The following is a 72,089-nucleotide window of genomic DNA, read 5'->3' as shown; positions in this document are numbered from 1 at the left end:
ATCAGTCGACCTGAAATGGAGTACCCATATAAGTTGCAGATCCTTTCAGCATAAAATTAAGCAACGGGAGAGAGGAGTTAATCAAAATGGAATACGGCTGATTTGAAACCGTCTACTGTTTAGCTTGCGCAACACTATCTCTCAATTTATTCCAATCGACAATTGTTCGTGATTATAACTTAAAGTTTTACACTGCACAATTTACAATTTTAAAGCATTTAGAGTTATTTATAATCTGGTTTTCAATAATGTTTTCTGTGGCACAATTCTCAAAAGTGTTAGCTTTCAATATGCGTTTTTTACTCGGACGGACGTCAAGTAGTTTTGGCAAGGCAGGGCTGGCACCAGCCCCAACCACCTTATGGTGGTGTAGTGGCCTGTGATAAACTAGTTGAGCGTTTCTGTGGACTTTCTCAAGCTTGCCAATGTCTCTCTGGAGGTATAGATCCCTGACGATCGAACTGTATTCCAGGGTAGAGCGTACTAGAGACAGGAATGATGTACTGCGACAAGATTCAGGGCAGTGTTTCAGGTTCCTTCTTAGAAATCCTATAGTAGAGTTTGCCTTCTTGGTAATCTTGCGTATCATCCAGATCCAGATCCAGAAACATCCATGACATAAATGATGTCATCACATTATCATTAATAATAATAATAATAATAATAATAATAATAATAATAATAATAATAATAATAATAATAATGATGATAATGATAATGCTAACTAAGGTTGTTTGCAACTTCCCATTGCATTTTTCGAGGGTTGTAAATTACATCGGTAACATTTTGGGTAAATATCATCAAAAGAAATGAGCGATAAAATTATTTTAGAAGTAATTTGTCTTCGTCATGCCAGACATTTGGTCATATTATCACTGACTAAATGCTGCCGGAGAGTCGGACATTCTTTCAGGCCGTCATTTATGCCCTAGTTTATGAGAAACTGTCCCGTTGTATTGAAATTCGGCACGTGCTGAAAATTTTACAATTCAAATATTTCATTTTATTGTGCTATATGATCTTTAAGCATACTACGTACAGAGTGTGAACTACCGCGGTTATTTTGTGCGTGTCAATTTGTCATCAGATTTGCAACAAATCGTTATCTATGTCATATATACATTATTTACTTTCGGTACATGAAATCCAATTAACTTTATTAATTGACTCGCTATATACTTTATATCTAATTTAATCACACTCATGAATGTTGATTTCTATACATGTGCACGATGATAAATAAATAAATAAATAAGTTATTATTCTGCATGTATACAAACGTATATCGTATCCTTGACAACAGGAACGACTTGCAAATATTCAGACAGTAATTAATTTATAACAGCTTTGATAGTTTACCTAAACAAAATAACGATTACATGTTTTAAATACAAGCAATAACATCTTGATCAATGCAGAATCGATGCTAATTTTTGTGTACATAGCTAGCATATTGAATGTTCCACTATAAATTGGCACATTGCATATCAATGTATCGCAATAGTTAGAAGTAAAGTTTGAAGTACATTGTATCTATGTATACAACGACGCATAATGCATTTGAGCCGCGTCACCACAAAACCAACATAATGGGTTTGCGACCAGCATGGATCCAGACCAGCCTGCGCATCCGCGCAGTCTGATCAGGATCCATGCTGTTAGCTTACCAACTCTATTAAAAGTAGAGAAACTGATAGCGAACAGCATGGATCCTGATCAGACTGCGCGGATGCGCAGGCTGGTCTGGATCCATGCTGGTCGCAAACCCATTATGTTGGTTTTGTCTTGACACGGCTCATTTTTTGCTTTATCTTAGTTTGAAAGTATTATCGTCTTATGGCTTAATGTATTTATTTCTGTCGCATCGTGATTTTGGGAAGCAATAATTGATACCCACAGATACATTATTATAGACTCTAGCACACTCTAGCAAACTCTGTAAAGAACAAAAACATTATTTTTTGAAGCCAAGAAATGCTTCAATATCATTTGACTGTTTTACAGAACAAACAACTTTTCCAGGGGCACACGCTAATATTGCAAATATTTTTCGTCCTCTATCCAACTGTAAGAGACAACTCACATGATAAAAATTAGTTGAAATTAAACTGATCTACGTGGTTTCTATATATAACAAGAGCCATGTTAACATGGCCATCCCCCGCCGAATGTGTATGCTCATTGGAAGAATATATATGTAGTAGAGCAGAATAATTCAATTTTAAGAGGTCTTTTGGTAATAAAATCTGATGGCACAAGATTTGAAACATATGTGAATACTGATGGCTGAAAATAACAAAGGGCAATAACTGAAAAAAAATATGCATGGTAGCGTTATCATTCTTGTGTGCTGCACTCCTCCTCAATGAGATCTATATATGAAGTTTCAAGTTGATACCTCTAGCACTTTTTGAGATAAGCTATGGACAAAAAGTATGAAAAATAACAAATGGCAATGAATAAAAAATTATAAAGAGAAGAGTTATCATTCTTGCTCACAGCATTCCTCCTCAATAAGATAAATCCAAGTTTCCATGTTCCAGGTGAAAAATTAAGTATGAAAAATAACAAAGGGCAATAACTAAAAAATATGAAGGGTAAAGTTATCATTCTTTTGCACTGCACTCCTCCTGAGTAAGATCTATCAACCTATGAAGTTTTATGTTGATATCTCAAAGGCTTTTTGAGTTATGCTCTAGGCAAACATTAAGTTTGAAAAATAACAAAGGGCAATAACTTAAAAAAAATATGCAGGGTAGAGTTATCATTCTTGTGCACTGCACTCCTCCTCAATATGATCTCCTCCTCAATATGATATTTGTACATGTATATGCTTACTGTATATATTTATGTTGTAAAATAGAAATAAAATATTGTTTAAACTAAATACTTTTTGAGACATACTCCGGACAAAAATCTCGGACGGAAGGACGGACGGACGGATCGAAGGACGGACGGAAGGACAGACGGACGTAGACTATTTCTATATCCCCCGTCGCCTTTCGGCGGGGGATAATAAGCCATATTGAAAGAAGGGAAAAATGGTCATTCAAATTAACAGTTTTATATAATTGTTTATATCAATACTCAGTTACAAAAACGCATAATTATTATCTTTTTAACGCCCTTTTATCTCGTTACGTGACCATTAACAGTAAATGTTGCGTTCATCTTATTTCTTTTCTTCTACGACTGAAATGCATTGCTAAAACAACTAGGCCACAGTATTGTCTACAACTTTTAAGTAAATTTACTGAAAGGTAATTCACCACAACAATGACGTAAAACAAGCAAACAACGTATTTTTTTATAGCCACCATCGTGAGTGCCAGGATATAACATAATACATAATGCATTATCTCTTAGAACTACATTTACTTACAGTCAATTGTAGTAAATTCTCATAAGATAATTGATATGAAATGTAAATACAATGTATGTTATTTCACTGTGACAATTATGCATATTGGATATTGTAAATTGTATATATTGGTATATGTGATGATGTACTTATTGTACTAGTCATGAATAAAATTGTTGTTCTGTTCTATAACAGATTATGGTATTTTATTTTATTTTATTTTAATGTATTGTTATTGTTGTTATAAGTATGCACAAGAAATTCAAATATATTTTTAAGCAAGTGTAGAGTACAGCTAGCAAGAAATATAATTCGCTGAGTTGTTAGTTTCTATATAACTGCAGAGGCTTTTGTTACATGGATTGACTTTGCTTTGAATTTAGTATAAACGATGTTTTCACATTTCATGTTAAAATCCCTGAGCTCTGATAATACAAAATGTAGCCTGTAATCTTTGATACATATTCTCGTCGGAAAGTAACGGCCCTGTATCCAGGATTGTTCTAATAGAAACTAAAACGTACGAGTAACAGTGTACGGATAAATAAATGAGCCGCGTCACGACAAAACCAACAAAGTGGGTTTGCGACCAGCATGGATCCAGACCAGCCTGCGCATCCGCACAGTCTGATCAGGATCCATGCTGTTCGCTATCAGTTTCTCTACTTGTAATAGAGTATGTAAGCGAACAGCATGGATCCTGATCAGACTGCGCGGATGCGCAGGCTGGTCTGGATCCATGCTGGTCGCAAACCCACTTTGTTGGTTTTGTCGTGAGCGGCTCAAATCGAATTTGTAACCTTTAATCTGGCACTACATCTTGTAATCAAAATGACATCTTTTAATTTAAATGTAATTACATATTCATGATTGTTTTTAAAAGATAAGAAGGTTTGACATAGATGCGGTCTCCTTTTTGAAGCCCATTGATCTGTCCAAAACATACACATCAGTTAGTCTGGCAAAAATGTATTTTGATTTAGTGTACGATGAACTTGGCGAATTCGGATTATTCTCAAAATACATTGTGTATGTTGGTTCTATAACTAGTATTTACGCTGGTTTTCTATTTGTTAATACTTTCTTCATTCTTGGAATTCCTGATCACAGGTAGGTCTATGAATATCTATAAAGTTGTTTGATTATACGTTACGTTTCCGATTGTTTCCAGTATTTACTTAGGCTACCAATATATTGCGCAGAATATTTAACAATATTGTTAACATTGTAATTTGTCTGTCCAGTTGTTTTTTAAGAATGTTTTAAAGACTTTAGTCCGACCAATAGAGTAAACTAGATTTAAGTAACACATTTCAAAAAAGGGATACGTTTGTGGAATAACCTTTATCGTGTTTTGAATGCATATTACATTTCCAATTAGAATCTTAAAATTTTAGTTTTTTTACAAGAAAATTAAAAAATAGCTGTTCCTAAAATGATAATTTTTCGGCGATACAATGTTAGTTTAACCCAAGTTTGTACAATAAGGAATCCCCCATTGACTTAAATACCGCTTACTCTATGTATTAGCGCGTCTGCTTAGCCGAGTATTCTCAAATTTGGATTTATTCTTCCGTTCTATTATTTGAAAATATGTCTGATTTTATAGAACAATATGAAACTCGAAAAATGCCTGACTTAGTTTCAGAATACACTGTTTCTTATATTTCAGGTGTCATATACATGTAGATATGTATATAAATCATTAATACACGCCTCCCCCAACAAAAACAACAACAAACTTTATCCATTTGTCAAATTGCCAACTTAACTGAAAAAATAGGTCTTTCTTAGAACATGACTATACTAAATAAATGCATTTCATTTAAAAAAGTAAATTTGTGGAATTCGTCTTTTATAACTTATTTGTTTTTCAATCATGTACACTTTACAAAATACTAGTATTTACAGGCAGTATAAATTATACAAATTGAACATCTTTTACCTGCATTTGTTTAATTGTTCTACCGAAGTAATGGACTACGATTAACTTGTTTTAATTTCATGTATTCATTCACTTATTTTCATACAATTTACACAAAGCCTGATAATGTATTGCTTAAAAACTGTGTGCTTATGAGTCAACAAACCTTGCACGTATTCTATAGGTAGTACTTTTACTATTTTTATAATAAAATAAGAATTAGATAAAAACTATTGGCAAAAACAAATGGTTGCGTAAATAATAATTAATGTATGAAAGTTTTCTTTTAAATAGTTGCATGTAAATTTTTTATACAAGACACGTTATAATATATTATAAGTTAATTGTTTAACTGATGCGTTGTCATGTGTGACCCTCTAGTGTTAATCTGTGTTAACGAACTTATTGTCTTTTCTTTAATTGTTTCATCCAATCATCGCACTATCCAATTAAGTTGTCACATGTAAATATAAGCTTTATCTTGTCTCCAAGTCATCAACTTCTCATGTACTTCATTTAATGTGAGGACAACTCAAGTAATTATTAGGTAATATGCAAATTGCTTTACATTGATTTACATGACTAAAATCCAACATTTGAAGAACCTCAAACTCCTTATACAAATAGATATGGTCATAGACATAAATAAACAATACCTAGATATATGTTTATCCTTTATAAAGTTGTAATGTAAAACGTTTTTTTAAACTACGTCATTGGTTACATACCAGCAACATTGTTCTTAAAGCTTATTCCAAAAATGTAACCAGACATTACATCTAAAAATAATAAAAAAATAAACAAATTTGTAATCGACTACAAAGGCAATATCAGTTATTTTTCTACCAAAATTAGAATTGCACATTATGATTCAAAAATTAATAAATGTTTTGTTTTTACGAAAGAGCAAAAATGAGTTTTATATTTGTTTAAATAATGGTTTAAAGAACTTGCTAGATGTTTGTTACCTATATAGAGATAAAAGTGAAATTATTTGCCATTAAAATAGCAAACATAAGCAAAGTAGTATCATGACTTCCATACAAAATACTAAATCACTGAAGCAGTACTAACAGTCAACGAGCAAAAGAATAAAAATGGTTCCACCAATGAGTGACCTTTTGGAAATTATGAAAGTACACCAACAATGAAAAGCTTTTGAGAAGTGAAAAAAAAATTCAGGGGCATAATGAGCCTTTAAAGGAATGGATTTTTAAAATATGCACATATTCCTACTCTCCGGAACACTGCACGTTTTAGCAGCATTTTAAACGGTGTCTAGGTGTCACCCTGGTGCAAGCAGTGAAATTATGAAACCAACTTGCAAAAAGTACGTTTCACATAATACATTATTTCTTTTGGCCTTTTATTATTGTAATCAGATTTAAAATAAAACGCTATATAAATGTTAAATCTTAAAATGTGAGCCAAGTTTTTGTGTATCTATATGCAAAGATATGCTTTAAAGACCATTTAACACTAAAACGCGTTTAAGAAAAGTTTTCCGTGAAAATATGCAGTTTGATTTAGTATACAAAGAATTAGGAGAATTCGGTTTATTCTCAAAGTACATTGTGTATATAGGCTCACTATGCAGCACGTATGCTGGGTTTTTGTTTGTTATTTCTTTCTTTGTTCTTGGAATTCCTGATCACAGGTAGGCTGATGTATAACTAATTTTTTACAAATAAAATAATAATAATAATAATAATAATAATAATAATAATAATAATAAAATAATAATTATAATTATAATAATAATAGAATAATTATTTTTTTTTGAATTTAATTAGATTTATCATCGTTTGTAAACATGTTGTAATTTACACCAACGACACATAAAATTTCATAATTTATGAAAAAAGTATGATACTATTAATGAAAAGGAAATGGAGGATTTATGAGAGTATAAAGCTACATTTTATCTGAAAGAAAGTCATAATGTATTAAATAGAATAAAGGAAATAAGAACCCCTAATAAAGTCCAAAACGACAAAATTGAAAATGTTGCATGCCCGGTTTGATTGAGTCTGTTCAAGGATTGTATTGTCAAGTGCAAACATCCGTCCACGCCCTCTAGGACCGGCTGGCTTAAGCAGAATTCAACATTTAAACATGAAAGTGGTGAAATTTTGAATTCATATATGTTCATGCAGCGATTTCCCATAAACAACGATGAATTATAAAATTTGCAATGAAAATCAACCCCTTTCTCTAAAGTTAAATGGTGCCAAAATGACCAAAAAATGAGAAGCGTTGCAAAGCTTTTCATTTAAATTGGGCTATGAAACGCACAAAAAGTTGATATTCAGTAAAATTTGGTGGATATTTCTTTATTACTCCTTGCAGATTTTTCGATTTTAAGTGCTTCACTTTATCTATGTAAACATTTCAAAGTTTATGATTTTAGGCTTTGACCTGTGTGAAACTCCTTTAAAATTATCAAACACAGGTTTGCTTTTCTTCGGAGGAAATATAATTTCAGGACTTAATGTGACTTAAAATTGGAGTGAATTGAAAAAAGTATGTACTTGAGCTTGTTAGCTAAACATTGCAATTCTAGCAAACGACTTTCAAATTAAAATTTTTATTATTGGAAATTTAAAACTAGAAAACAACATTATGTCAGCTGCGGGCAAGGACATACGCAATGACTGCATCTTTCTACTTTATGCTAATTAGCATAGTAGATTTGCTATCAGTTTTTTTTATTTATTTACCTTTAGTGTTTACATAAATTAGCATAAAATACTAAGAAGATTTATTTGTTTACCTTCAAATTGAAAATTTATCAACACATGTACAAATAATGTTTATTGTTTATTTTGAACACTTTTATTCCAATCAATCAGATGTGCACTTCCGGGATGGGACAACGACACGTATGAAATCCAGAATGACCTTCACCTTGCCGCAATAAACAGAACTATACCTCTAGCACCGCCCACAGAGTCATTCAAGTATGACCAATGCAGTTACAGGACAGTGTCGGAAAATGGTCTTATTTCCGAGAAAAAGTGTGACAGTTGGGTCTATGACAAGTCTATATTTAGTTCATCTTTAGCAGCAGACGTAAGCATACATATTTTTATTTCCTGTGTGCCAGGTTTGCATAACAATTGATTGACCATTTTACTTAGTTTAATCTTTAAGCAAATTGTTTGACGTTCGTTTCAGTAGCAACTGTTAATCTAAACACATATTGAAATAAAAAACAAAAATACAAATATGTGATGCAAATGTGATACAAAACATATAAGCACATAGCCTTATTGGGCGTCCGTGAACAAGTGGTTAAGGCCGTTGGTCCAATCATCGCTGTGGAATCCCTTTAGGGAATAAGGATTCTGTCATTTGAGAAGCTATCCAGCTAGCTTATGGAACGTCGGTGGTTCTACTCAGGTGCCCGTTCGTGCCTGAAATAATGCACGGAAGGGCTCCTTAGGTCTTCATCCAACAGTAAAGCTAGAACGTCGCCGTATGACATACTGTGTTGTTGTGAGGTAAAACCCAAACATTCACTTTCCAGACTTATATTTTTATGAATGTAATAAATGAGTGACAGGCACAATATTTTACCGAAACAAACCATGTTAATCGTCTTTTTCGTATATATGCATACGATTTTAATGCCCAAAATTATCAGTCACTCAGCTGAGATTCACAGGTGCTTGAAACAAGCTTTTTAAAGTTTTATATGGGCTATATACTGTAATAAGATATATATCTTAATATACATATATAGACCGGTTATGTAAAATACTTGATTATGTGACTAGCGCCTGTGCTGAGATTAGTAGGATTTTAACAAGAATATTTATAATTTAGTGTATTTGCTAATTTAAAATTTGGTATTGCCAAAGTAGATTTTAAAAGTATATAGAACTTTCAAAGGGTTTTGACCAATACAGAAAAACATTTTTTGACTTTCACTGAATATATCTGCCAAACATCTTCATTTAATAAGTCAGTTCAACTCGTTCACTTTTATAGTACATGTAAATGTATTATAATTTGTAACATTGTCTTATTTATTCAATCAGAATTGAATGGAACAATTTTGTTTTTATGCATTTGCAATTTGCACTTACGTATATTCATGAACTATCTCTTTATTGTTCGATAAAATAAATTGCATAATGTTTAATGTCGTAAAGAGAAAAAAAAATCTTTAATTTAAAACCCATATCACGTTCATGATGATGAACACGAAATTAAAATTCATTTTGAGAGACTGAAAATGTAGGTAGTTTTGTTATTATCGTATGCAAATTAACAACATCTCAACTTAATTAATTACATTAACAAAATGACATTAGCGTATGTCATTCTGGTCGCGACGTTAGAAGTTTTGACGCTGTCTGACACTTAAAAAACCCAAAATTATCAGAAAAAACCCCAAACCACAAGCCCACAGACAAACAACAAAAAATCCTTTTGATTAATGTCCCCTTTTTTTATATCTTTCCCGCTACAAATTGTGTTCTTAGTGAACAAAATAGGTGTACATTATATGTGTTTTTGTCTAGAGTGTTAAATAAAAAAATTGTCGTAATTTTTTAACATAATTTTTTCATTTATCTATATTCGTTTATTTAATACTATTTTATCAGCTGTCATTTTTTCTGTTTGTTAATCTTTAATTGATATAATATGTGTTTCACTTAATATGATATATAACATATAATGTATCATCACAAGATAAAGTAGAAACAGTGTAAGAAAAATGATGCATTTCAACATAAAATGAAACTTTTGCGTTCCATTTCATTACTTTAAAGACACAGAGTATATTGAATGAGTGTAGGTCTAAAACCAAATTTATTGAACGAGTAAAATAAAATCATTTTTTGCGAGCATTTTTGCGGGGCATATTTATAATTTTCAAAAATTTTAGTATTGAATTTTACAGGGAATTAGAAATTCTAAAAAAAAAACCATGGAAATTTTTGGGGCGCAGTGGAAAAAACCATTTTTGACGTGAGGGTTCTTTGCGTTTTAATAAAATAGCGTTAAACCACGAAAATTTGTTAGCTTTTCCCATTTACACGAAAGGCGCGCCAATGAAAAATGACTCTATTACTGTAAACCGTTCTTATTTTGAATATTTGAATAACAGAATATTAAATTTGTGTAAATTCAATACTAAACGAATAAAACAATATTATGCTCGCCAGAGTCTCGTATAATATGGATTTGTTCAATAAATGTAGAATTAAACCCACACTCATTCAATATCCTCTTATATACATGTATTTCATATTTTAATAGGCTAATTCAAATTACATGATTGAAAAAGCACAAGCTCGTTCATGTGCGTCTATATAAAGCTGTTTTAATAAATTTAATATATTTTCGAATTGCTTTTTTTATTCTCATATAATATGTACTATATCATCGTAAGATAAAGCAGAAACAAAGTTAGTAGATTTATGTCAACATTTATCACTGAAACACACATGAAGAGAAATAACCTGGTAAGTCAATTAACATTTCAAGCCAAATATAATTACATGACAGAAAATGTAGGAAAAATCATAACTTCAATTGAGCACTTAATATTTACACACATTTACAAAATATATACTATATTACGTGACAAAGTTTGGTCTGCTATTAGAGCTGTGTAACACCGCACTTTGGGATCAAACGCACTTTGGGGTCCGACCCCAAAGTGCGTTAAACTTCGCACCGCACTTTGGGGTCAAACGCACTTTGGGGTTGAAATCGAGAAATTGACCCAAAGTGCGTTAATATGCTACATATCAACGCACTTTGGGTTCAAGAGGTCTAAAAGTGTCATATGAGTTCTGCTTAAATACTGAGTACTGACTTATTTTCTATCTGCGACATTGGAATATTTGAGGTGGAATTCAAGATGGCGGTCAATACTTTATGATGCTTAAGTGATAAAAGTTTCATTAATCTTACCACTTGAAATATCTAAAAATTGTGTTCATATATTAAAATTACGGTGGCATAAAAGTGACATTTGCATTTTTTTTGTTTTTAGTTTTGTATACATATTTTATTTTAGTTTTGCATACATATTTTTTTAGTTTTGCATTCATATTTTATTTTTGATTTTCGTACATATTTTTGCCAATAAAAACAGCTTTCAAATCTCATAATAGCCCATAGGTGAGTATAAAACTAGCACAGTGGTTTGGTCCCATTTCGGCCCACTTTTGGAATCGGCCCAGTCGTTTTCGGCCGGGCAAGTCTGGTTTCGGCCGACCCTTTTCGGCCCATTTTTTATATTATATGCATTTTATATAATTATTGTTTTTTATTATTATAAACTTTTATATTAGTGTCTATTTGGAAAGGGCTGTTGATTGGTGATCAGTTATTATTCCATGAAGAGATGCTGCGAAAAATATCCCGTTCTGTCGGTCATTTACATGATAACTTTTGGTGCCATATTGAGCCCCATTTTAAATATGTTAGGAATGAAATAAAATGCAGTTAATTTTTTTTCCAAAGAACTATAAAAAATACTCTATTGCAATGTTCTGGGGAAACATCAAGTTTTTCGATCGGACTATAAAAAGTGATTTTTACAAAAACATTAAGCTTATCAACAAACTTAAGAGTTTTTGTAAGCTCCGTAACAACCGTTCGCCAGAAGCTTTTTTATGGTAAATCTTACATACTTCTCTAGAAAGGGCAAACATGAATTTTATAATGTTAAAATAATGGTATCTGAGAAATGTAAGATGCTTGTTACCTGAATAAGGTGGCGATAAATGTAAAATTATTATTCATAAAAGAAGTCAAAACACTGTAGTATTTGACTTCCCTATAAAAATACTAATTCACTATAACTGTTCTCATCATTGCCAAAAAGCAACAAATGAAAAAGATGGTTCAGGTAATTGGCCAATGTGTATTTTTTGAATAATATAGAAGAACACCAAAATGAAAAAGCTTTTAAGAAAAACAAATAAAAGCATGATGGGCCTTTAAAACGTTATTTTTAACCCTCGGGGGGATCGATACCCCACAATCCCCTTTATACCCCCAGTGAGAATTTTACATTATTCTGAAGCTCCGCTCTTAATGTGCGACTACTTAAATAGTTGATATCTTTAGTACTGCCTGTACTGACTACTACTTAAGCCGCGTCTACACCTAGTCAAGTTTCTTAGATGTCACATTTAGCTAAATATATGGCTCTTTCAACATATTATCAGGCACATTTTTTGCTGAAATGTCTTACTAAGATTTTCCAGAATTTATATTTCTATAAAATGTGTAAATAAAAAACGGGAAAATAATGCATTTAGCTAAAAACAATGGAATTAATGAAAGGTGTAAATTCTTTTAAAAGAAATGGAAAATTTGAAAAAAAAATATTTTAAACTTAATAATTGATACAAATTCTTTATTTGGTGATATATTTGGTGAAAGTTCTTCACTTACTAATCAAGATCATTTAAATCCCTATTGATTCTACTATAATTCAGGGCACATGTTTGTGTCTATTTAATACCTTGATTTTTTGTTTACCACTGACTTTGACTACAATATATTATTTAAAACATAATGAACATTAATTTTCTATGACCCCAAAGTGCGGTCGTTTGCATGATGTTAAAAAATGCATATATACCTGTTTAACGCACTTTGGGGTTAAAATTGGACCCCAAAGTGCGTAACGCACTTTGGGGTTGGACCCCAAAGTACGTAACGCACTTTTGGGCCGGACCCAAAAGTGCGTTTGACCCCAAAGTGCGGTGTTACAGAGCTGACTCAGTACATTTTTGGTCATAATTCTGCGGTCATCGACCATGTCGGCTTTTCGGGATAACTAATCATGCAGCAATTACCAACTTTTCCGCAAGTGACCGAATACTAAACCCATTCAGCGATAAGAAGCAAATGACCTTTAGACTCAGTGTTCGAACCTAATTGTCAAAGTGAAATTTCGCCTCTCCCGGGGATCGAGCCAGGGGGACCCCTGGATCACAGATCCGATGTTCTCCCTATTGAGCTAACCGGGCACGACAAAGAGCGTTATGACATTAACATCACTTTACTTATCATTTAATTCTAAGTAACCGTCAATTTCTACAACTTAATCTTGTTTCATTATTGATATTCATATTTTTTGGTTAATAGTTAAACATGGTGTGTGACCGGGCCATCCTCAAATCGAACGCTCAGATGGTGTTCTTTGGTGGACTCTTGGCTGGCTCCTTCTTAACCGGATTATTTTCAGACAGGTAATATACATGCATTACTTCAAAATAACCTGACCCTTCCATTTTATTAATGAGAAACTTTTGAAAAGCTAATCGCATGTGTTCTCAAGCAATTTCATAATTCATTGATGTAGATGGTAACAGTTGAAAAGTCATTTCAATAGAACTCTGTACTAAAGCTGTAAAAAGAAAAAGAAAACATGTTTGCACGTTTCTACACCTCCATTAAGTGGTTATCTGCCTTAAGCAGACAATTTGGCCATTCCATTGACTGGCTGCTTAAGATAGTTTGGACTGTATTTCCAAACAATATCGTAAGCACGTATCGGTCCTCATAAAAAATTCAACAATTTCTATAAACACGCCTAAGAACTTGTATGACCAGCTGTCAGTCGTTTGTTTTGTCGGCAATGCGTAACAGTTCCAATATATTTATTATACGCTTCATCAATATTTCGAAAAATATGAATGTAACTGATGTTGATATTTTAACTTTAACTCACAGGTTTGGCCGGAAGCCGACAATGTGTCTATCCTCAATCTTCTATTTCCTGGCTGCCATGGGTATTGCGTGGACACCAAGCTATGTTGTCTATGTCTTCTTGACATTTTGTGTAGGATTCTTCGCTGTCGGCAACTTTATGCCGTCCTTTGTAATGGGTGATTATCTTAACGCCTTCCTTTGTAATGGGTATTAATCATTATGCCTTTCTTTGTAATGTTTTTTTTTTAATTTATGCCTTCCTTTGTAATAGGTCTTTAACTTTATGCCTTTCTTTGTAATGGGTATTTATCTTGAAAATGCTGCATTTTTGTTACAATTTCGAATTTTAATCTATTTAAGTTGATCATTTCTTCATTTTTTCGTCTAAGTATATATCGTTCTGTGTTTATTACAAAGCCAAAACTAAAAAGCGTTCAGCAAAGTACAGCATTAGTTGATATATCACCTAGGTTAATCTCATTCAACGTGTTTCATGTAAACATTTGGGTTTACTTTGTTTATCAGGCATGGAATTCGTCGGTCCATCAAAGAGAAGATTTGCCGGGCTTGTAGGTGGTTATTATTGGATGGTGGGAAATCTGATCCTTGCTGGTTTAGGTTACGGTATCCGGGATTGGAGTACTCTACAGATAGTATGTGCAGCTCCGGGTATTTTCTTTCAGCTCTTCTGGATGTGAGTATACACTACTAAATACGGTAGATAACCTATGAAGTGTTAACTAAAATAGAAAGCATAACCAGCAAATAAATTATGTAATTTCGATACTGATAACACAAATTAGCTTTGATTCGGTTGTAAAGCACATTGCTGTCCATGAATAGATCATATACCGAGTCGTCTGCTCGGATATTTTTGCCGTAATGAGGGCCTGTGCGTTTTCTCTGAGAACAAAAAGTGCGAAACAAGACAGTACGATGGTGACACTACGAGAGTATGGTGACGAAGCGCGACAGTGACAATACGATAGTCGCACTGAATCAGCGACAGTCAATGTGACATCCATCGTATATCGTCTTGCCATCGTACTGTCCGCTCATTCGTACTCACCGATATTGTCTGCTTTGGCCTACGGAACATCGTTGTAATGGGTTATATCTTTGCATTCCTATATTACTTTTTATACATGCTATTTCAGTATATATATAAAAAGTAAGTAGACAAATATTCACTAACACTATTCGGTTCTGAATTTCAGTATATTTCCGGAATCACCGCGCTGGTTATACACCCAGGGTAGACTAGAAGAGTGCAAGGCAATTATCCGTAAAGCTGCCAAGTGGGACAAAGTTTCGTTGCCGGATAAATTCTTTAACAAAGTATTTCAAGAGGTTCCAGAGCCAAACCAGGGAAAATTATGGCATTTGTTCACCAATAGAACCCTTTGTATACGGACATTGATTATCTTCTTTAACTGGTATTTTTTCTTTCATTCTGTTTTGGTAATACAAAAGTTTTTCAGAAATTATTTGCAAGTTATGCAACAAATTACTGTCAACATTTACTTAAAACCTGATTCTCGTTAATTTAATAATTGTATAGAATGCGATCTATTTTTTTCAAGATGAGCTGTTAAATTGAAAATCTGAAGATTCGTGGGATGTTTTATATGGCTGCATATACAATTTATCTGGAATGACAATGATTTCAATTTTATTCAGCAAAACTAATGTCAATCTTTGGATGAAGGCATTAACATGTGTTGCCATTAGAAACCATAGATAAAGTTGTGTTTGTAGAGACTACACCGATGTATTATTAATTTATAGGTTCGTTGTATGCTTGGCGTATTACGGGCTTGCCTTGAATAGCGGAGATTTAGGTGGAAACATGTACCTTAATTTCTTCCTGCAAGCGTTCATGGACTTCCCGGCAACCACCATTACATTGGTCCTCCTGGACAGAACTGGCAGAAAACCCTTGCTGGTAGGAAGTATGATAATAGGAGGGCTTGGTTGCCTAGGAACCGTGTTTACCATCATGTATGGTGGAGAAGGTATCCATCATAATCTTATTGGAATATTTTAACCCTTACCCTACTGAATTACTTAAATGGACTTATCAAGCTTCCATTTTTGGAACTGTACATTATCAATTTTGGGGATATCAAGGTGAAAATGATAAGTTAGTAAGCCAGCAGCGTAGAGTATGTTCAGACTACATTGACGTATATGCTGGTCTTACTCTATACTGGTGGCACCGACTTAGCTATTTGGTAACGGCAGGTCAAGGGTTAAACTCATATTGTAACATCTATTATGAAGCTTTTTGCAAAACTTTAATGAAAACCGCGTATGTCAATAAATGGTATCATCTTTACTTACTATAAATAGCACAATAGACTCTCACTTTTTATTAAGATACAATTTAAGTTATGTTAATTCCATTGTTGAATTTTACTTCATACATGTATATACAATGTACCATCATGTTGGAAAGCCCTACAAATGTGATGTAAATCATGTGTTGAGAAAAGCAATTGAACAGCACTTTTCAACAGAAGCCTCATAAAAGACTTGATCTTGTCTATATAATTAATACTGAGAATGCGCTTATAAATGGTAGATGTCCTCCTAACTTAGGTACACTTTATTTTTAGAGTAAACGTACATGAGTGACGTTTTCATCTTTTAGGAAAATGTTAGTCCATAAGAAGTTGTGGGTTGTTTAAATTGATTCCAATTTACAAGATTTAGTCAACATATAACACAATATGATAAAAAGTTAACATATTTCTTATCTACCAGAGTACAGCATCGCAACAAAAGTTCTAGCTATGCTTGGGAAGATTGGGGCTTCTGCAGCTTTCTCCATGGTGTACGTATACTCAGCCGAATTATTTCCCACTGTTGTACGGAACGCTGGGATGGGTTCGAGCTCGTGTATGGCACGTGTTGGTGGCATGATTGCTCCCTATATAGCCGATTTGGTTTGTATTTTACTTTCCGACAGCAATTTCAATTATAAATAAAATATTGCGTTTTTCTAATTTTTCTATAGATTTCGTTTTTTTATTGAGAAAAACTCATAGTTTTTATATTGTGTCTATATGGTGTGTATTCTTAAAAGCATCTTAAGGAATGTTTAAACAAAAAATTATTCAAACATTAACCCATCTTTCAAATTCCGAAGTAAACACGAAATATTGCGTTTTTTTACAAGGAAAAACAAATAAGATTTCTGTCGGTAAGTTATCTTCAAATGTGCTTCACATCTAAAAAAAACTTGACTTTCAGGATCGTCTGGTCGGAGGGAGTTTTGGAAAAGCTCTGCCTCAAGTTGTGTTTGGAACGTTATCAATAATTGCTGGCTTATTAGCCCTTTATCTTCCGGAGACACTAAAACGTAGTTTACCGGAAACTATCGAACAAGGGATTAAATTTGGAAGGTAAGTTCCGCGACAGGTAGCAAATATTGCATTTTATGCATACAAAATATAAGGACAGAATACAAGTATCTCAATCAAATTATACTGTTGTTACCTCTAACGCTTTGTGCTTGCGACATGATAAGGAATGATATTATAATGAAACATTTTCTTTATTTAGCAGCATGTTGTACAAGAACGGTTTGATAAGCCCCTTAAACTTGACTGGTGATTGATATATCAAACATTGGAAAAGATTATATTAAAGTTAATTAATGCTACTCATAGAATAACATAAAACATACGAAAGAAAATTGAAAACGAAAAAGTCATGCTGGGCATAATATGTATTGAACTTTTCCTGGTGTTGTTTTTGAGGCATATCTTGTTTATACATTGTTCTGTATTTCCATTTTTCAGTGATGAGGAAGAGAAAGTTAAAGAATCCGACAAGGAAATTCACATAAACAAAGCATTTGATGACTCTTTGTCATCAACACATCTTTAAAACAACGAACTTTTACGTTACTAGAGACAATGTTGCTAGTGATTTTCTGATCTAAAATTTGTTAATGATTTTTTATATACATGATTTGCGTATATTCAGTGAAGCTTTTTTTATTTTTATCAAGGATATTTATTTCAATGAGATATCGAAATATATTTCACCGGTACAAGAATACACATTCATTTTTTATAAGGAAAACATGTAGCCAGGAGTGAAAGACACATTTGACCCAACACCGAAACTAATTAATATAATCTTTATAATTTATTCTGATATTTCAGAAATCAGCTGAAACATGAAACAAAATTTGTATATTCGTGTTAATTCTTTATGAAGAATCATTATTTTTTTATATATTTATATCTTTAGCCAGACAAAAGAATTGCTAAAAATGCAATAGCCAACACTCGCTAGTATTTTTAGCCAAAAAATTAGTAAGGAACAGTGTAATGACCATGTAAATTGAACATTAAACTTTAAATCACAAAATGGTAACGTTCATAGGTAAAACGTGGACATAAGTTTGACATACAAAGAGTATTAGATGTATATTTGCCAAGCAAGAAAACAGAAACAAGAACACAACAATGTGTAATAAATGAAATGGAAGAGGAGCATTATGAAATACAAATCATTAAAATGAATGAATGTGTCATTATATTTTTGTAAATGCTAAGCAAATGAAATTTGTTCATTTCACTCTACTCTTCGCTTAGAAAACATACAATGCATTCATTACATAATGTATACGACACTCATGCCAAACAGACGAACTCGTGTTGTCTCCATTTGTTATCCTTTATATAGTATATACATGAGTTCAATATTCTATTTATCACATAGATTTAAAATAAAAAGAAAAACAAAAATGTCTGTTTGATTTCGCTATTATAAACAAGAGCGACACGTGCGTAATCATAGCGTTTTTCAAGAAAGCTCCATGATAGTAAAAATCATCAATAATAAATATTTGAACATATCTAACAATATTTAATTTCTTTACATAATTTACACACATTTTTAAAAACTAAATAAACCTTGCATAATTGAAAATACAACAGACTAGGACTATATTTCACGTGAAATGTCTTGCTTCAATGTTATATAGTCGTGCCATACTGCTCTTACGGAGTCAGAGAAATGGCAAAGGTATGTGATAAAGCAAACTACATGTACTGAATTAGCACTTTATATTATATGATTCTTTGTAAATCATTGTAAATAAAAAAATATAAATCGTTCTTAATACCGCAATATTACAAATATAATCAAGTGGAAACTAAAACATAAAAATAACTCTAATAATAACGCGGTGATATATGTTAATCACTAGCATATTAACTTCATGCACTTTTATTCCTATCAGTGTTTGACATTTTTCACATTCGCTTCTAAGAAAGACAATATTTTTTCCCATGAATCTTCTTGCGCATGCGCGTGTGTTTCAGGCCATCCTCCTGACATCATATCTTCGTCTGAAAGTAAGAAACATAAATCATACCATCTTCTGCTTCAACATTATTATAAAGCTTAATATTGTGCTCATAAATATATCAACCAAAATATCATAAAAGGTAGCAATAATTCAATCGAAATATTTCATAATGTTTTCACTTTAATGATGATAGAGACAGGGCAGGCTGCAGACCAGTCTTATCAGAATCTATGGCTACTCAATCTTAGTTGTTTATTATTAACATCGTTTCAACTCACTATTTTTAACTTTAAACTTCAAGTCAATGCATGTCTATTAAAATACAAGTCTATTGCACTTCACGTCTATTACAAGACAAGTTTTTACATAAATGTCTATTACAATAAACGTCTGTTACAAGGCACGTCTATTACAAGAATGTATATTACACGACACGGTTATTACAATACACGTTTAATACAATACACGTCTATTACAAGACACGTTTAATACACGACACGTCTTTTACAAGACACGTCTTTTGCAAGAATATCTATTACAAGACTCGGATATTACAAGACACGTCTATTTCAAGACACGTCTATTACACTATTACAAGATTGTCTGTTACAGGCCACGTCTATTACAAGGCGCGTCAATAAAAATACACGTCTATTACAAGAATGTCTATTACAAGATATGTCTAAACCAAGGCGTAATCATTCCTCATGCTAGCACCTGCTCAATTGACAAGTAACATTATTGGTAAGGAACTTATGAAATACTTTTGAAATATTTACCTTGTAGAAAGTAAGTGACTATCTATCCATACAAACATATGTTTAAAGCCGAATACAAACTGTACTTACATTTCATAACTTTGGTTATAAAGATACAACTAAAACGGCTTAAAGAAAAAATATGACTTGAAGTTTGTTTCATAATGCTGGTACTAGGAAGTAAATTTGTGATAAAGATGTCTCTCTTACCATGAAACTTGTCTGGAATAAAATTTACTGTACTCATTCGTTTTCGACCTGCATTTATGACTCTTGCATGAGGTGTATACGGAGGTTCTATTAGATGACCAGCCCCTGGATATCTTTAAATTGCTCGGGACAACTGTTGTAGAAAAACGTATGCCATTTAGGATTAACTTGTTTATCATCTTCTCCAGCTATCACTAAAATCTTTGCCCCATGCTGCCATGCCTTAAAAGAAAAAAATATTTTTTACTCATTTAAAAAAATGTTTGTAAAGCAAACCTGGTTATGTCACATTGTACACTAACCGGATATCCCTTAAATACAGGCAAGATAAATAATTTCCATAAAACCGGTATTTTTGGTAACATCAACTTAAATCAATAAACAATGTTTCCAACCTATTTTTACGGTTATGTCACACTGTTTCATATACTAGAGAATGTAGCAAAGGGTGATCCCCGTGAGAAGTCGGTTTTTGCGACGGACGCGCCCTCAGGCGCGTTCAGAGCTAAGTCATCTACACATGGGAATTCGTTGGCTACAATCGCGCAATGTGTCCAAAACCGATTAACAGCCCAAGAAATAGTACATGAATTTGATCCTTCAAAACTCCCATACTTTGTCTGGATATCTTAAAATCTTCCATATTTAGCCTTTTCAATTTCAAATTAAGTTATCCAAGTTAAAATATGAACGTATATTATTGATAGAAACGTTGTAGTCCCGTAGTATTATTGCGCAATATGCAAATTACTGCCGAAACGATTTACCGCTGTCGAAAAAGTAGGACAGCAAAATATACTACAATAAAGGTGTAACGTCTGAGTTCCAAGACATTATTAGTAGGAAATAAATATTTCTACATTATACAAAACATTATTATTAACAAATCAAAAGTTTTTCGTGACTCTAGGATAACTCGCGCATTAATAAAAGAAGAACTATTTTCGTGACTCATACTGCGGGTTTAGCTGAATATTCAGCAGTTATTAATATATTATATACAGTACAATGGTTAGTATAAATATCTATTTTTGAAAATGCATGTAAGAAGAGAGTTTTTCAACACTTTACCGCCATGTAGTCTTTCATGGTAAGGAAGTTATAATATCAGTTCTACTTCCGATTCCTGTGGTTTGTTTACATATTTTTCTAGGTCATGATATGAGTTAACCTTCGCTATTCTAAAAATAGATTCTGCTTCACCTGTTCTGATTTTTGGACAGGCGATTCTAAAGGGAGTACACATTATACATGTAATAAACCAGTGGATTACATGCAATACTTTTGGAAATTCTATACAATAATGTAAGAAGCAAACAAGTTGTAAATGAAATTTAGTGTGAAATTGAAATGGACAACTAAACACTGTAGTGCTTAAGTGACATTTAAATTAAAATAAAAACGATGTGCTCTGGCCTCTACATCTTTACCTTGTGAAAAAAAAAACATCTAAAAAATACACTATTCATTGCTGATGATTTTAACCAATTTTTTTTTAATGAGACATATCCAAGAGAAATAAAAATAAAAATGACTAATATTTTATTGTCTATATGCCCACTATGATATAACACGAAGCAATTCTAAATAGAATTCTCAAATGTATAATGTATTATGTTTTAATTTTATTTGCATGGTTTTATTTTAGAAATATTTCGTTGACAGTTTTTTTTTATTTACATATAATTCCTTGGAATAAATCGATAAGGACACTGATTTACAAGTTTGACCAGAGTTTTTAGGCATAAATTTCATTCTGTATTGCTTGAAAGTAGAAAATCTGAATTATATCAGTTTGGGACACACAATATATTGCTCTACAAATCTCGAACTTGTATGGAACAAATTTTCTCTGTTATATATTTTGTGTTTTGTTTTGTTTTTTTTTCTAAAAGAAGCCTTAATGTCTCTCCGGTTGCATGTTCGTCGCATTCAGTGCTGCAGCACTTTGATTTCATCTACGAAGTCATAATCTACAAACTCTAGGGCAAGTATAATGATAGGATTTATATGAACAGAAATTTTTTAAAATGTGTTACTAAACAAGTCAATGAAACAAATATGACTCCGGGCGGGGACAATTTTGGTCCCCGTGGCACAATGTTTGCACGTAGCTTTAGGCCTATGCTGCATATCAAATATCTAAGATCAGGGTCATATAGTAACAGAGAAGATTTAATTACTTTTCGTATATAAGCCTTTGTTAATTTAATGAACCCAAGGGCAGGGCAAACTATAATCCTAGGCAAATTGTGATCCTATGGAAATGTTTTAGTTTACTTTTGTAGAGAACTTTAAAATAATGCTACTGGTCAATGAAATTAAATTTCTGATGGTTCTGTTCTGTTCTGTTTTATATCTACATGTAGCTTGATTTTCTTATGCACCCGATTAAAACTATTGATACAACTCTTGTAGAAGGCCACCTAAGGATCATTGCTGTGTCAAAATCGTCTGTGAGCATTAGGAGGAATTGTTGTTTAAAGAAAGTTAACGACGCACAAATGACGACTGACATTATTCTCAGGTAAGCTAAATCTACTTACAGGTATTGGCCAAGGGTTGCTACATTCAAAAACATCTAGAATTACAATTCCTTCGTCTGTGCTATATATCTTATCTTGTCCAAACCTACAATGTTAATACAAATTAAAGTAAATAAATGCAGAACAGTCTTTTAACATAGCAAACTATGGTTGTTACAATATAATACTTTATGTTCTGGATTAGTAAAGAGTGGCTGATCCTTAAAATGTATTCATTAGTAAACTAATTATCTATCTTCACTAGGGAGAGACTGAGAAAAGGGAAAAGATAGAACGTTCTGAAAAAGTAGAAAATTACTTTAAACTTCTGTGACAATGGTTTTAAACGGAACGATTAAACGTTTATAATATAGAAGTGTTAAGATATTACCAACATAATGGGTTTGCGACCAGCATGGATCCAGACCAGCCTGAGTATCCGCGGAGTCTGATCAGGATCCATGCTGTTCGCTATCAGTTTCTCTAGTTGTAAAAGAGTTGGTCACAGACACTTGGGGTTTGGAGCTCAAAACGCTTTTAAAATCCAAATAAAATGCATATTTGTCAATCCCAGCACATGTACTGATCATATATATATAAAAAAAACTTAATATAAGCCGTTTTGAAAAAATTTCATATTTCAACATCTATAATAATTATTATAGATGTTGAAATATGAATTTTTTTCAAAACGGCTTATATTAAGTTTTTTTGATATATATGATCAGTACATGTGCTGGGATTGACAAATATGCATTTTATTTTGATTTTAAAGGCGTTTTGAGCTCCAAACCCCAAGTGTCTGTGGAGTTGGTAAGCGAACAGCATGGATCCTGATCAGACTGCGCGGATGCGCAGGCTGGTCTGGATCCATGCTGGTCGCAAACCCATTATGTTGATTTTGTCATGACACGGCTCATATAGAAGTGTTAAGATATTACCAGTTATTTGACTGACTGATAATCTGTCCAGGTTCCGGTGATATAGAAACACCATTTATGTTCACAATAGCTCTTATCTGTAACATAAACGACAATAACACACATTTCATTCTCTGGTCGATAAAGTCTCTTATATAATTTTGGTAATGTATACTTATAATGGGTGTTTATATGTAACATACTGGAAAATAACACACCTTTCATTTTATGGTCTATAAAGTATATGATTTAGATAATTTTGGTAATGTATACATGTAATGGGTGTTTCCTTCATATTGAAATCTGAGAATCAGACAGTTTACAAAGAAAATTATTAGACAAATTATTCGTTATCTAAGAGAAATAAAGAAAATAGGATGACGATCCATCATGGAAGAGTCAGTTAGATTGTATAAAATAATTTATTTTGACAAAAATGAAAATTTATTGTTTATTCTCTTGAACCAAAACATCATTAAAATAAAATTTAAATATTCGGCATTAAGACAATCGTTAGTGTCCAAAAAACGGAAATCAAACCTGTGGAAGAACAGATGTTAATCCTAATGACAGAAATCCACTATAACATAATCCAACAGCTCCAAATCTTTCTTTATCTACATAATCTTGTTCCATAAACCATTCACAAGCTTCCTGTATATTTTAAAATATCCGAATATTAACAACTAGCCTACCTATAGCGTCACAACATCTTGGTACCACATCAGATGTCGGCAACCTCAGCGTTTGTCACGTACCAAGCTGTTTTGAGGGTCTTTTAGCAGACGACAATTTTCCAAGCATTATAGCATGAAAACATATCACATGAAGTACAGGAATACCTAGATGCACTTATTAATGTCACAGATAATGTGTCAACTAGATCTTCTAAATATCCTGAAACCATGCAATGAAGGTAAATCATTGTTAAGGTCGATAAAACCGAATACCTTCGTTGCCTTCAGCTCTACTGGTTCCAGTTCCGTTTATTTTAGATAATTTGCATGCATTTTCTCAGTGTCACCACGGGTCAGGATTACCTTGGCAAATATGCTTATCTTTTGTTCTAATCTTAAAAAAATCAACTCCCAATCAAAATGAAATTCCCAATATCACCAATATCAAAACCGACAAATTTGTTGAGTTCATCCCAGTATCGGGCGAGGTAGGCTACTCTTTCCCAAAATGGCTAGGAACAGGCCTGATTTACAAATGACCGCCGCCACGAGAAAAGGACACTCGGGCATAATTATGTGATCGACCATATCATTTATATTGAAATACTGTACCATCAATATGGTGTCTCCATTTTAAGTTTAAATATATTGGGTGTCTTTTCTGTTGATTAATGCCAAATTTTAACACATGTTGCTTGGTAAACGGCAGCTAACCGGCTTTCCTGAATAACTACCAAATCGCACGAGACCGACTTATAATCCCACATGATTTCAGAAAAGCGGTAAGAGACCATTTAAACTATGATCGTATGTTTAGTTAGGAAGACAATTCATCATTTTATTGGCATAATATATTACCTTAATATATTCAAAATTGACGTCATATAACATTTCTGGTAAACCCTCACTGTATAAATACGATAACGTCAGTGTGACGTAACCATGGGACGCTAACAACGCTGCACGTGTTTCAACGAGACTTACTAGACCTCCATACATGTCAAATAGCGCGGGAAACGGTCCATCTAGCTCCTAAGTGAAAGTTAAATTTAATTGTAAAATTAAGTAAGATTGAGGCGGAGATAACGAGCTAAATAAAATACTTCGTACAGTAAATAATAGTTTTTACTGCGTATATAAGTCACATGTCCTTCCACTGTATGATGTAACATTCAAACTATGCACTTAAATATATGTTAACATTTGTGAAAAAATACAATTAAGAGTTTTGAAAATTGTATAAATTCATCTATGCACAATTTGTGTGAAATATGAATAAATGAGTTACTCATGTCATAAAATTGGGGCTTTTTAATTCTACGGATATAATAAAGTATACAGATCAGAAATGGTTATTTTTTTATAACAAATGCACACTACCTTCTGGAATAAATAACGTTCCTTTAACTTTCCCGGAAAGTGGAATTCTTCTAACCCCTGGCTTTTTGTACAATCTTTCCACATTAGTCTCTGGCGCATCAGGAAAGACCTTGATATGAAAATTCATCAGTGTACTAACATCCTTTTTGACAAATCTAGCAGACCGATTTTGTATGGATAAACATTTCAGGCTCCAAAATAGTCCCATTGGAACAGAATAATTTCAAGCAATGTAAAAACATTTGTTGAAAAAGTCAAAGCAAAGAAATTTCATTATATATAATTATTTTGACAAAATGTACTTAAGAAATGAACCATTTAGCTTGGTTACTGCTGTGTACACCGTTTACTTTAGAAGAATGCCACACATGGTTTATAATTATTAAGAAAACATATAATACTTACCTTTGAAATAACCACCAATGGATTCTGTAGAAAAATTATGTATTTCTCCATTATTGTCAGCCTGGTAAATACACCGAGATTCGAACTTCATTCCATTTTCTATCACATCAGCAACTACAGTTACCGCCTGTCTAGCGGCCAATCCACGTATATGTATGTTAACTTTTTCGTCGACCATACCAATAGAAGGTTTAACAGTTATACTTGGAGCAACATTGTTTGCCGCACTTGAATAGCAAACTTTTGTGCCTACCGCAAAATGCTTATTTAGGACTTCAAGACGTCTTATTGACTTCCAAATGGGGTAACTAACAGAACTTGTCATCTCTGTGTTAGCTTAAAACATAAATGATTATAACCCGTTTATATAAACATAACGATTAACCTATGACAAACGACCTTACAAACGTGCCGCATTGTAAAAAACATAATATCTAATAACTAGAAATGTGTCCATAGGACACGGTTGCCCCCACACTCCACTGTTTTGTCAGTCTTATGACTCAAGGTCAAATAAATTTTTTGGGCTACATGTGCCATAAGTTAAAAATTAAAAATCTTTTACTAAGTAAAAGGCAAGAACTTTACAAATACTGAATAAATCCACAAGCGAACCCCAAGGTGCATAGGTACACATGCTGACCAACATTCTTGTAAACTTTCAGGCCTACAGGTCAAATACTTTTTAAGCTATGCATGAAAAAATTGAAAATAAATCAAGGGCAAGAACTCTAACAAAACTGAAAAAAATCCATATGCAAAATACCAGGTGCATAGCTTCACAGTGATGTTGATCATTATTCCTGTAAAGTTGGTTGATTTTAACTCAAGCACTCAAGGAACAAATAACACAACGTAATGAATTTATTTTATTTTTAATAAGTCAAGGGCAGTAACAAATAATGGATAAATCTACAAGCGAAACTTAAGGTGCACAACTACACATGCTGACCAACATTCCTGTTAAGTTTCATGACTAGGTTAAATACATTTTGAGCTACGCACGACACAAATGAATTTTTTTTCTAAGTCAAGTGCAATAACTCTGACAAAACATTTAAATTCACAAACAAAACCCATGGTGCACAACTTCACATGCTGAATCAACATTCCTGTAAAGTTTTATGACCGACCGTATGTCAAATACTTTTTGAGCTACGTGCTACACAAGTTGAAAATCGCAAATTTTTACTCATTTTGACAAAACAGAATAAATCCACAAGCAAAACCCCAGATGCACAACTTCACATGCTGAATCAACATTCCTGTAAAGTTTTATGACCGACCGTATGTCAAATACTTTTTGAGCTACGTGCTACACAAGTTGAAAATCGCAAATTTTTACTAACTCTGACAAAACAGAATAAATCCACAAGCAAAACCCCAGATGCACAAATTCACATGCTGATCAACATTCCGGTAAAGTTTCATGAATCTAGGTTAAATGCTTTTTGAGTTACGTTGAAAATTGTAAATTTTTTACTAAGTCAAGGGCAATAACTCTAAAAATACTAAATATATCCACACGAAAATGCCCAGGTGCACAACTACACGTGCTGATCAACATTCCTTTGAGCTACTTGCGGCATAAGTTAAAAAATTGTAAAATTTTACAACAGATGCAACAGATGAAAAGATAAGGAAATTAGAAATCATGACAAGACTGATAGACATTGGTGGGTCCCCCTGCTCATCAGGCTTGGCAGGCTCAAAAGGTTGGAGAGGTCGGCGGGCCTGGATGGCCCTTCTCGCATTCCTTCTGTGCGTGGGAACTTCTTCTTTGGATATATTCTAGTATGATGCAGCAAGTATTCTGGGTAGATCTAGCAATTGAGGGTGGCAGCAGGTAGTTATGGTTTTCGTTGTACAGTTCATGCTGATGTAGAGGCTGCCATGTATGATTCGTACTTGAACCGTATTGGTCGTATGGCGATCGTATGAAACCGTGTGTGCACTCGAGTGAATCGTACCGTGATCGTGTGACATTCGGATGTTAATCGGGTGTTGGGTGTAGTATTTGGGTCTCGAACGATTCCATACGATTTATATACGATCTAAGCAAGGTTGGGCTCACTCGTGGAGTGGACTTCAAATACGGTTGTATATACGGTCTCAAACGGTTTCACAAGGTTTCTTACTGTCTTGTACGGTCGTTTATACGATCATACACGGACATTACATCCGTACCAGTTTTTTTTAAAAATCATACACGGCTTGCACGGATACACTCGAATGGCCCGAGTGTAACTCGGTTGAACTCACGGTTAGTTCGATTGTATGTACGGTTTGTACGAGTGGCCAACCATATAAACCGTGTGTTCTATGTGAGATGGGCTTAAAACCGAAACATGTCAGTAAATAAATCACGTCCTACCCCTGTTTACGGACATATGCCTACTTATTCGTTGTTTACGTTAGATATTCATAAATATAACGAGTTTGAAATATACATGTAGTAGTATTCATATAACTTAAATAGGTCATTCAAGTATTCAGGCACTAAAACAGACTTTAAAAAGGATTTTGCCATTCATGAAATGTGCATAAAACTTTGCAACAAAATGTTTTTGGTCTTCAGAAATGTAGCACATTCAAGGTAAATATTCTTATTGTTATCATTTTTATTTTTGTTTATAATTGTCCTTAAAATATAAACCTGGAAGTGTACTTTCAAATGGTTCATCATTTTACAATAAGAGCTTTGTTGTTATATGAATTTTGGCCTACTTTCACTTTAGACAGACTTTAGTGAAAACAAACATGGCTGACAAAGCGGAATCACCTTAAAACTGACTACATTCAACTACGCTTGAATCTTATGTTCTGTTTAAACGTTCGTTTATTTAGTGAACAACGTTACAGGGTGGGTGATCACGTGACATTTTTAGCTAACATTGGGTAATTGCTAATGTTCGTTATATGTATTTCAATATTTGAAAAAATTATATTCATCATGTTCCGACGGAACAGATTTTTCCAATAAAGCTCAATGTACTCTCCCGCATTAAGGATTGAATATACGGACATGCTATGTCATCACCTCCTTGAATTTATAAATCTTAAATCCGCCACCTCATCCTCAGAAGAACCCGGTACAAATGAGAGAAAATTGAAAATAGCTAAGAAAATATCAATTGAATAAAGCAATAAATTTATGCTGTTTATGGTAGCAAATCGATATCTTCAATCAATCACTTATTTTTTTCTTATTTAACTTAAACATGATTCGGGTTGTTTAAGTCAGGTCGCAGAATATACATAAATATGGATAGCATACGTGTGAATAGGACTTGGTAAACGCATTAATCAAGTTACAAATACAATAGCAGATCGCGAAAATACGTGACATAACAAAGTTTAGTTTTGAAAATTCAGAACAGGGATTTCAACTTCAATTTTTATGTATAACCCGAGTATCTGTGTAACAGGTGTCCGTTTAATGGGTGTGTGCACATTTTGTTAGACTTAGTTCATAAACATACTTAGTTTATAAACCAAGACCATGATAAAACACCAATATTATTCATGATATGGGTTAATGAACATTACATGATTCTGGTACATGAACTAAGTAATAGAAAGAGCACCGAAACACGAGGCTATCTGATTTGTACGAGGGGGCGTAGCCCCCGAGTATTAATCAGATTGCCGAGTGTTTTGGTGTTCTTTCTCTTTTGTATCATAGTCAAACATAAAAACACGTTCCCTGTTGTCACAATATGAAACCCCGGCAAAAATGAACCAATGAACGAACATCTGAATATGACATGTCTGTCGCTTTCCCTTTCTCTGCCGTCACAATATGTAAACCCCAGCAAAAATGAACCAATCAATGGGCATGATCTGGAGTGCGGGTAACTGATACCCGCACTCCAGTTACCGCACTGTGCATGTATATGTATACAATTTAACTCTGACACATTTTCAACAGAAAGGTCCCCAAACTATGATACAATCTATCCAAATTGTTGTTCATGAACTAATTATGACCGGTACATATACTGAATTCATAAACAGTTCATGAATTATTCATTTAAATAATCAACAGGGTTGGAAATTAAATTAACAATAAATATATGATATAATAATAGTTTATTTCAAATCATTATAAAGCTTATTTTCCCATCAATGTCAATACAGATTAAAATACAATAAAAGGAAAGCAGGGCAAGTGAATATAAAGTAAGCACCGCCACATTTACTAAAATGTTAAGTCACAACTTTGTTTTTTTTTTTTCTTCATAAAATAATTTTCTTGGGTCTGTAGTACATTTTAATATCAATGGTATCGATGTGAACATGGCTCACTTATGAATGTCACACTTGTTTCTGAGAATATTTTCAAAAGCAAGGACATGGCCATGCCGTTTCATTTTTCAGATTTTCTTTTGTTATAGTATATTCAATAACAGTATTACTGCTAATACTCTAAATTGCTCTTCTGTTCTTAATTGCACATTTTCAAATCCAAATAATTTTCAAGCTAATAGTTTCACCTTGTTCAATCAGCTATATTTATAGTCATCTCTTATCAACGCATTCACTTCATTATGATTTTGTCATCAGCTAGTCTAGGAAAAAGTCCGAATTGTGATTGCTTCTTTTATGATTATGTTATATATATATCAGCACTATAGTTTTGCAAATATTTCGAAAAAAAAAAGAGCAAAAACAAGATATTTTCACCGGATATTGCTTCTTCACGTTTTGCTCTACTCAGTGTCTGACATTTTTCACGTTCTCTTCTAAGAAAGATAACATTTTCTCCCAAGAATCCTCTTGCGCATGCGCGTGCTGCTCCGGCCATCCTCCTGACATCATATCTTCATCTGAAAGAAATAGACATGAAGTATATGAGCTTCCTCTAGTGGAAGGTGGTCGGTACAGACAGGTGGAAGTTTAAACTACTGTCTATTAATTTAACTCGAAAACAATTAAAAAAGAATTTTGTCAAATAAAATCCTTTTTTTTTAAATTGCCCCTGTCATATATTTGCTACTGACAGCTAAATACAGAACATCTTGTTAGTTTTAAGGAACTCCACTGAGTTTTTTTTGCATGACAGGAGCAGTTCATCCCTTAGCATTCTATCTGTGTTTTCTTTAACAGTCAAATATTACTTGGTTCGGTTGTACAATGTATGTTCTCTTTAACATTGTTTTGTAAAATCGACATTTCTGTATGAATCAACGCAAACAATGTCAAGGTCAAGGTCATCACTGCAATGTCAAGGCCAAGTCAAATTAAACAAATAAACATTACATGTAAGTTCTTACTATACATACCATGAAACTTTTCTGGAACAAAGTTTATTGATTGCATACGTTTTCGACCAGGAGTAACGGCTCTTGGATGAGGTGCAAATGGCGGCTCAATCATATGTCCGGCACCTGGATATCTGTACATCGTGATATTTTCCTTAAATTTTGGGGGACATTTCTCGTAGAAAAAACTGTGCCATTTCGGATGTACCTGTTTGTCATCCTCGCCAATTATAGCTAGAATTTTTGCGCCATGCTGCCATGCCTGAAAATATACGATGCTTCATTTAATAATAGCTACTGCATGGTTCAACATAGCAAGTTTCCCGTTCGGACTTTGGCATCTTATTGTTCTTCCTTTTTTCAACTAAACTACTTACATAAATCATATGTTTATTGAAAATTAATTATCAACAAATTAATAAGTAGATCATCAATCATAATGAAAAACCCCATACTTTCAAAATGGTGGTGCATTTGTATAACGTGTAGAAACAAAATAAATTTACCACTTGTACTAGCCAACTGTTTGTTATTCGCGTTTCCTTTACAGAATTGAAGACATATATAGACTAGTAGTCACCTAGATTGCGATTTGAGACAAGAATTAGCACAAAACTTATTTCTTGGCAGGTTATTTTTTGCAATTTTTCAAAGAATCATTTGAAACAATTCAACAAGACATTATGACTTTTCGAGTGTTGTCATCAACAGAATATTTATAGTAAAAGGCGTGCCTCGCCAAGGATTCAGCTACAGTGGTACTACTGAGCCCTCTGGCTGGCAATATACAAATTCTAAACATTGACTCACTGGTATAGGCCAAGGGTTTTCACATTGGTATATGTCATTGATAACGACCCCCTCCTCTGTGGTGTAAACTTTAGTTCTATCCAGCCTAAAAATAAAGGCCAAAATCTTAATTGTTATATATAAATCATATCTTTAAAACATAATAATAATAATAAAAATAATAATATTTATTATAATTATAATAATAATTCAATAATAATAATAATAATAAAATAATAATAATAATGAAAATTATAATAATAATAATTCAATAATAATAATAATAATAATAATTCAATAATAATAATAATAATAATACTAATAATAATAATAATAATAATGAAAATAATAATGATTATAACTAATAATAATAATGAAAATAATCATAATAATTAATAATAATAATAATGAAAATAATAATAATCAATAATAATAATGGATATAATAATAATAATAATAAAAATAATATTAATAATAATAATGATAATGATAATAATAATAATAACAATAATAATAATGATGATGATGATGATGATGATGATAGTTATAATTGCATACTGTACTATCATTTATTTTTTTAAAAGAGTAAAATCATGACGTTTGGAAATCTCTATTTTAACTTAAATAGAAGAGATAATTCTTGATTTCGTTACAGTTATAGTCCATTTTACATTCACATCATATTATAATAATTTTATGTAAAGACTGTCACACAAATAAAAGTTTAAACCATATAAATCCATGAGTTATTAAGATCGTTGACTCCAAACCGCTCGCCCCTTACCCCTGTCGGTTCGAATCCGGCTAGGGACTGAGGATTCTTTCATGTGAGGAAACCCTATCGCCTAAGTCTGTTGTTACAGACGGTTAAAGTAATAAAATGATTTATTTGACGAGAACATGGCATATGTTGTATAAATACCAAGCATTTTATAATATTATATATTGTAAGTATGATAACAGTATTATACCACTCATCCGAATGACCAACGATGTTACCATGTTCAGGTGATATAGTAATTCCATTGATGTTTACAACAGCACGTATCTGTAACATAAAATATTCGTAACTTCACATATTTATTATACATTAAACATGAATAAAGCGTGATTTACTGTTCATAATGCATTTGATAAGTCGGTCAAACAAATTTTTCAATTTGTATCTAGTGAATATTTCAAATGGCAAGTCATTGCAGATTAGTATGACTATCATTCTAACAATAAAATGAAGGAAAAAAAAAACAATTTGAAATGTTTCTGTTATGAAATAAGGAATGACAACTATTATTTGCATTGCATTTGTACTCATTCTACAATGATTATATATTACAAGAATTCTAGAATCTTACTTGTGGATAAATGGATGTTAAAGCCAGGGACAAAAATCCACCGAAGCAAAGTCCAACGGCTCCAAGTCTGTTCTTATCAACAAAATCTTGTTCAATCAACCATTCGTATGCATCCTATTTAAATATATGAGCCAGTCACGACAAAACCAACAAAGTGCGTTTGCGACCAGCATGGATCCAGACCAGCCTGCGCATCCGCACAGTCTGATCAGGATCCATGCTGTTCGCTATCAGTTTCTCTACTTGTTGTAGAGTTGGTAAGCGAACAGCATGGATCCTGATCAGACTGTGCGGATGCGCAACAAATTAGATTTAACATATTGTCAATAATAAATCAGGAACCCTTAATTTCTAAATTACATGTCTGATAATTTTCTTTGAAAGATTTAAAGTTGATCTAAATTTCAAAAACTATTCAGGAAACTCTCTTATTTTAGAAAAAAGAGTGGAAGAGATAAAAATCTACTTTGTTTTTCTTTAGGTAGAAATAAGCATTAACTTTCTTTTGCGCACACACATGTATTTTGGAGTAGAGTTCATGTATTGTTTTTGCCTACATACCGTAACATAGGAAAAATTCACTTCATATATCTGGTTGGGAAGTCCTTCACTGTATAAATATGATAAAGCCAATGTGACGTAACCATGTGACGCTAACAACGCTGCACGTGTTTCTATAAGACTCACAAGTCCCCCGTACATATCAGTCAGCGCGGGGAAAGGGCCGTCTCCTGAAACAAATTTACGACAAAAAGTGTTACACTGTATGGAGGTCACAAAATGTAAAATATTTAACTTCTTAAGAATATAAAGAAACAGAAAGAGCATCGAAACACAGACTATCTGATTTGTGAAAATTAGATTGCCCAGAGGTTTGATGTATCGAATGCAAAAAAAAAACAGCTCCCTGTTGTCACAATATCAAAACCCAGAAAAAAGTTACCAATGAACGAGAATCCGAATATAATACTTCTATTGCTATCCTTTTCTCTAAGCCAATCAATGGGCATGCTCTGGAGTGCGGGTAACTACTTATATACTAATAAATAGTACCATTTTAGACTTGAAAACAGCACAGGGTCTTGTCAATTTGATTTCAAGAGATTGAAACAAACACATGAGATGTTTTGATCTTCAAACAAATCACAATATTTTAACCACTGTGCTATATTTCCAATGAAGTCAGAAATTCGGGTTTCATATTTTTTGAAAACTTTGATCATTCTCATCAAAACGTAGATCTAAATTTATGTAAAGCTAAAAAAAATAAAAATAAAACCTTCTGGAATAAATAATGCTCCCTTGATCTTCCCTGTTAACGGTATTCTTCTCACCCCGGGCTTTTTATATAACCTTTCAACTTGTGTCCCAGTTATAGGATCATTAGACTGTATAGGTACTTCATGGGCGTCACTATAAACTTTTATGTTGAATTTCATTGGTGTACTGACGTCTTTTTTGATAAGTCGAGCAGACTGATTAGGCGCGGCTAAACACTTCAGACTCCAAAACAGACCCATTGGTTCAACTCCTGTAAAAATATTTGACGTTTTAATTATTTTGAAGGGGACTGACAGCGCTTTTATAATTGTTATGTAAAATTGTAAGGACTTAAATCCACCTAACATTATACAAATCTGTTGTTTATTAATGAATAATAGAGACAACAAATATGCAATGCTTGTAAATCATGATGTTAAATAATTTTAAAGTGTAATTAGTGAAAAGGAGGCTTTCATAAACTATTCAAGGCCATTTTACATTGCACACTTTCTGTAAATCCAGCAACGTTTTAAGTATCTTTATTGTAGATATGTTTAAAAAAATAAAGATAATTGCAGCAGTAGTACTCTTAATATTTCTTTACAATCTTGTGCCTCTTTCCAATCTACGTAACACTGTTCGAATACTTGTGAAATGATATACATGTAAAAAAGTTCGATTAAATGGTAGACGGGCGAGTAAAACTAATTACCGAATTAACAAGGTTTTTTATTGTTAAAATTCATAAGTAGACCATCCAGTAAGTAATAGCTATATTTCACGAGTTTGTAAGGTTTGCATAACTCTGACAGTTGGAATTAAGGCATGGACGGAAAACAGATTAAAACCACCGGCCGATGTTCCGTACATTAGCAACATAGCTTCTTCATATGAAAGAATCAAAAGTCGCTGACGGGATTCGAACGACAAGTGGTCTGAAGTCAACGACTGTAACCACTCGGCCTCGGACGCCCCCAAGATATGATATACGTACTTAATATAATTAAAAAAACAAACTCAGAACATTTAGGGTCGGAAAATTAGGAAAATAATTTGACTGAAAAAAGACAAAAAAGAACAAGCAACACTTACCTTTAAAATAACCACCAATGGATTCTGTAGAAAAATTATGTATTTCTCCATTATTGTCAGCCTTGTAAATACACCGAGATTCGAACTTCATTCCATTTTCTATCACATCAGCAACAACAGTCACCACCTGTCTAGCGGCCAGTCCACGTATATGTATGTTAACTTTTTCGTCGACCATACCAATAGAAGGTTTAACAGTTATATATGGAGCAACATTGTTTGCCGCACTTGAATAGCAAACTTTTGTGCCTACCGCAAAATGCCTATTTAGGACTTCAAGACGTCTTATTGACTTCCAAATGGTGTAATTAACAGAACTAGTCATCTCTGTGTAAGCTTAAAATATTAAAATTACGACATTAATGATCATTAACCGTTTATATAAACATAACGATTAACCTATGAAAAACGACGTTACAAACGTGCAGTATGGTAAAAAAATCATAAAACTAAAGATTAATATCTAATAACTAGAAATGTGGCCATAGGACATGGGTGCCCCCACACTCCACTGTTTTATCAGTCTTATGACTCTATGTCAAATATTTTTTGGGCTACATGTGCCTAAAGTTAAAAATTAAAAATCTTTTACTAAGTAAAGGGCAAGAACTTTACAAATACTGAATAAATCCACAAGCGAACCCCAATTAAGGTGCATAGGTACACATGCTGACAAACATTCTTGTAAACTTTCAGGCCTACAGGTCAAATACTTTTTAAGATATGCATGACAAAATTGAAACTTGCAAATTTATACTAAATCAAGGGCAATAACTCTAACAAAAGTGAAAGAAATCCACATGCAAAATACCAGGTGCATAGCTTCACAGTGATGTTGATAATTATTCCTGTAAAGTTGGTTGATTTTAACTCAAGCACTCAAGGAACAAATAATACAACGTAATGAAATTGTTTTTACTAAGTCAAGGGCAATAACTCTACAAATAATGGATAAATCTACAAGCGAAACCCAAGGTGCAGAACTACACATGCTGACCTTCCTTTTAAGTTTCATGACTAGGTTAAATACATTTTGAGCTACGCACGACACAAATTGAAAAAGTTTTTTTAAGTCAAGTGCAATAACTCTGACAAAACATTTAAATTCACAAACAAAACCCATGGTGCACAACTTCACATGCTGAATCAACATTCCTGTAAAGTTTCATGACCGACCGTATGTCAAATACTTTTTGAGCTACGTGCTACACAAGTTGAAAATTGCAAATTTTTACTAAATCAAAGGCAATAACTCTGACAAAACAGAATAAATCCACAAGCAAAAACCCCAGACGCACAACTTCACATGCTGATCAACATTCCGGTAAAGTTTCATGAATCTAGGTCAAATGCTTTTTGAGTTACGTTGAAAATTGTAATTTTTTTACTAAGTCAAGGGCAATAACTCTAAAAATACTAAATATATCCACACAAAAATACCCAGGTGCACAACTATACATGCTGATCAACATTCCTTTGAGTTACATGCGACATAAGTTGAAAATTGTAAAATTTTACAAGAGATGCAACAGATGACAGGATAAGGAAATTAGAAATCATGACAAGACTGATAGACATTGGTTGGTCCAATGCTCATCAGGCTCGGCATGGTCAAAAGGTTGGACAGGTCAGCGGGCCTGGATGGCCCTTCTTGCATTCCTTCTGTGCATGTGTGGGAACCTTCTTCTTTGGATACATTCTAGTATGATGCAGCAAGTACTCTGGGTAGATCTAGCAATTGAGGGTGGCAGCAGGTAGTTATGGTTTTCATTGTACAGTTCATGCTGATGTAGAGGCTGCCATGTATGATTTGTACCTGAACCGTATTGGTCGTATGGCGATCGTATGAAACCGTGTGTGCACTCGAGTGAATCGTACCGTGATCGTGTGACATTCGGATGTTAATCGGGTGTTGGATGTAGTACTTGGGGACAGTATCGAACGATTCAATACGATTTATATACGATCTTGGCACGGTTGGGCTCACTCGTGGAGTGGATTTCAAATACGGTTGTATATACGGTCTCATACGGACTCACAAGGTTTCTTACGGTCTTGTACGGTCGTTTATACGATCATATACGATCATACACGGACAGTTTTTTTTTAAAGTTTTAAAAATCTTAACGGCTTGCACGGATACACACGAATGGCCCGAGTGTAACTCGGTTAAACTCACGGTTAGTTCGGTTGTATGTACGGTTTTCACGGGTGGCCAACCGTATAAACCGTGTGTTCTGTAAAACCGAAACATGTCAGTAAATAAATCACGTCCTACCCCTGTTTACGGACATATGCCTACTTACTCGTTATCTATTCTTTACGTTAGATATTCACAAATCTAACGAGTTTGAAATATACATGTAGTAGTATTCATATTAACTTGAATTCATAATTAAAATAGGTTATTCAAGTATACATGTCCTTAAAGATCCTGTATGTTTTGTAATTGAGATTGCATACCACTCTTCATTGAATTATATATGTATGTAATTATGCAAATTTGTCAATTTTCAAACATGGAGGAATATGTAAAATATTTATTGCAAATATTTGTACATATTTAAGGTAATCATTAAATTATATGCATTCATTTCTTATTGGAAAAATTGACTTAGAATTTATAGAAAACTAAATTCTAATTACCTCCCTTTATTTACATGAAATATTAAATTCGGTAATATCTTTATAAATAATGTTTTTTGAAACTTACAATATCGATAAATCTTAATTTGAGCATCATAATTTGTATATAAAACCATAAAAATAATGTGTTACAGGATCTTTAAACAATGGTAATAATTAAATATGAATCTATTTGTAAATATGTAAGATAATAAAATGGATTTTAAAGCATATTTATCAAAATTAATTGATTTTACATACTAGAGTACTCCAAAATCTGTACACGCACATTTAAAACATCATCTTTAAAACTGACTACATTCAATTATGCGGTTAGATCTATGTTGAATTTTATGTCCTGTTTAACCTTCGTTCATTTACATGTATTCAAGAGTGAACAACGTTAAAGGGTGGGTGATCACGTGACATTTTTAGCTAACATTGGGTAATCGCTAATGTTCGTTATATGCATTTCAATATTTGAAAAATAAACATTCATCCAGATTTTTTCAACGAAGCTCCTGTACTCTCCCGCTTTGCCGGCAGACATTAAGGATTGAATATACGGACATGCTATGTCTTCACCATTTTTGGAATTTATATGTCTTAAATCCGCCACCTCATTCTCAGAATTGAAAATAGCTAAGAAAATATCAATTGAATAAAGCAATAAGTTTATGCTGTTTATGGTATCAGATCGATCTCTTCAATGAATCACTTATTTTTGTTCTTATTTAACTTAAAGATGATTCAGGTTGTTTAAAAGTCAGCTCGCAGAAATATACATAAATATGGATTGCATACGTGTGAATAGGACTGGTAAACGCGTTAATCAAGTAACAAATACAATAGCAGCTCGCGAAAATACGTGACATAACAAAGTTTAGGTTTGAAATTTCAGAACAGGGATCAACTTCAATTTTTATGTATAACCCGAGAAACTGTGTAGAAACTGTGTAACAGCTTTCCGTTTAATGGGTGTGTGTGCACAATTGTAAGATTTAGTTCATAAATATACTTAGTTTATAAACCCAGACCATGATAAAACACTAATATTATTCATGATATGGATTTATGAATGGTATATGAATTAATTTATCCAAATTGTTGTTCATGTATCAATTATATGACCGGTTAATATACTGAATTCATAAACAGTTCATAAAATTATTTATTTAAATAATCATCAGGGTTGGAAATTAAATTAACAATAAATATATGATATAATAATAGTTTATTTCAAATCATTATGTATATGGGTTCATGAACAGTACATGACTCTGGTTCATGAACTACTTTATCCAAATTGTTGTTCATGTACCAATTATGACCAATTCATATACTGAATTCATAAACAGTTCATAAAATTATTCATTTAAATAATCGACAGGGATGGAAAAAATAAACAATAGAAATATAATATAACAATTTATTTCAAGTCATTATAAAGCTTATTTTCCCTACAATGTCAATACAGATCTAAATACAATAAAAGGAAAGCAGGGCAAGTAAATACTAGAACTATCACTAAATGTGATTAATACCCCCACAAGACTGCTTCGGAAATGAGGATGTTACTAGTAACAGAATACCTTGTAAAAGAATTGAAATATAGAGTTATGGTTGTGGGCAATTAAAGATAGTTGTGGTTCTTATATGTTGCATTTCCTTTCAATGTGGTTGGCCATTGATGAAGTTTAATTGAATTACTCTGTAATAAGTCCAGAAAGACAAAGAAAAGGAACAAAGGGCAATGATTCTATAAATACTGAAGATAGAGTTATAGTTCTTGTGCACTGCACTTCCTCTTATTGTGCTTGACCATTGTATGAAGTTGTTTTGAATTCCAACCAGTACGTTTTAAGTTATGCTCCTGACAAGGAAAAGTATCAAAGGGCAGTAACTCTGTATTTTGTCAAAATGGAGTTATGGCTCTTGTGCACTGCACTTCCTTTTAATGTTCTTGACAACTGTATGAAGTTGTATTGAATTCCAAACAGTAGTTTTCAAGTTATGCTCTGGACAAGGAAAAGTAACAAAGGGCAATAACTCTGTAATTAGTCAAGATGGAGTTATGGTTCTTGTGCACTGCACTTTCTCTCAATGTGCTTGACCATTGTATGAAGTTATATTGAATTCCAACTATTAGTCTTCAAGTTATGGTCCAGACAAAAAAGGCAATGGAAAAGTAACAAAGGGCAGTAACTCTGTAATTACTTTAGATAGAGTTATGGTTCTTGTGCACTGCACTTCCCCTTATTGTGTTTGACAATTGTATGAATTTGTTTTGAATTCCAACCAGTATTTTTCAAGTTATGCCCCGGACAAGGAAAAGTAACAAAGGGCAATAACTCTGTAATTAGTCAAGATAGAGTTATGGTTCTTATGCACTGCACTTCCTCTCAATGTGCTTGACCATTGTATGTAGTTATATTGAATTCCAACCATTAGTCTTGAAGTTATGGTCCGGACAAAAAAATCAATGGAAAAGTAACAAAGGGCAATAACTCTGTAATTACTTTAGATAGAGTTATGGTTCTTGTGCACTGCACTTCCCTTTATTGTGTTTGACAATTTTATGAAGTTGCTTTGAATTCCAACCAGTTGTTTTCTAATTATGCCCCGGACAAGGAAAAGTAACAAAGGGCAATTGCTCTGTAATAAGTCAAGATAAAGTTATGGTTCTTATGCACTGCACTTCCTCTCAATGTGCTTGACCATTGTATGAAGTTATATTGAATTCCAACCATTAGTCTTCAAGTTATGGTCCGGACAAAAAAAAGCAATGGAAAAGCATTAAAGGGCTATAACTCTGTAATTACTTTAGATAGAGTTATGGTTCTTGTGCACTGCACTTCCTCTCAATGTGCTTGACCATTGTATGTAGTTATATTGAATTCCAACCATTAGTTTTCAAGTTATGCTCCGGACAAGGAAAATGCAACGGACGTCTTGACCGACCGACCGACCGACCGTCCGACCGACCGACCGACCGACCACCGGGTGACTCCTATATACCGCCCCAAACTTCGTTTTTGGGGGTATAATAAAGTTAGCACCGCCAACAATTACTAACAAGAGGGCCATGATGGCCCTGACGTCGCTCACCTATATATAGGCCCCCGGAGCAGGGCCAGTTTAAACCCCAAGGCTTTTATTTGAACAAACTTGGTAGACACCCATTAGAAGATGTTTCATGCTAAACATCTAAGGTCTAGCTCGTTGGGTTTTTTTAAAAGAAGATTTTTTTTTTACACATATAGTTAAAAACATTAACACACCTGGGGCAGGGCCAGTTTTGACCCCAGGGCTTTTATTTGAACAATCATTGTAGACACTTCATGCTTAATATCTAAACTCTAGCTATTCGGGTTTTTTCAAAGAAGATTTTTTAAGTTTTTGTTATAAACATATAAGGAAAATGAATGACCCCGGGGTGGGCCAATTTTGACCCCAGGGCTTTTATTTGAACAAACTTGGTAGACACTCACTAGAAGATGTTTCATGCTTAGTATCTAAACCTTAGCTATTTGGTTTTTTTAAAAAAAAGATTTTTTAAGTTTTTGCTTTTCGTAAATAAGGAAAATCAATGACCCCCGGGGCGGGGCCAATTTTGACCCCAGGGCTTTTATTTGAACAAACTTGGTAGACATCCATTAGAACATGTTTCATGCTAAATATCTTGGCTCTAGCTCTTTCGGTTCTTTAAAAGAAGTTTTTTATAAGTTTTTACTATATGCATATAGGGGGAATCAATGACCCCCTGGGGCGGGGTCAATTTTGACCCCAGGGCTTTTATTTGAACAAACTTGGTAGACACTCACTAGAAGATGTTTCATGCCAAATACCTAAGCTCTAGCTCTTTGGGTTTTTTAGAAGAAGATATTTAAAGTTTTTTCTTTTGGTTGCCATGGCAACCAGAGTTCTGCATGGAATTAAATTCTTTGAACAATTTTCAAAGGTTACCACCAAAGGAACATTCCTGTGAAGTTTGGACGAAATTGGCTCAGTGGTTTATGAGGAGATGTCATTTAAAGAAAAAATATACGGACGTCGGACGACGGACGGACGACGGACGGACGAAAAGCGATCACAAAAGCTCACCCTGTCACTTTGTGACAGGTGAGCTAAAAAGTTCAGTAACGCTTTTGTTTTGTTTTTTCATAAAGTAATTTTCTTCGCATGAGTCTGTAGTACATTTTAATATCATTGGTATCGATGTGAACATGGCTCAACTATGAATGTCAGACTTGTTTCTGAGAATATTTTTAAAAGCAACGACATGGCATTGTCGTTTCATTTTTCAGATATTATTTATAGCATCTTCAATTACAGTATAACTGCTAATACTCTAAATGGCTGTTCTGTTCTTAATTGCACATTTTCACATCCAAAATATTATTCAAGCTAATCGATTCACCTTGTTCAATCAGCTATAATTTTAGTCACCTCTTATGAAGGCATTTTGTTTATTATGATTATGTAATAAACTAGTCTAGAAAAAAGTCCGAATTGTGATTGCTTCCTTTAGAATTATGTGATACATAAGCACTATAGTTTTGCACATATTTCGAAAAATAAAAACAAAAACAAGATATTTTCACCGGATATTGTTTCTTCACGTTTTGTTCTACTCAGTGGCTGATATTTTTCACGTTCTCATCTAAGAAAGATAACATTTTCTCCCAAGAATCCTCTTGCGCATGCGCGTGCTGTTCCGGCCATCCGCCTGACATCATATCTTCATCTGAAAGAAATAGACATGAAGTATATAAGTTTCCTCTTGTGGAAGGTGGTCGGTACAGACAGGTGGAAGTTTATACTGCTGTCTGTTAATTTAACTCGAAAACAATAAAAAAGAATTTTGTCAAATAAAATTCTTTTTTTTAAATTACCCCTGTCATATATTTGCTACTGACAGCTAAATGCAGAACACCTTGTTAGTTTTAAAGAACTCCACTGAGTTTGTTTTTTTTGCATGACAGGACGACAACATTTTCCCGAGATTCGCAAACCAATAACTTGTCTGCAAATTTTCAGATCATCTCATTCAAGACTGAATTTGGAGTTAAATTTTAAAGCAAGAATGTTCCCAAAATCGCTCTGTAATGAAGCAAAATAGTTTAATGTGTTAAACATGATTTGCTTGTTTGCTACACATTTAAAAGTTAATATGGTGCACAGAAGATATTTTTGTACATGTTTAATTATAAGTAAACGGCACGGTGAATAATTTCAGCCTACTTCAGTTTTTCTAAAACACGCTGAGCAGTTCAACTTTAGAAAACGATCTGCGTTTCCTTTAAAACAATAACATATTAGTTTGTTCATACTTTGTTCTCTTTCACATTGTTTTGTAAAATCGACATTTCCGTCCGTATCACTGCAAACAATGTCAAGGTCAACAAAGCAAAACAATGTCAAGGTCATCACTGCAAAACAATGTCAAGGTCATCACTGCAAAACAATGTCAATGTCATCACTGCAAAACAATGTCAAGGTCATGACATTGGTCAACACTGCAAAACAATGTCAAGGTCAACACTGCAAAACAATGTCAAGAAAGGTCATCACTGCAAAACAATGTCAAGGTCAACACTGCAAAACAATGTCAAGGTCAACACTGCAAAACAATGTCAAGGTCAACACTGCAAAACAATGTCAAGGAAGGTCATCACTGCAAAACAATGTCAAGGTCAACACTGCAAAACAATGTCAAGGTCAACACTGCAAAACAATGTCAAGGTCATCACTGCAAAACAATGTCAAGGTCAACACTGCAAAACAATGTCAAGGTCAACACTGCAAAACAATGTCGAGGTCAACACTGCAAAACAATGTCAAGGTCAAGTCAAAGTAAACAAATAAACATTACATGTAAGTTCTTACTATACATACCATGAAACTTTTCTGGAACAAAGTTTATTGATTGCATACGTTTTCGACCAGGAGTAACGGCTCTTGGATGAGGTGCAAATGGCGGTTCAATCATATGTCCGGCGCCTGGATATCTGTACATCGTGATATTTTCCTTAAATTTTGGGGGACATTTCTCGTAGAAGAAACTGTGCCATTTAGGATGTACCTGTTTGTCATCCTCGCCAATTATAGTTAGAATTTTTGCGCCATGCTGCCATGCCTGAAAATATACGATGATTCATTTTATAATGGCTACTGCATGGTTCAACATAGCACGTTTCCCGTTCGGACTGTGGCATTAAATTGTTCTTCTTTTTTTCAACTTAACTACTTACAAAAATCATATGTTTACTAAAAATTAATTATCAACATGTTAATATTGAGTAGATCATCAATCATAAAGAAAAATCCCATACTTTTCAAATGGTGGTACATTTGTTGAACGTGTAAAAACAAAATACATATAATACTGGTACCACTCAACTGTTTGTTATTCGCACTACCTTAACAGAATTGAAGTCATAAATTGACAGGTAATCACATTACCTAAGGAATGTAACTTGAAACAAGAATCAGCACAAAACCTATTTATCTGCAGGCTATTTTTAAGAGTTTTCAAAGAATCATTTGAAACAAATGGCATTACGAATGTTGTCATCAACTAAATATTGACAGAAAAAAGTGCCTCTCCAAAGGCTTATCCATAGACCTACTGACCTATGATATATTATACTTTGGAAATATAAAATTCTAAACATTGACTCACTGGTATAGGCCAAGGGTTTTCACATTGGTATATGTCATTGATAACGACCCCCTCCTCTGTGGTGTAAACTTTAGTTCTATCCAGCCTAAAAATACAGACCAAAATCTTATTTGTAATATATAAAATATAACATTTAAACATAATAATAATAATAATAATAATGATGAAAATAATAATAATAATGAAAATAATAATAATAATAATTATAATAATAATAATAAATAATAATAATAATGAAAATAATAATAATAATAATGATGAAAATAATAATAATAATAATAATAATAATAATAATAATAATAATAATAATAATAATGACTAGAAATGTGTCATCATGCCACGGATGCCCCCGCATGCAGCCAAAATTTCAAATGTTATAATATTTAGTTCCAAATTTGTTTGCACAAATTATTTTTTTCATTCTAAGTTCAAAGCCCTTAAAACTTTTCAATGTTAACACAAACCATTTTTATACAATGTTCAAGGCACTGAAATTATTCAGTCTTAACCATTTTTATACAATGTTCAAGGCACTGAAATTATTCAGTCTTAACCTTTTAAAAATAGCATATTGCATATTTGTAGCCAACATAATGGCTATATACATTTCCACAAAAGTATGAGTGCTGAAACTGAAAGTTCAAATTTTTTCCAACATTCAGGAAAGATAAGTTTGTCTAAAATCATTGAACCACGACCAAATTCAAACTTAAACTGCTTATTCCTAAGATGTATCTATATTATTTTCAAAGTGAAAGGGACATAACTCTGCCAAAAATCATCGAACCATGACCAAATTCCAACTTGACCAGCGCATTCCTTTGACATATCCATATGTCAATTTTGAGTTGAATATGTAACACTGTTGGGTTGATAATGAACAGAAACTGTAAATTTCATATCATTTTCAAAGTGAAAGGGGCATTACTCTGCCAAAAATCATTGAACCATGACCAGATTCGAACTTGGTCTGCGCATTCCAAAAACATATCCATATGTCAAATTTGAGTTGAATGTAATATTGTTGGGGAGATAATAAACGGAAACTGAAAATTTCATATTATTTTTAAAGTGAAAGGGGCATAACTCAGCCAAAAATCATCCAACCATGACCAAATTTGAAATTGACCTGCGCATTCCTTTGACGTATCAATATGTCAAATTTGAGTTGAATGTTTAATACTGTTGGGGAGATAATAAACAGAAACTGAAAATTTCATATTATTTTCAAAGTAAAAGGGGCATAACTCTGCCAAAAATCATCGAACCATGACCAAATTTGAACTTGACCTGCGCATTCCTTTGCATATCGATATGTCAAGTTTGAGCTAAATGTGTTGTACGATTGGGGAGAAAATGAACGGAAACTAAAAATTTCATATTATTTTCAAAGTAAAAGGGGCATAACTCTGCCAAAAATCATTGAACCATAACCAAATTTGAACTTGACCTGCGCATTCCTTTGACATATCCATATGTCAAGTTTGAGTTGAATGTGTTGTACCATTGGGGAGTTAATGAACGGAAACTGAAAATTTCATATTATTTTCAAAGTAAAAGGGGCATAACTCTGCCAAAAATCATCGAACCATGACCAAATTTGAACTTGACCTGTATTTTCTCATGACATATCAATATGTCAAGTTTGAGTTGAATGTGTTGTACCGTTGGGGAGATAAAGATAATGAACGGAAACTGAAAATTTCTGTTATTTTCAAAGTAAAAGGGGCATAACTCTGCCAAAAATCATCGAACCATGACCAATTTCGAACTTGACCTGTATTTTCTCATGACATATCCATATGTCAATTTTGAATTGAATGTTTTGAACCGTTTGGGAGATAATGAACGGAAACTGAAAATTTCATATTATTTTCAATGTAAAAGGGGCATAACTCTGCCAAAAATCATCGAACCATGACCAATTTCGAACTTGACCTGTATTTTCTCATGACATATCCATATGTCAAATTTGAGTTCAATATGTGCAAGGGTTATTAAGATAATGAACGGAAACTGATGATGACGGAAGGACGGAATGACGGAATGACGGAACAGGGTAACACTATATGCCCCTGCCATTATATGGCGGGGGCATAAAAATAATAATAATAATAATAATGAAAATAATAATAATAATAAATAATAATAATAATGAAAATAATAATAGTAATTAATAATAATAATAATAATAATGAAAATAATAATAATAGTTATTAATAATAATAATAATGAAAATAATAATAATAATTAGTAATAATAATGAAAATAATAATACTAATAATAATAATGACAATAATAATTGTATACTCTACTATTATTTATTTTCTAACAAGAGTAAAACCATATGACGTTGGGAAATATCTTCTTTATAACTTAAATAGAAGAGATAATTCTTGATTTTGTTTCAATTATAATCCATTTAACATTCATATCACATTAAAATCATTTTATATATAAACTGTCTCACAAATAAAAGTTTAAACCATATAAATCCATGCCCGAGTTCTAAAGGTCGTTGACTCTAAGCCGCTGAGGGTTCGACTCCGACTAGGGACTTCATCTCATTCTTTCATGTGAGGAAGGTCTATAGCTAGCTGACGGACCGTCAGTGGTTCGACTTAAAACAATTCGAAACCCTATCGCCTAAGTCTGTTTTACAGACTGTTAAAGACTAGGCTATCACCAATACAATGTTTTATCTGACAAGAACATGACATGTATTTTATAAATCCCAATAATTATATTGTAGTAAGATAACAAAATACAGTATGTTGTATTTTACCACTTGTCCGAATGACCAACGATGTTACCATGTTCAGGTGATATGGTAATTCCATTGATGTTTACAACAGCACGTATCTGTAACATATAATATTCGTAACTTCACATATTTATTATACATTAATAATGTATAAAATAGATATGTGAACTTACTTAAAATTTAACTTGAATAAAGCGTGATTTACATATCAACTCGTTTATAATGCATTTGATAAGTCGGTCAAACATATTTTTCAATTTGTATCTAGTAAATATTTCAAATGTCAAACCATTACAGATTGGTATGACTAACATTCTAACAATAAAATGGAGAAGAAAAAAACAATCTGAAATGTTTCTGTTATGAAATAAGGTATGCCAACCATTATTTGCATTGCACTTGGACTCATTTTACAATAATAATATATCACAAGAATTCAAGATTCTTACTTGTGGATAAATGGATGTTAAAGCAAGGGACAGGAATCCACCGAAGCAAAGTCCAACGGCTCCTAGTCTGTTCTTATCAACAAAATCTTGTTCAATCAACCATTCGTATGCATCCTATTTACATATATATGTATATGTACTCGTAAATACAACTTTAGCGTTTTCATATGTCGTGCAAACAAATACTTAGTGACAAAAATAGTAGAAATATTTTCTCTTACAGTAATATACATGTACGGTATTGAAATATTTTGTATATATACATTATTAAGATCTCTATGGAATGACTTTATTAAAAAGATGGCACACTATCTTTCATTGTCAATTACTTCGCTGGAAAATATGCGTTTCTATTCAGTACTTTAACGACAATGTTGGTAAAAAGTTCGGTGACTAATTGAGACTATACTGAACATGCTTCAATCTTCCTAATAGGAAAATTTCTTTTGCAGATTTATATTGTCAGTAATGAATCAGGAGCCCTTAATTTCTAAATTACATGTCAGATATTTTTCTTTGACAGATTTAAAGTTGGTCTAAAATTCAATAACTATTCAAGAAACTTTCTTATTTTACAGTGAAAGAGATAAAAAATCTACTTTGTTTTTCTTTAGGTAGACATCAGCATTAACTTTCGTTTGCGCACATACATGTATTTTGGAGTAATCTACAATAAAGAATACATTTTAATAGAGTTCATGTTTTTTTTTGCCTACATACCGTAATATAGGAAAAATTCACTTCATATATCTGGTTGGGAAGTCCTTCACTGTATAAATATGATAAAGCCAATGTGACGTAACCATGTGACGCTAACAACGCTGCACGTGTTTCTATAAGACTCACAAGTCCCCCGTACATGTCAGTCAGCGCGGGAAATGGGCCATCTCCTGAAACAAATTTACGAAAAAAAATGTCACACAATGTGTAGGGTACAAAATGTAAAATATTTTACTTCTTAAGAATATTCAGAATATCTTCGAAACGAAACGAATCTGGAAATAGATACCTTTTAATACATGAAAACAGGACAGGGTTTTGTCAATTTGATTGAAGAGATATAATTTAGGAACAAATACATTAGAATGTTCAGTTCTTCAAACGAATCACAATTTTTTAACTACTGTGCAACATTTCCAATGAATTCAGAAAATCGGATTCTCATTTTTTTTTAAACTTGAAACATCATCAGGCAAGTTGTTACATAGCAAAATAGATCTAAATTCATGTAAAAGCTACAAAAATAAAACCTTCTGGAATAAATAATGTTCCCTTGATCTTCCCTGTTAACGGTATTCTTCTCACCCCGGGCTTTTTATATAACCTTTCAACTTTTGTCCCAGTAATAGGATCATTAGACTGTATAGGTACTTCATGGGCGTCACTATAAACTTTTATGTTGAATTTCATTGGTGTACTAACGTCTTTTTTGATAAGTCGAGCAGACTGATTAGGCGCGGCTAAACACTTCAGACTCCAAAACAGACCCATTGGTTCAACTCCTGTAAAATTATTTGACATTTCAATTACTTTGAAGGGCACTGACAGCGCTTTTATAATTGTTTTGTAAAATTTTAAGGACTTAAATCCACCTAACATTATACAAATCTGTTGTTTATTAATGAATAATAGAGAAAACAAATAAGCAATGCTTGTAAATCATGATGTTTAATATTTTTTTAGAGTGTAATTAGTGAAAAGGAGGCTTTCATAAATTATGCAATGCCATTTTACATTGCACACTTTCTGTAAATCCAGCAACGTATTAAGCATCTTTATTGTAGATGTTTTTCAAAAAATTAAAGATAATTGCAGCAGTAGTACTCTTAATATTTCTTTAAAATATTGTGCCTCTTTCCAATCTACGTAACACTGTTCGAATACTTGTAAAATTAAATACTTGTCAAATGATATACATTGTACATGTAAAAAAATCGATTAAATGGTAGACGGACGAGTAATACTAATTACCGAATTATCAAGTTTTTTTTATTGTTAAAATTCACAAGTAGACCATCCAGTAAGTTATAGCTATATTTCACGAGTTTGTAAGGTTTGCATAACTCTGACAGTTGGAATTAAGGCATGAACGGATAACAGATTAAAACCACCGACCGATGTTCCTTACATTAGCAACATAGCTTCTTCATACGAAAGAATCAAAAGTCGCTGACGGGATTCGAACGACAAGTGGTCTGAAGTCAACGACTGTAACCACTCGGCCTCGCCCCCCCCCCAAAGGTATGATATAATATTTAAAAAAAAATAGGAAAATAATTTGATTGAAAAAGACAAAAAAAAACACAAGCAACATTTACCTTTAAAATAACCACCAATGGATTCTGTAGAGAAATTATGTATTTCTCCATTATTGTCAGCCTGGTAAATACACCGAGATTCGAACTTCATTCCATTTTCTATCACATCAGCAACAACAGTCACCACCTGTCTAGCGGCCAGTCCACGAATATGTATGTTGACTTTTTCGTCGACCATCCCAACAGAAGGTTTAACAGTTATACTTGGAGCAACATTGTTTGCCGCACTTGAACAGCAAACTTTTGTGCCTATCGCAAAATGCTTATTTAGGACTTCAAGGCGCCGTATACACCGCCAAACTGTGTAACTTACAGAAGTTGTCATCTCTGCGTTAGCTTAAAATAAGATTTAGCACTACAAGTTCAAGACGTCGAAATGATCTTCAAATTGTGTAACTATAACTGCAAACGTCATGACTGTGTTGATTTAAAAAAGACCTTGTAATTAAAGGCCATTACTCTGACAAAAATCATTGAACCGGAAAATGCCGTAAAGTTTGGATGAAATTGTACTATAGTAGACTTGACAAGCTTTTTTCGACGTACGGACGGACGGACAGACTGACTGACACACGAACGGAAAGTCACACGACACGAAGAAGTGATCTCTACATGTCGCCACTACTCTGTTCAGTAGGGGCGATATAAAATGGCCAAATTATGGCGACTGTACTTGTTGCAGTAGCTCGAAAATTTCCTTCCAAGAAGTCGAGATCATGAATTATTTAAACAGCTACAGAGGAGTGACTATAACTGTTTAATTTTTCTTATTCGCCTCTAACTAAGTCGTTGACCTTCTTTTCGTAAACGCTTGCTGTTTTTTGTAGTTTTTACTTGTGTGTGTTTCTTTTTCGTTTTGTTTAGTTTTTTTCCGTATCTATAGACCATGTAGACGCGCTGTTTAAAATGGAAACAGTTTTTGCGAAATAGACTGCCAGGAATTTTCAAATAAAGGCTTTCTCATAGGGCAAAAATGAAAGACACTAAAATATTGTATTGGGGTTGCATGATGTACAAATCGCTACATGTACGGATCCGCACGAGAAAACCTGCTCTTATTTAACAGTTTAATAGCCCAAAAAAACATCTCAACAATGAACACCATATACATAATATTTAAACACTTGCTGGCATTTTATGAGATAGCTGTTACTTAAACAATAAAATATTGATAACATAATAATATAACAAACACTTGCACAGTGATTTAGATTAGGCAGTATATCCGTCAGTACAGTAGTGTAAAATAATAATGTATTACATTTCAAAAGACAAATCATTTAACGTTACTTTAATTAGAATTTAACATGATCAACATTACAAGTATATTGACATACACTTACTTCATTATTGACTGCCAATTTTTAATCATCAATTCATAATCCTCATTCAAGTCTAATTTTGTGCACCAAAACTCGTTCCATTTTATGACCTGTTATCACTTTGTGTTTATGCGATTCGGATAGTCTGTACACCGGATACAATTTTCACTTACTTTTTATTTCCTCATATTTAGAATATGTGATGTACTTTCATAATAATAATTAATAATAATACTAAATTAAATGCAAAATCTTATTTTCAACAAGGCCTTCAATAAACATTAACATAACAATGGACATATTATATTATAAGCAGTTATAAAGATTACAACATTCAGTAAATCTTAATCAACAAAGAAGACAGGCATAATATTATATTATAGTATAGGTAAATTTTCGATAATTCATCTTTAGATAATAATACATGTTTGACATGTGATAAAAACAATTTAAGACTAAACGAATAGTGTTCCATAACTCCATTCTAGAGTTTCAAATAATTTGTTTTAGGTCGTACATGCAGATCTTAGTAAGTACGTTTTATTTTGAATGGAAAAGATAACCATTTCATATTTTGAAACATTTCAAAAGAATTTGTTTTTACGTGTTTATTTAAAATAATTTAGGTGGTATTTTTTTGCAATTTTGTTATTCTATTTAGATCTGATGTGTTACTTTGGGACCAAATAATGCATCCATAATCAAAAGGTGGGGTTATGTAAGCGTTATAAAATAATTGTTTCATTTCAGGTGTAAGAAATATTTGAATTCTTTTCTGCAGGGATATTTTAGAAGCAAACTTAGAACACTTTTGCCAATATATGTTTTCCAAGACAGACAGTTGTCAAATTGCAATCCAAGTAGTTTTTGACAATAAACATTAAATTATTTATACTCGAATTCTCAATATGTAGAGAAAGATGGCTATGTTAATAATTTTACATTTTGATCCAACTATCACGCATGTTGTCTTTTCTAGATTAATGGCCTATTATTGAGAGTTCAACATTCCTGTATTTTTAATAAGTCTAGCTGTAACTCGAGTGATTTTGCAGGTTATGCCAAATGCTTGCTGTTAGATGTCATCAACATGCTAGCATAAGGATGATACCTGGTCGATATAGGACCGATATCTTTCTACTGTTGGCTGACATCGCACCGCTATTGTTTTGATGTAGGCCCGATCTCGGCAAGAAATATCGGGCCTATATCGTTAAGATATCGGCCATATATTTTATTGCCGATGTCGGGCCAACATCATTCCTATTTGCAGCCGAGGTTAAAGCCGACATCGGGCCGTCATAGAAAACCATGTCGGTTTGATGTCTGGCCGATATAGAATGTTGGCTGGGTCAGACTGTATATTACTAAAACTTTGGTCAGCTATGTGTAATGTTGAATCGTCTGCATACATATCAATGTCTGAATTCGTAGTGACTGACATATTTACCTATAAAAGAAACGTATAGGACCTAAGATTGAGCCCTGTGGTACATCTGATATAACCGGCAAGCTTTCAGATTTATTATTGTTGACTTTTACTGTATGAAGCAACTTAGAAACACTGTTTTGTCTCGATTTGTATTGTGTTTTACGACATTGGAATTACATTTATTGATTTTAATTCGAATGCATATTGAAACAATGTTATTTAAAAAAAAGTATGGACATTATAAAAATAAGAGCAAAACATATTAAAACATAGCGATTAATAAATTAACAATCATAGCTTCAATAACGCTGAAAATATAGATAGCAGAAAAACATGGGCCTACGAGGACGCGGTCTTATAACATACTTAGGCCGTTTTAGAATTTATAAATCAGTAGTTTACCCTAGTACAATTACTTCACAAAGTAAAATCAAATTAGATCACATCTTACTGCGCACATCTCACTGAATGTACCGAAAGTACAGTCTTTTTTTTGCACGAGTAATAGTAAACGATAAATAATTAATGGCTGTAAACATGTGGCTTAAAATTCATTTATATTGTTAAAACGTTTAGATATTCATGCAAGTTTGGAGGACAAGCCAAAAGCCGATGGGATACTATAGCCCCGATGAATTTCAGAAGCAAACGTGAAAATTCGGAGTTAATAAAGAAAAACAGGTCATTGATGCAGTCTACAGGAAAGTTTACCAGTTTTCTCTCTAACACCTGTCAACGATAAGATTTAATACAAATTAACGGATCAATTAATCGGCCTAAAACATTTGATGTTTGCTTTAAAAAATAATTATATATAAATAATTAATGTGGACTGTAAATCTGTAGCTGCGTACTTGTAGATAAAACATTTATCTGTTATACATGTACGTAGTAGATGCTGTTTTTTCTAAACTTATTAGGTCAAATTTAATAAATTTTGGTATCTAATCAATATATTACAATATATTCAATTGTTATACATGTACTTAAATAGTACTATAGTCATTATGTATGTATTGAGATTTTATTAATCTTTAAACTTTTTGGCCCTAAATAATGTGTAACGATATGATAAATCAGACGTTGATTAATAAATGGGTATGTTGCAATAATATTTTAGTAAATTATGCATTTACCCTATCCGTAAAATAAAACCGAACAGACAGTGTGCATGGTGGTGTAGCGTTGACATTAGTCTTAGTCATGGTATAAGCTTATGACATTATTTTTCTTCAGAAATGGTCAACCTTTGTTTTCAGTCAATAGTCTTTTAAAATCCTGCGATTTAAGATACATATTACAGAAACCTTGAATAGAGCGAATTATAAACGTACAAATGTAAACAAATTAAAAGGTAATTGTATAAAACTAAAAGACATCTGAAATAACATTAACGTCATCAATTCTAAACACAAACATTCATTTTATATATGTGAATCCTTCTTTTTGAACGGTTAGCGATAATATGATAAGCTTTGTCCTAGTTGTGTTATATGACCTGTTGGAGAAACATTTTATAATTGTGATCGCTGATGAAATGACAAAAAAATACTCTTTTGAATTTTGATTAGATACTTGTATTTTTAACGTTAAACATATTTGTTACAAGACCTTGTGGTATTTAATACAATATGGAGATAAAAGTTCATACCGCACAGTTAATAATTTTGTCGTCGTTAATTTCCTATAATTGAAAACAGTTGGTTAAATTACAGATATATATATGACACGTACGTACGTATGTTTGCTTAATGACGGCCCATCAGCCCATTAAGGTACAAATAGCAGCTTTCGTTGTCGGACATGTCACTAGTCATGCCCTTTAAGAGTAAATTTTGAAGCACAAAGTGGGGATAATTTACCTCCATGCAATTTCAACGGTCTATTATCCAAAGATATGAATACTTAACCAAAAGTATGTCACTGTATGGCAGTCAATGAGAACCTAAATGTTCAGTAACCTGTGGTGGGTTTTGTCAGATGCAAAACAACCCCCTTTAAATGAAGGAAACTTTTTTTAAATATCGCATGATGTAATTTTCATGGTTCCACTATATTAAGTCTTCTCTACAAACTTGCCTCATTAAATTAAATCAGACAGTAACTATTGTACTTTACGGAGATAGAGATAAAAAGGTATTCTTCCATCTGAAGAAAATGTAAAATAAAATGTAACAAAATTTGAATTCAACAAAGCAAGAATTTAAAATAGGGCCCGAAGTGTAAACCTGATGTATGTGTTTTTTATTGACAACTCGCAAAATAAATCATTCCACAGTAGTTCATGTGTCTTATTCAAAAGCATACAAGACTCGAATAATGGCTGATTTGTTATACATCCGAAAGATGACATTGGTACAAATCAGTCACCAAATCTTGTACTTAAACATACATATAAACATATCATACATTTTGTCTAAAACGATTTTTATATCGAAATAATTTTCTAAAAATAGATAATGGTTCATGGTAGATAACAGCCCAGTTAAAAATAGAATGATTAAATCGCGTGTACATCTTCTTTCATCTTAAAATGATAATATGTTGACGTCATAATATAACAGATATAGTTGTTTCGGTTTAAAATTTACAATTTTTACAATTTTCTTTAACCTATGTTTAAGCTTTTAAGATAACAATAGTAACTGTAATTAAGTTTAATTTCTAAAATGTTGGTGTTTTGTTTTCTTTTTACATTATTGAGATGAGCTTTTCACAAAAGATACCACCGGAATGGACTTTCAACCGTTTCCTTGATAAAGTCGTTTGTATTGTAGATCAAAACCACGAAACGTTTTTGCGACTAAAATGGAAACTTGAAGGTAGGTTGTTTCTTATAATATCATAATAATAGTACTTTATTTTAGAATACATGTACATGTATTATATGTACATTGATACGTCTGTCCACGTTTCTGATTGAGAAGAATACATTATGTATAAACCTTTCATCTTTTAATTATTACACTCTTGTTTCAGAGGATTTAGATTTTGAAATGTTTCTACCGGTTTCCAACATTTTTCTTTTTTGGATGCAAGTAAATTTGTATATAGGAAACAAACATTAAAACAAAAATCAACAATGAACGTCATAACATTCTAAAAATAACATAACGCCAGGATGTTACTTTATGTATCTTTTACATTCATAGGTTCTTGCATCTTGTTAGATAATTGTTTGCAAGACGCCAAATCAGCCGACGACCTCTTCGAAAAGCTAAAGGACAAACGACTTTTGACCAGATATAATATTGACTTCCTACATCACATTTTACATGAACTAGGGGATGCAGATATGTTGATGCAGTTAATGGCAAACAAGAAACTCTTCAGCACGGAGATAAATTTTCAGAGTCCTACAGAAAATGCACCAGGTACTTAAAGTTTTAAAGCCAAAAATCACCTGTCATTTATTTTTGCATTTTTTAAATATGGGTATGAGTGTCCCAAGACCGACTATGGGACCAAAATCAGAATTTCTATTTTGCCTGCATTTAGATACCCATAATCACATTGCGTCTGAGTTTGGCAGTGTATTTTTTCTGTTATTTCTGCATAAAGAGCAACAGAAGCAAAAGATGGTTGAGGCAATTGGCCAATGAGTACTTCTTGGAAACAACAGGACGCTAAAAATAAAAACAAGTTTCTGAGAAATGATAATATGTAGTAAATCTATAATGGTTTAACAACTTTACATAGATGTTCAAGTTCGTTGTATACTTTGACACCCGGATGTAATCAGAAAGATTAATCTGAGCAGCTTTTGCTCAACAGGACATGTGAACTGATAGGGAATATTGGGATTTCCCATCTCACCAGGTCAACACCATTATATATTTGTAAGGGCAATAAACATTTCAGAGACAATTAATAAAGAGCGTTGAAACAATATTTTTATCTTCTACAATTGATTTATAATCCTATTCTTTTTCAGAGAGAGGCTTTGAACATATCACAACATTTACCCAAAAGGAAAATGACAGCTCTTTCGACATGGCGATGCTGTATGACTTTAAAGCGAAATTTTCGTCATTTCTTATGGTACCATTAGCAAAGAGCTTTATCATAGGGATAGAACCTTATGATAGCGGTCATAAAATAACGTTTAAGACGCCTGAGATGTATGTTCAGGTTTTTGAAAAATGGATGAGTGAAAAATCTTGCGATGAGGTATTGAAAAATCTTCACATAGTAAAAATACAGACAAAAGACCAAACGTTCTCATTTACAGGTATACTTGATTATATTTTGCCTAATTATTCTAAATTGTAACAAATATTTATGTCGATTTTCCCATAAATCTATTTGTGTTTTAAGCTATCTTTATAACAAAATATATTGTACAGATAATTAAAACTGAGAATCATTTCAACAGTTGACCAAACCTACTTGACTTCTGGCATATTTTTTATGTTAATTACACCAATTTAACGAAAATTCATATGATGCTATTTTAGTCGTTCTGTTTATCTAAATGATATAAGAAATACTGGTCCTTTATGTGCATTTATACATGACGCATGTGTAAGGGACATCGGATTAGAATAAAACTAGAAATGTGTCATCATGCCACGGATGCCTCCGCATGCAGCCAAAATTTCAGATGTTATAATATTAAGTTCCAAATTTGTTTGCACAAATTATTTTTATCATTTTAAGTTCAAAGCCCTTAAAACTTTTCAATGTTAACACAAACCATTTTTATACAATGTCGAAGGCACTGAAATTATTCAGTCTTAGCCTTTTGTAAATTGCATGTTGCATATTTGTAGCCAAAATAATGGCTACATACATTTCCACAAAAGTATGAGTGCTGAAATTGAAAATTCAAAATTTTTCCAAGAGAAGTTTGTCCAAAATCATTGAACCACGACCAAATTCAATCTACAAATTCTGCTTAATCCTAAGATGTATCTATATGTTAAATATGAGTTGAATGTGTACAACCATTGAGGAGATAATGAACGGAAACTTAAAATTTCTGATTTTTTTTCAAAGTTCAAGAGGAATAACTCTTTCAGCTATCATCAAACCATGACTAAATTTTTGTGGAAATGTATGTAGCCATTATTTTGGCTACAATTATGCAATATGCATTTTACAAAGGGTTAAGACTGAACAATTTCAGTGCCTTCAACATTGTATAAAAATGGTTTGTGTTAACATTGAAAAGTTTTAAGGGCTTGAACTTAAAATGATAAAAATAATTTGTGCAAACAAATTTGGAACTACAGTTTGTAAATATTACAACATCTGAAATTTTGGCTGCATGCGGGGGCATCCGTGGTATGATGACACATTTCTAGTTTTAGTATATACATTTTCATAAATGTGGATTATTTTAAGGTCAGGAAGAAAAAATGCCCGAAGAGGAAAGTCGATTTAAAGCTATAACGGCTTTATACAACGACCTTCAAGAGCGGTCTAAAGATTTAAATCGTGCAGAAGAATTGATACAAGAACAGATTGACCAACTTGGGAAAATCGGATGTTTACCGGATCGTCTGCTGAAGTTACACACGAAATCTGGGATGTCTGTTACTTTATGGAAAACTCTTGTAAAAACTCGGAACGGAAAACTGCCCTCTCATTATTTTCCGATGCAAAATCATATTGAACTTGAAAAAGAATCCCTACATTCTAAAATAGTTAGAATTTATCCACATATTAAAGAACCATTGTGCTGTAAAAACAACTAGATATGATTTGAACTGTTGTCTTTACTTTATGCCAGTTAACATCTATAGGTCGTTTTTTTATGCATTGTCTAAAATATAATGAAGAGGATATTTGTGTGTTTGTTTGTGTGTAAGATGAAATTTTATATCATCGAGTGAGCTTCAAACCAGTATTCTCACGACTGGCGTAGCTTTTAATGTTTACGAGATGTAATAATTTATCTTTTACAACAAACAAATAAATATCCTCAATATAATAATTTGTATGCTTAAAAACAAGTTTAGATGGAATTTCCTTGATTAACTTTAATATTAAAATCTGTTTTCCCCACTAGTAGCCTATTTTAGTCGAATTTCTCATTAAGTACAAGAAGTCTTGAGCTGAATAATAAGTTCGATAATCAACGTTGTATGGCAACGATATTCATTTATTTCATTAAAAAATATGACAGGTAGCTTGTTTTTATTTCTAAAAACAAGCAACTCTAGTTGAAGAAAAAGCCATATCATCCGACCTTATTTATATTAGACCATGCAGGATTTGTGTAATATCAGCGGCCGCCACTTTAAAAAGTTGTGTATTTCACGGGAGGAAAATAATTGTGTTTGATTCAGAGGTATATCATTTGGATTTGTTAGTCATACATCTTTTTATACCAAAGAAAACTTATTTGAGGATTGTTGCTGAGAACAATTAAGTGCTGACAGATATGTAAACATTCAAAAAGCGGTTTTGAAAAAAGAGAACATGGAATTGTGAAAAACTGCCTTACGAGCGCTTGATTGTTTACTTATTCTTCGACCTGATGGCTGTCATTGCTTTTTAAGTTTTTATTTTGCATTAGGCAAACATTGATTACTTGTAAGATATTTAAATATGCCCAATTGATATCAAAAGCAGTTTGAATGTGGAAAGAATTTTATTTTTCAGACTGTAAAAAAATAAATAAATAAATTTAGAGACGAAATTTGGTGATTGGTAATTTGAAAGATAGTTTTCTTCTTTTTAATACTTTTGAAATTTAACTTATTTATTAATTTCAGCTTTGCTTTTCTCTAAACAGCCCTGGCAATGTCAGAATTGTCAGCAAAAATAAAATCGAGGTACCACATGGAGGAAATCTTTAAAATAGTAGTCTCGTCATTGAAAAGTGTGAAATTGTATTTTAATAATGTTCACTGTGAAATTATCAAATATCATTTTCACGGATAAACACTAATTCACTGAAAAGCATAAAATAAATCAATGTATCAATTTAAATACGATGAATTTATTATAACCATTTATAGGTATGTCATTTAAAATATTATCAATTTAGTTGCTAAAGATGCCATCTGCATAAGCATATTATTATCAAAATTAAAAGAAAATCATTGTCAATTTTATTTTTTGCTCTTTAGTCGTAGGGAATTGGAATATTTCTTTAACTTCACCAAACGTCTCTTTGGTCGTATTACATTAGAATATTTTATTTCACTTCACCAAACGTCTTTTGGACATAAAGATGATATAACGCCATAAAAATATTACATTTGCTTAAAATATTAACGATATATATATGGCATGTATTTTTTCAAAGCAATTCAATTTATACACCAATATTGCCCATGCAGCACAGGTATCGGTGTAGTCTGAATAAGCTTTATATTTTTGTCTGACTACCTTTTTGGGTCGCTTCTACAAAGAAGTAGCGACATATAGAGATCCTTTCCCCGTCGTCTTTCTGTCCGTCTGTCTGACTGTTTTTGGCCGAGATATGGTCCTGGAATAAAAAGGTGTTGGGTATTGCCAGCTACGTAGAAGCTTTTGGACTACTCAAAAACATCTGGTGCATTTTCAACCACACTTTACAGAATTGATCCATACTAATGATTTTGGGCTGAGTTATGACCCTTGAATAAAAAACGCGTTATGTCCTGTTAGTAATGATTTTTGTGTCTCCTGCTACACATTAGCTGCAACATGCAATTGGTTATCATGATGCGACACATGTTATCAATTATCGCTCGTGGTTATCTCGATAACCACAAACTTTTATATTCAGATATTTCGAAAACTGGAAGCTGAAGAACTCAATTTGAGATGTTAACAGTTGACTGTTATGAAATAACAACAATGACTTAGCTGGACACTTTATGCATACAATTATCAATTTCAAAAAATACGTTTTCAATTAATATACATTTGCGTATGCCATGAAATAGATTTAAAATAATAAAAAAACAACAACAAAAAACAAAAACAACACCACTACTAATACTATCTTTTGTACAGCGTTGAATTTAAAATAATACAATTATTTTAAATATGTATTTTTTGCCAATTTCTGTCAGGAACATCGATGGGAGTATGACTCGTCTTCAGCGATAGTTCAAGTTATTATTATTATTATTACATTGTAAACGAAACAATGTCATCAGTTTATTTGGGAAAGTTCATCTATGAACTAATACTATGAACATTGTATGATTTTCACTGTTGACTAGATAATAAAAATACATGTACAGTGTGAAGTCAGCATTTTTTCGGTGTTATAATTAAACATATTCCACGAAATAGAATGACTTCATTTCTTACAATTTTGTCAGGGATTCCAATTAATACAATATATCACAGGTGGCATTTTCACACACTCATTCAAACACACACACACACATATATATATAGGTACATTGATATGTGATATACAAGCGTATGATTACTTGTTTCGACTCTCGGATTTATCTGAAAAATGAAAAAAGAATATGGCTAAGAGAGACAATCATAACTTGTCTCTCCACAGTTTGTTGGATAAAATATGTCAAAGCAATATTAGCGATGGAGACTTTCGAATTATGAAACGAAAGATTAAAGGTATAGTACATGACATTACTATTTGCATTAATCATGTTGGGACAGTTTTAAATATCTATTTTATGCGACTTCGCTAATGTTGAAAGGAAAATGTGTTGCGTGCTTGTTTCTTTGATTGTATGTGTTTTACTATTTTGAACTAGTGCTTCATTTGATAGTCATCTTGATATTAAATTTGATTAGAATTTTCGGTTTCAAATTTAAAAAGAAAGCGTGCACTGGATACATGAAAGCTTCTGTAATGTATTGACCATACAACTATATTGAAAATTGATATAACCAGAAGTTTGGTTTTGTTTAAATAGCAGAGGGGTTGCTGAATTTTGTTTTTGATCAGTTTTCATTTGCGTTCATCTCATTTATGGATCAACGAAAGTGTTCGAGACTGTATGGACCTGGCGTAACACAATATGGAATTGGGTTAGAATGTTCCACTTAAAACTTCAAGCACGCATTTATAAAAGACACAATTCTGCAGATTTTATTTTATATCCAGCTTTTGATATGTAAACAATGTTCTAATGATGTTCAAATTTCAATTTAATGTAAACCGTCGGGTGGTCAATACATTTTAGCAAATTTTGTTGTCAAATATATAAATAGTGTGCGTAATTGAGGACACAAATTTCCCTGTAATCAAATTGACACTTTCTTTTGCAACTTTATAACTTATATCACCGTTATGTAAATGAAATAAAACAAATTTATAGCGTTGGTTGATTTCTCATTCAATTTTTTTTAAATAATTACAGATTTGGTCCCTGGAAACGTGCAGACGGTTTCAACACCTAGAGAATTATTCAGTTTGCTTCAAGAGCACAGATGCTTTGAGGAAAATGAATATGTGTTCATACAATTCCAAGAAATTTTCAAACAAATCAAGCGGCCTGATTTAGTACACATTGTCAGTGATTATTGTGAAAGCAATGGAAAAGGGCTTTATATTAAACGGAATAAAGGTACTTTTTGTTCCTTAGGAATAATTGATTTTGAAGATTCAAAATAAATAAATATCTTATTAACTCTTTATCATTTAATTATTCAGAAAAGTAAGGTAGTGATTTTTATAAATGTAGTTTATAACTGTACGAAGTACCTGGAATTCTTTCGTTTTTTTGCTGTCGAGTTGAATTAGAAAAATATTTCCAAAGGTAGACTTTGATGATGGAGATTGACTAATAATTGATAATGAAAAATGTTTAGGATAAAATAAAAAAAAACTACCTTAGTTATATAAAAAAAACTGCCCACTCTGTCCTATACATTTCGATCGATATCTATAAAAAAAGTCCATGGCTCATATTGATTATTAGTTATTTTTGCATAGTAAAGTTTGAATTGAAAGTATAAAGTAGTTTTGAATTTTACCTGATCTCTCAACAGCATAATGTCCTTTTAACACGTACTCCGTTAGGAAAAGCTATGGTTTTTGATAAACGGGAAAAGAAATTTCTCATAAATTTGTCTATGTATTATTGTGTCGCTGTTTCTGTTTTGTTTGTTCATTTATTCATTTATTTATTTATTTAATTTGTAAATTGTACTTGAACAGATGACAGTCCATTTGTTAAAATTGTGTGTCAACAAATCATAAACTCCAATCAATGTCTAGAGATAGTGCAATACGTATCCAGACTCCTGACGGTGGACAAGCTTTACTTAGTGATTGAAGGAAATGATAACCGCCTATTTTATCCCAACGGTGACCTTGCTGTCAAAGAATTTCAAGGTTAGTATCCAGAAATTCTAGCGAAATTGTAATTGTATAACAGTTACATAAGTGTTACATTAGATGATTTGGTTAATTTGTTAATGTTATAATTTGTTTAAGTTAAACAAGTTTTTGCTGTTTGAGTAGTAGTAAACAGTATAATTAATAATTGTAAATATGTGGCTTAAAATACATTTTTGTTTTCTTAAAACGTTTAGATATCCATGCAAGTTTGGAGGGCAAGCCAAAAACCGATAAGATACTGGTAGCCCATCAGAGAGAAAAGGATGAACTTCAGAAGCAAATTGAAGAATTGAAACGTGAAAATGCGGGGTTAAAAAAGGAAAACAGGTCATTAATTCAGTCTGCAAAAAAGTTTACATGTTTTCCCTCTAACACCTGTCAACGATAAGATTTAATACAAATTAACTGATCAATTAAGCAACCTGAAACATTTGATTTTTCCTTTAATATATAATTCTATATAAATAATTAATGTGGACTGTAAATCTGTAACTGCGTACTTGTAGATATATTATAACTATCAAACACTTATCGGTTATAATCATACATTTACGTATTATATAGATGCTGTTTTTTTCAAACTTTTAAAGTCAAATTTCATAAATTTTGTTATCTAATCAATATATTACAATACAATTGCTATACATGTACACTGACAACTTCCTTTAATAGTACTATAGTCATTATGTATGTTTTGAGATTTTATTAATCTTTAAACTTTTGGCGCTAAATAATGTGTAACGATATGATAAATCAGACGTTGATTTAGAAATGGGTCTGTAGCAATAATATTTTAGTAAATAATGCATTAACCCATGCGTAAAATAAAACCGAACAGACAGTGTGCATCGCGGTGTAGTTTTGACATTAGTCATGGTATAAGCTTATGACATTATTTTTCTTCAGAAATGGTAAAACTTTGTTTTCAGTCAATAGTCCTTTAAAATCACATATAGGAAAACAGAAACCTTGAATAGAGCAAATAATAAACGTACGAATGTAAACAAATTAAAAGGTGATTGGACTTCTGAAATAACATTAACGTCATCAATTCTAAACACAAACATTCATTTTATATATGTGAATCCTTCTTTTTGAACTGTTAGCGATAATATGCTGAGCTTTGTCCTAGTTGTGCTATATGACCTACTGGATAAACACTTTATCATTGTTATCGGTGATAGACGGGCGACTTGAAAAATAAATATCCATTTGAATTTTGATTAGACAGATGTTCTATTTACGTCATACATATTTTTATACGACCTTGTGACATTTAGTGCAATTTTGGATATAACAGGATAGCCGATAAAACATAATGCTGTCGCCATACAGTAGTTTCCAATTATTGAAAACAATTACTTAAGTTACACATAGCGGTATGTCAGTTTTTTGGAAAAAAAAAAACCTTGATATGAACAATTCAGTATAAAAGTATGATATATTCGTATTGTATTGTATGGTATGTTACCTTCTCTAAATAAAGATTGTATCACTTTAGTTAAATAATCCATTGTTTTCCTTCAAGATAGGTTAGGTACATGAGTAAATGAAATGTTGCAATTTGTGTGAAAGTATTGTCTTCATTTAGAGGTTCATAACAATTTGTGGCCTTTTGTCTGCGATATTGGATGAATGAATAGGTTGCTTAAAGCTTACTTTGAATATATTTTTTTAAATTTACACTAAATGATGGTGTTGAATTTCGATTTTGTAAAAACAAGATATTTGTATTTTTTTCAACTAATTAATAAATTTTTCCTTTACAATAATTTGATGTCATATAGAGGGAGGTCGTATATGTCAAGACATGCGGAGTTTGATTTTTCTATTTACTTGACTGCTTTTAGCAGTTGACAACTTCAAGAATATCAATTCTTTAATGATTAAGTTAGTTATAATTTATAAATAAATTAATTTAGTAACATTATAAGGTCCAATGCTCATATTTGCGTTTAAAGTAATTAGATAATTGTCTGATTTAAAGTTTTATAGATTGAAATTGCAAAAATAGATAGATAACAAGTTCTGTGAAAGTGTATAATTAATGGTTTTGTTATCATCAAACAATCTTCATAAGTAATTATAATTTGTTTAATTGATGTTCTGCTTAAACACATTTTTGGAATTATCTCTAAAAATTAATTACATAAACATAAAATCTCTATTATCATGTTTTGCTTTATTTTGATTACTTTATAATTCGATATGTATTATGTTATACAATAAAACCGGATTATGCAATCATTTTGTTCTGCTTGTTTTGTTTTAAAAACGATTTTGTTATCTTATAAAGGACGATTCGATTTATATAGTCAAATAGTTCTGTATTGCATTTCGGGCCTTTAATTAGCATCTTGTTTTTTCCGTTTAAAAAGAAGTTTTCAAAATAGATACATGAAGTGACCTTAAAGCAATATTATCTAAATAAAAAAGATTTACGATACACTTTTGCTTCTTTTCCTTTTGTTTGCCCTGTCCGGCTATTTTGTTACAATGGGATAAATTGTCAGGAATCGGTCGATTCTTTAGGTAGAACGGATCAACTTCCAATGAAATGTATAACCATTCGACCGTAGAAATAGTTCCAATTAATTTTAATCTTATTGAAAAAAGACATGAAATATTACAATGTTAATTGAAATAAAAATGATATGTGATGAAAATTATAATTGTAGCAACCAAACCAAAGAAATAGTAAATTAATGATCATAAACTTAACGTGTTGTGCAAAAATAAGCAAAACCTTCTACAGCATCTTCATCCGACACAGATACTGAAGCGGAAGTAGCTTATTCAGTGAAAGTACAGTTTGTTTTGCAGTTATACAATTGAATTATATCATTTATAGGTAGTACGTTGAAGTACCTGATATAAAGCTACATATTTTATCGTTTAGAAAATAGACCTCTTTTGGTTTTATGTTAATTAAATATTTATTGTTCGAATAAATGTGCGTTTCCTTACCAATTCATGGTGCTGAACAGATTTAAAATGAATTGAAATAGATATAACTGCTAATTTGTGACACACTTTTTTTCGTTTGGCGCCCGAAAAATTGACCTTCTTTGCAAATTAGTCACCAAATCTTATACATACATGTAAACATATCATACATATTGTCACAAATGACCTTTATTTCGAAAATACGTGTTATCACTATGGGTCATGCTAGATAACAGACTGGGAATTTTAAAGCTATAAACAGCATGATTAAATAACATCTTCTGTCGGCTTAAAATGATTATATGTTGACGTCATAATATAACAGATATAGTAGTTTCGGTTTAATTTTTACAATTGCACAATTATCTTAAACCTATGTTAACAATAGTAACTGTATTTAAGTTGAATTTCTAAATTTTTTTGTTTTGTTTTCTTTTCATATTATTGAGATAATTTTGCACCGGAGTGGACTTTCAACCGTTTCCTTGATAAAGTCGTTTGTAATTTAGATCAAAACCACGAAACGTTTTTGCGACTTAAATGGAAACTTGAAGGTAGGTTGTTTCGTATTATATCATGATTATAGTATTTTATTTTAGAATGCATGTACATGTGTTATATATATATATATATATATATATATATATATATATATATATATATATATATATATATATATATATATATATATATATATATATATATATATATATATATATATAAATAAACAAAGTAATAGTATTTTAAAACAACAACAACAACAACAAAACGCCAGGATGTTACTTTATGTGTATTTACATTCATAGGGTCTTGCATCTTGTTAGATAATTGTTTACGAAACGCCAGCAGACGACCTCTTCGAAAAGCTAAAGTAAAATGAGTTCCAATTTGTCGCAAATATTTTCTCTATTTTACAAAAATGTTCAAGTTCTTTGGATACTTTGACACACGGATAAATCTGAGCGGCTTGTACTTGTCCACTCAACAGGACATGTGAACTGATAGGAATCATTGGGATTTACATCTCACCAGGTCAAACACCACTATATTTTGGTAAAAGCAATTACCACTACAAATAAAAACATTTCAGAGGCCATAAAGAGCGTTTAAACAATATTTTTCTCTTCTACCATTGATTTATAACCCTATTCTTTTTCAGAGAGAGGCTTTGAACATATAACAGCATTAATTTTTATCCAAAAGGAAAATGCCAGATCTTACGACATGGCGATACTATATGATTTTACAGAGGACTTTTTGTCATTTCTAATGGTACCATCAGCAAAAACCTTTGTCATAGGGATAGAACCTTATGATAACGGCCTTAAAATAACATTTAAGATGCCGGAGATATGTCTTCAGGTTTTGAAAAATGGACGAGTGAAAAATATTTGCGATGAGGTAATGAAAGCTTCACATAGAAACAATACTGGCGAGAAACCAAACATTCTCAATTGAAGGTATACTTGATTGTTTTTTTCTGCCTAATGGTTTCTGTTGATTTTCACATAAATTTATATGTGTTTTAAGTTATCTTTATAAGCAAAGTACATGTATAATGTTCTAGTGATAATTAAAACCGAGAAGCATTTCAACAGTTGACCAAACCTTCTTAACTTTTGGCACATTTGTTTTTTGTAAATTCCATCAATTTAATGAATATTTTATATAATTTTAGTCGTTCCTTTTATCTGTATGATATAAGAAACATTGGTCCTTTATGTGCATTTATACGTGACGCATGTGTAAGGGACATCGGACGATTAAAAAAAGCAGTTTAAGCTAGAACTGTTAACGTGTATCGCGTTTTGCTATATTGTCAGTATATACATTTTTCATATGTGTGGATTATTTAAAGGTCAGGAAGACAAAATGCCCGAAGAGGAAAGTTGTTTTAAAGCTTTAAATATTGCAGGAGAATTGATACAAGAACAAATTGACCAACTTTGGAAAATCGGATGTTTACCGGATCGTCTGCTGAAGTTACACACGGAATCTGGAATGTCTGTGACTTTATGGAAAACTCTTGTAAAAACTCGGAATGGAAAACTGGCCTCTCATTACATTCCCCTGCAAAATCATATTGAACTTGAAAAACAGTCCTTACATTGTAAAGTAGTTAGAATACATTGTAAAGTAGTTAGAATTTATCCACATATTAAAGAACCATTGTGTTGTAAAACTTGAACTGTTGTCTTTACTTTATGCCAGTTAATATCTATAGGTCGTTTTCTATGCATTGTTTAAACTTATTATATCAATGTATCAGTTTAAATACGACGAATCTACAATAACATCTGATCATTTTTAGGAATGTCATTGATATGAAAATATATTGAAATAACAGCAATTCCGTTGCTTAAGATGCCATCTGTATAAGCATATTATTTATTAAAATTTAAAAAATTTCATCGACAGTTTTAATTTTTGCTCTTTTGTCGTATGGAATTAGAATATATCTTTAACTTCACCAAACGTCTTTGGGACATAAAGATGATATGTCGCCATTATAATATTACATTTGCTTGGAATGTAAACAATATAAACATGCATGTTTATTCTCAAAACAATTCAATTTAGACACCAATATTACCCATGCAGCACGGATATTAGCGTCGTTATAACTTTCACCCTAAATTTTCTGGATCAGAAAGTGATCAGTCTTTGCCACAGGTAAAGAACCAGGCATACAAACGTATTCGGGCAGTCTGACCAAGCTCTATATTTTTGGCCGACTACCTTTTTGTGTAGCCTCTTCAAAGTAAAGGCGACATAAAGAGATCATTTCTCCGCCGTCTTTCTGTCCGTCTGTCTGTATGAATGATTTTGGCCGAGTATAGTTCTTGAATAAAAAGGTCAACTACACAGAAGCTTTATGGACTACTCCTCAGAAACTAGTGGTGCAATTTCAATCAGCCTTTACAGAAAAGATCAATACCAATGCTTTTGGGCTGAGTTATGGCCCTTGAATGGAAAACGCGTTTTGCCCTGTTTATAATGATTTGTTTGCTGTCTCCTGCTACACATAATATAGCTGCAATTATGCAATGGGCTATCTACAGGTGTATGTGATCACTGATGTTTTTTATGCTTGATATACACAAACTTGATATCAGATAGTTCAAAAACTGGAAGCTGGAGAAAACCATTTGGTTAACTGTTGACTGTTAAAAATAACAACAATGACTTAGCTGAACACTTTATGCATACACGTATCAATTTGAACAAATATGTTTTCATATAATATACATTTGTTTATGTCATCAAATATATTTATAATTAAGATAAACAACATAAAAAACACAAACAAAACAAAAACACACAGAAAAACACGCAAATTATCGCATTTTTATGAAGTAATATCAAAGAAAGCAACCCATTTTGATATTTTGTAAAAACAAAATGTAAAAGCTTGATAGTGAATAAAATGCTTTGCTTTTCTATCTTCCATACAAAAACTTTGTGATTGTTCAGTACACCTTCATATGTAGAAATCCTACATTTTCTTACCTTTAAAATGGCTAGGCGACGTATAGTTTTATTTCTTATTTGGCATCAAAACGGAAAATTTGAACTTATTTATTGAAAAATTCATTTCAGCAGGACATATTCTATGTTTATAAGTATTCCAAATTGGTAAAGATAACCAAAACCACTGTTCAAGACGACATAATATGTAAACATCATATTAGAAAAGATCTAGTTCTATAATTATTTGAGCAATATACATCTGTAATTTCGAGCTAATTTGGCTGCTTTGACACAAATGGCTCGAGATTTCACTGTGTATTTATGATAAGGCTCTCTTTAACACGTCATCTCATGATCAGTTTTGCATTCAACACTGTTTTCACCATTCTTCTAAGATGGCTGAGTTGATGTGACGTCATTTCCTGCCACATGCTAAACAATCGACCATTTGCTGCCATGTCCTGTAGATTATCATTTGTTTTTACCATGCGTAAAGTTGAGTTGTAAATGCTGTGAGCGGTTAAATTTTTTGATCCTTCGTCGTTAGTGATAACTACGACCGACTGGGCTAAAATACAAGAAAGCAAGTAAGAATCATTCCTGTTTTGGTTTGGTTGGGAGGTCATTTAAACGATACAAAAATCTTCTTTTTTGTGTTGTTGTTGTCATTTTTTTATGTAGATATTTTAAACGTAAATAATTTATGCATAAAACACCAGACCGTCTGCTATATGATTTCGACATATATGTACTATATATAAAGAAAATAATACTAATTACAATTTTTCATTTGAAAAATAAAATAAAAAAGGTAAGGTAAAGGTAAAATTTTGTAATTTATAGCTCGCTAGGTTCTTCCTTTTTCTTCAATTACAAATGTAATAGAGAGTGTGCAAGGTTGAATGAACTTCATGCAAATTGCAGTTCTAACAGGGTTTGCTTTGCTGAAACTTGTTTTGATTGATACATGCTGCCTCTAAGTGGTTTTTTACCCATTCGCAGAGATAAAATGAAACATAAAGTACGAAATAACAAATAAAAGTGTGGAGAAAAACAAAATGAAGATGTAAGCACATACCTCCCAGTGATTTTGTGTATTTTATAGTCGTGAAAACAAGATCTTTTTCACATCCATTAATATAAAGGCCTCTAGACTCTAGATCTACCATAATTACATAAAGTTTTACATGTGGCATGCTCCTGAGATCTTCCATAGAGAATATGGCATAGAACGGCTTCATTGTGACCTTGAACCCTTCAAGATGGCGGAACATGGCTTCCGTTAATTTCAAAATGAGGCTATCCGCACATTCACGTTGGAAACAAATCACACACACTTCATTTCGTAAACCCACCATATGCTTCGGAGTTCCAGGATTTGATGAGGTCGAAATGAGGAGATGGAAAATGATTTTAAATAACATGGCCAAAAGTTATTGGGTTTGTTTTGAGGCAAGTATAAATTTGTACAAGTTTTCTTTGAATTTTTTTTTAACAAAGATAAAGTTTTTGTAATTTTTTTTAAATAAAAATTATTTTTAATTTGGCAAAAGATCATTTATAAAAAACATTTAACCCGATATTGGCAAAAGTTTAAAATAATTTTTGGGTGTTACAGTCTATTTTCGTCAGGCACGTACTGTCTTCTACAAAAAGTGTTGCATGCACCAGAAAATTATTTTTACGAGTGGATGTCAGTGCTGTTTGCAGATTTAAATGACATATGCTCGGATCCAAAATACATGTATGGTTCAATTATCAGATTGGATACCATGACTAAATGTAAGAAATACCTTTCTTTCCAATTTCGGTCTTTGGATTAGTTTATTGAGTGCAGGCTTTTAAATCAATAACCGGTCCAAGGAATTCC

The 72,089-nt window shown here is 32.4% G+C and overlaps 5 protein-coding genes and 1 long non-coding RNA gene across 8 annotated transcripts; 4 read left to right on the top strand and 2 right to left on the bottom strand.

The window, feature by feature from the left end:
- Positions 1–4,264: 4,264 nt before the first annotated feature.
- LOC132748449 (organic cation transporter protein-like) lies at positions 4,265–18,639 on the top strand. 2 transcript variants are annotated; one of them, XM_060738065.1, is made up of 10 exons: positions 4,265–4,471; positions 8,138–8,357; positions 13,410–13,513; positions 13,998–14,152; positions 14,502–14,670; positions 15,194–15,412; positions 15,765–15,991; positions 16,743–16,924; positions 17,232–17,383; positions 17,783–18,639. In XM_060738065.1, the coding sequence occupies exons 1-10, from the start codon at positions 4,329–4,331 to the stop codon at positions 17,868–17,870; spliced, it is 1,659 nt and encodes a 552-aa protein (XP_060594048.1). In that variant the 5' UTR covers positions 4,265–4,328; the 3' UTR covers positions 17,871–18,639. The 2 variants fall into 2 exon arrangements, with proteins under 2 accessions (XP_060594048.1, XP_060594047.1); XM_060738064.1 differs by lacking the exon at positions 4,265–4,471 and adding an exon at positions 6,696–6,942.
- An 11,665-nt stretch (positions 18,640–30,304) lies between these two features.
- Positions 30,305–52,354, bottom strand: LOC132748448 (bile acid-CoA:amino acid N-acyltransferase-like). Of its 2 annotated transcripts, none has more exons than XM_060738063.1 (9): positions 52,125–52,354; positions 35,941–36,276; positions 34,865–35,116; positions 34,147–34,316; positions 33,586–33,699; positions 33,205–33,281; positions 32,255–32,339; positions 31,466–31,706; positions 30,305–31,009 (listed from the first exon to the last, which is right to left on the bottom strand). In XM_060738063.1, the coding sequence occupies exons 2-9, from the start codon at positions 36,263–36,265 to the stop codon at positions 30,897–30,899; spliced, it is 1,377 nt and encodes a 458-aa protein (XP_060594046.1). In that variant the 5' UTR covers positions 36,266–36,276; positions 52,125–52,354; the 3' UTR covers positions 30,305–30,896. The 2 variants fall into 2 exon arrangements, with proteins under 2 accessions (XP_060594046.1, XP_060594045.1); XM_060738062.1 differs by lacking the exons at positions 30,305–31,009; positions 31,466–31,706; positions 32,255–32,339; ... (3 more) ...; positions 34,865–35,116; positions 35,941–36,276 and adding exons at positions 42,853–43,312; positions 44,464–44,704; positions 45,251–45,335; ... (3 more) ...; positions 49,714–49,965; positions 50,782–51,117 and having other exon boundaries at positions 52,125–52,348.
- A 1,776-nt stretch (positions 52,355–54,130) lies between these two features.
- Positions 54,131–60,409, top strand: LOC132748446 (uncharacterized). The gene is made up of 4 exons (XM_060738060.1): positions 54,131–56,357; positions 56,688–56,909; positions 57,470–57,766; positions 58,882–60,409. Exons 1-4 carry the CDS (start codon positions 56,240–56,242, stop codon positions 59,232–59,234), a joined length of 990 nt encoding a protein of 329 aa, XP_060594043.1. The 5' UTR covers positions 54,131–56,239; the 3' UTR covers positions 59,235–60,409.
- A 1,329-nt stretch (positions 60,410–61,738) lies between these two features.
- On the top strand, positions 61,739–66,032 carry LOC132748445 (uncharacterized). The gene is made up of 4 exons (XM_060738057.1): positions 61,739–62,067; positions 62,820–63,026; positions 63,620–63,796; positions 63,997–66,032. The coding sequence occupies exons 1-4, from the start codon at positions 61,959–61,961 to the stop codon at positions 64,188–64,190; spliced, it is 687 nt and encodes a 228-aa protein (XP_060594040.1). The 5' UTR covers positions 61,739–61,958; the 3' UTR covers positions 64,191–66,032.
- A 173-nt stretch (positions 66,033–66,205) lies between these two features.
- Positions 66,206–69,149, top strand: LOC132748444 (uncharacterized). The gene is made up of 3 exons (XR_009628258.1): positions 66,206–67,302; positions 67,908–68,208; positions 68,607–69,149. It is a non-coding gene; the product is annotated as an uncharacterized LOC132748444 (long non-coding RNA).
- A 795-nt stretch (positions 69,150–69,944) lies between these two features.
- On the bottom strand, positions 69,945–71,643 carry LOC132748450 (uncharacterized). Its single transcript, XM_060738066.1, has 2 exons — positions 71,298–71,643; positions 69,945–70,787 (listed from the first exon to the last, which is right to left on the bottom strand). Exons 1-2 carry the CDS (start codon positions 71,641–71,643, stop codon positions 70,564–70,566), a joined length of 570 nt encoding a protein of 189 aa, XP_060594049.1. The 3' UTR covers positions 69,945–70,563.
- Positions 71,644–72,089: the final 446 nt, after the last annotated feature.

The sequence above is a fragment of the Ruditapes philippinarum genome, unplaced genomic scaffold, assembly GCF_026571515.1.
Source record: "Ruditapes philippinarum isolate M1 unplaced genomic scaffold, ASM2657151v2 ctg2906_1_1_1_1, whole genome shotgun sequence".
NCBI lineage: Eukaryota > Metazoa > Mollusca > Bivalvia > Venerida > Veneridae > Ruditapes > Ruditapes philippinarum.
Note: the sequence above shows the minus strand (reverse complement) of the source record. Positions and strands in the feature narration are given on the sequence as shown.

Bases quoted from the DNA above. Each gene is read 5' to 3' on its own strand.
- LOC132748449 (XM_060738065.1), top strand. From the start codon at position 4,329: ATGTATTTTGATTTAGTGTACGATGAACTTGGCGAATTCGGATTATTC. The intron at 4,472-8,137 runs GTAGGTCTATGA...CCAATCAATCAG, and splicing joins CTTGGAATTCCTGATCACAG to ATGTGCACTTCCGGGATGGG. The intron at 8,358-13,409 runs GTAAGCATACAT...TTTGGTTAATAG, and splicing joins GTTCATCTTTAGCAGCAGAC to TTAAACATGGTGTGTGACCG.
- LOC132748448 (XM_060738063.1), bottom strand. From the start codon at position 36,265: ATGACTAGTTCTGTTAATTACACCATTTGGAAGTCAATAAGACGTCTT. The intron at 34,317-34,864 runs GTTTTATTTTTA...AATTTGTTTCAG, and splicing joins AGCATTATTTATTCCAGAAG to GAGACGGCCCTTTCCCCGCG. The intron at 31,010-31,465 runs GTATGTATAGTA...TATTTCTTTCAG, and splicing joins TGTTCCAGAAAAGTTTCATG to ATGAAGATATGATGTCAGGA.
- LOC132748446 (XM_060738060.1), top strand. From the start codon at position 56,240: ATGAGCTTTTCACAAAAGATACCACCGGAATGGACTTTCAACCGTTTC. The intron at 56,358-56,687 runs GTAGGTTGTTTC...TTACATTCATAG, and splicing joins ACTAAAATGGAAACTTGAAG to GTTCTTGCATCTTGTTAGAT. The intron at 57,767-58,881 runs GTATACTTGATT...GATTATTTTAAG, and splicing joins CCAAACGTTCTCATTTACAG to GTCAGGAAGAAAAAATGCCC.
- LOC132748445 (XM_060738057.1), top strand. From the start codon at position 61,959: ATGGCTAAGAGAGACAATCATAACTTGTCTCTCCACAGTTTGTTGGAT. The intron at 62,068-62,819 runs GTATAGTACATG...AAATAATTACAG, and splicing joins TATGAAACGAAAGATTAAAG to ATTTGGTCCCTGGAAACGTG. The intron at 63,027-63,619 runs GTACTTTTTGTT...GTACTTGAACAG, and splicing joins TTATATTAAACGGAATAAAG to ATGACAGTCCATTTGTTAAA.
- LOC132748450 (XM_060738066.1), bottom strand. From the start codon at position 71,643: ATGTTATTTAAAATCATTTTCCATCTCCTCATTTCGACCTCATCAAAT. The intron at 70,788-71,297 runs GTATGTGCTTAC...CTTGTATTTTAG, and splicing joins ATACACAAAATCACTGGGAG to CCCAGTCGGTCGTAGTTATC.